The 70,492-nt window shown below is 47.5% G+C and overlaps 1 protein-coding gene and 1 non-coding gene across 5 annotated transcripts; one reads left to right on the top strand and one right to left on the bottom strand.

The window, feature by feature from the left end:
* The first annotated feature begins 18,629 nt into the window (after nt 1-18,629).
* Nucleotides 18,630-69,588, top strand: PRPSAP1 (phosphoribosyl pyrophosphate synthetase associated protein 1). Of its 4 annotated transcripts, XM_033182281.1 has the most exons (11): nt 19,158-19,293; nt 19,908-20,062; nt 26,288-26,340; nt 31,874-31,940; nt 45,701-45,873; nt 47,496-47,611; nt 48,061-48,116; nt 49,306-49,451; nt 66,292-66,362; nt 67,168-67,314; nt 68,818-69,588. In XM_033182281.1, the coding sequence occupies exons 5-11, from the start codon at nt 45,720-45,722 to the stop codon at nt 68,974-68,976; spliced, it is 849 nt and encodes a 282-aa protein (XP_033038172.1). In that variant the 5' UTR covers nt 19,158-19,293; nt 19,908-20,062; nt 26,288-26,340; nt 31,874-31,940; nt 45,701-45,719; the 3' UTR covers nt 68,977-69,588. The 4 variants fall into 4 exon arrangements, with proteins under 4 accessions (XP_033038171.1, XP_033038174.1, XP_033038172.1 ...); XM_033182280.1 differs by lacking the exon at nt 19,908-20,062 and having other exon boundaries at nt 18,630-19,293; XM_033182282.1 differs by lacking the exons at nt 19,158-19,293; nt 19,908-20,062 and adding an exon at nt 19,316-19,771.
* On the bottom strand, nt 52,909-53,012 carry LOC117068121. The gene has a single exon (XR_004430982.1). It is a non-coding gene; the product is annotated as a small nucleolar RNA U13 (small nucleolar RNA).
* Nucleotides 69,589-70,492: the final 904 nt, after the last annotated feature.

Below are 70,492 nucleotides of genomic sequence, written 5' to 3'. Positions count from 1 at the left end.
ATAGGCATGAGCCACTGTACTCAGCCTGGTCTGGAATTTTCCAGAGTTCCCCAGTGATTCTAATGCATAGACAAGTTTGGGAACTACTGACTTAGTATAAAGGAAGGCTGTTTTCCAAGTAGGTGAACAAACTAAATAAGGACTCGGAGATTTCTGTAATTGCCTCAGAAAACTTCTTGAAAGGCATCAGGCCGTGCACAGTGGCTCACACCTGTAATCCCAACACTTTGGGAGGCTGAGGTGGGCAGATCACCTGAGATCGGGAGTTCGAGACCAGCCTGGCCAACATGGCAAAACCCCGTCTCTACTAAAAATACAAAACTTAGCCCAGCGTGGTGGCGGGCGCCTGTAATCCCTGCTATTCGGGAGGCTGAGGCAGGAGAATTGCCTGAATCTGGGAGGTGGAGGCTGCAGTCAGCTGAGATGGCACCACTGTACTCCAGCCTGAGTGACAAGAGCAAAACTCTTGTCACTCTTGTCTTAAAAAAAGAAAAAAAACTCTTGTCTTAAAAAAAGAAAAAAAAAAGGCATTAGGAACTATAGTGATCCCAGTGACTATTTCACATCTGGAAATGAATCAGACATAGTGCAGAAATGACACATAGTATTATAATCTCTCCCCACATCCTTCCAGACACCGACGTGGGACTGTGGGAACAGTGACAGCGCTGGCTGCCACCCAAGCTTTACGAGAAGCGAGGCCAGGCCTGGCTTTACTGTTCCTACAGTGGCTCCCGCTAGGTGGTGTCAAAGCAGGTGCTTTGTGAATTAAAAAAAAAAAAAAAAAAACTAAATTAAATCCTATTTCCCTGTTGAACAGTAATACAATTTTGAAAATGCATTTTTCTTAAGAGCCAATTGGTATTTAATTACTGGGGGATTCTATTTTCCCTGGTGTGTAAAATGAAGATAAACTTACCTTCCTACCATGAGGACTTTGAGACCGCACCCTGGTGGCCAGCTAGGATGTGAGCCTGGAATTTTCCTGCTGCCTCCTCCGCCTCTTGCCGCACTGTTCTTTTCCAATATGGGTTAAGTTTCTAAGAACCTGACCATGTGTTTCCATGGTGGTGGTTTTGGAATAGCAGCTTGAAATGTGTGAAGGAATGAGAGAGGAAAGACAAGAGGAGAATGAAGGAGGAAGGCATGGGCCAGTGGGGAAGGGAAAGGAGGTGCTGGGAAGCTCTTAGGTCAAGGTGACCTGGCTTAGGAGTTGACTCTATGCACAGTCTGGAACTTGGGCTCATAACAGCATCCGACTTGTGTCTTTCCACCAGCCCTGATATTCCATTTGTGAACCCTTCCTGGATAATCACTAGAAAGACAATTTTTCATCCAAGAAAAGAGCATATGTTTCTGAAAGCACTTGACTCCCTGGGGAAGCGTTCACATTATCTGGTTCTGAGTAATGAACTATCCTAAAGTGCAGTGGCCTGAAGCAGTAATTTACTAACCCCTACTGTGGGCTGCTGGCTGATGGGTCTCAGCTAGGTGGCTCTCACTTGGGGTCTCTGGTGGTTGCGGCGTCAGCGGGATGAAACATCTGAGACGGGTTGCTGGCCAGAGTGTGGCCCCCTGTGTGACATGGCGTCAGGGCTCCAGGAGGGAATGTCCCAGGAGCAGTCAGTCCAGGAGACCCAGGCCGAAGCTGCGAGGCTTCTCATGCCTGAGCCTCAGTCATCCCAGAATGTCCCTTCTGCCACATTTTGATGAAGCAAGTCACTGAGACCAACCCAGATTTCAGGGACAGGAATTAGAACCCCCATCGCCTTGTGAAGAGCAGTTCATGCTCTGTCGCCCAGGCTAGAGTGCAGCAGCACAGTCTTAGCTCACTGTAACCTCCAACTCCCAGGCTCAAGCAATCCGCCCGCCTCACCTCCTGAGCAGTTGGGACTACAGGCATGCACCACCACCCCCAGCTCACTCCCCTCCCAATACAAGCCGCCAACGTTTATCCAGCTCTTGTTTTGTGCCGGCACTGGCCTAAGCAATGCACATGTGTAGCCAGTTTCATGAAGGACACACATCCTGTTAAAGTGAACATTAAGAAAAGGTTTGGTTTTCTCTGATAAACACCACCAGCTTTGTTTGTTTGTTCGAAATCCCCATTTCCACGGAGCATAAGATTCCCCGCAAGGGCACTCAGTATGATTCCACATTTTTCTAGTGTTTTGCTATTAAGACAGCCAGTCGCAGTGGCTCACGCCTGTAATCCCAGCACTTCGGGATGCCAAGGTGGGCAGATGACTTGAGGTCAGGAGTTCAAGACCAGCCTGGCCAACATGCTGAAACCCCATTGCTACTGAAAAGACAAAAATTAGCACAGGGTGTGGAGGTGCATACCTGTAATTCCAGCTACTCAGGAGGCTGAAGCATGAGAATCGCTTGAACCAGAGAGACAGAGGTTGCAGTGAGCCAAGATCGTACTACTACACTCTAGCCTGAACGACAGAGTGAGACTCTGTCTCAAAAAAAAATGGAAAAAAAAAAAAAAAGTCAATCCTGTCTCAAAAGACCCTGATCCCCTCCCAGCACAGGTGCCAACACTGGGGTGAGGCACGTCTCTCCCCTACTGCCCTGTCTCCGTGCCGATTCTGTGAGGCTGTGTCAGGAAGGAGAGAAATGGAAAGCAGACATGTTTCCCGCGGTTCCTGGTGGGTAGTGGCTCTGCTTTCCCCTTGCTGGGGGCTTTGCTGCAGAGACCAGGCTTATCTCCAGTTCAGTTTGGGGCCAGCTCATTCTCTGCAGCAGGGGCCTATGCTTGCACTGTTCCTCAGCGTCCCTGGCTTCTGCTCACCAGATGCCAGTAGCAGCCCCCAAGTTGTGACAACCAAAAATGTCTCTGGACCTTGCCAAATGCCCCTGCAGGACACACTTACCACTGATGGAGAACCAGGCCTCTCCTGATTTGGTGTGGCCAAGGGACAGCTGCTCAGGCCTGCTGATGAGAGGCTGTCTCCTAAGCGGCTCCCCTGGGTGACGTGTTCTGCTAACTTCAGGAGGTGGCCTCGCGCCATATTGCTCTGAGAGGATACCCCCACCCCCAGTCCCGTAATCTGCAGGACTGGGACTCCCATACTCTGGATTCGACCATACTCTAGACTCGACTCTGGTCCCGGAGGTACAGCGTCTATCTTCTGAAGGGGACTAGGTGTGGTGGCTCATGCCTGTAATCCCGGCACTTTGGGAGGCCGAGGTGGGCAGATCATTTGAGGTCAGGAGTTCAAGACCAGCCTGACCAACAGGATGAAAACCTGTCTCCACTAAAAATACAAAAATTAGCCAGGCATCATGGCCCACACCTGTAATCCCAGCTACTTAGGAGGCTGAGGCAGGAGAATAATTTGAACCTGGGAGGTAGAGTGCGGGGGTCTGTCCCGCAGACCCTGACCCAACAATGGATGAATAATGTACACTGACACAGATATTCTGCTTGTCAGTCCGGCTAAGGGTCCAGGCCCCTCACAGACACCAAGGAATGTGCTGTAAAGAATAGCAACCATGGGCCGGACTCACTGACTCTCCTGGCATTTATTCAGGACACATTAAATGACCAAGTAACCACCACTAGAAGGTAATTACCATTGCTGACCCCCCAAGTAGAGAGCAATCTTGCACCCATAGATGGTCAAAGGGTAGTCTTAGGACGACATGAGTAAACAAGCTATTTAGATACACTCCTCTACATTCCTATGTCAAATTACCCTTGCTATAGCTCAAAGAGGATTAGGCTGCCTTCAGCCATAACTCTATTTTGAGGCTTTTGCAAAAACCTGCAGGCCTTCCAAGAAAGTTTGTGTTTATTTTACAATTTCTCTCACCATCCTGACTGAACCCCTACAGTGCAGGTTGCAGTGAACCGAGATTGTGCCACTACACTCCAGCCTGAGCTACAGAGCAAGACTGGTCTCAAAAAACAAACAAACAAACAAACAAACAAAAATATCTTCTGAAGGGATGGGTGGTCCCAGCTCAGTGCTTTCTAAACCTCAGGAGCCCCAGGGCAGAACAGCCAGTGCACAGCCAAGAAGACAGCCAGTTGGGACAGAGGTGTGCTTCCCTGCCCTCCCACACACTCGACAGACAGTGATTCCACTGTGTCCTGTCCCCAACTCCCACAACCTCCATCTGGTTTCAAGAGAAACCTGGTTTCAAGTCCTCTCAAATGACTGAGGCTTCACCGGGCACGGTGACGCACGCCTGTAATCCTAGCACTTTGGGAGGCCAAGACAGACAGATCACTTTAGATCAGGAGTTGGAGACCAACCTGACCAACATGGTGAAACCCCGTCTCTACTAAAAATACAAAAATTAGTTGGGTGTCCTGGCGGGCAACTGTAATCCCAGCTGCTCAGGAGGCTGAGGCAGGAGAATCACTTGAACCTGGGAGGTGGAGGTTGCAGTGAGTCGAGATCACGCCATTGCACTCCAGCCTGGGTGACAGACCGAGACCCTGTCTCAAAAAAAAAAAAAAAAAAAAAAAAAAAGGCTGGGTGCGGTGGCTCACACCTGTAAATCCAGCATCCCAGCACTTTGGGAGGCCGAGGTGGGTGTATCACGAGGTGAGGAGATTGAGACCATCCTGGCTAACATGGTGAAACCCTGTCTCCACTAAAAATTCAAAAAATTAGCCGGACATGGTGGCGGACGCCTGTAGTCCCAGCTACTTGAGAGGCTGAGGCAGGAGAATGGCATGAACCCGGGAGGCGGAGCTTGCAGTGAGCTGAGATCGCACAACTGCACTCCAGCCTGGGCAACAAAGTGAGACTCTGTCTCAAAAAAAAAAAAAAAAAAAAGGCTGGGCGTGGTGGCTCACGCCTGTAATCCCAGCACTTTGGGAGGCTGAGGCAGGTGGATCACGAGGTCAGGAGATCGAGACCATCCTGGCTAGCACGGTGAAACTCCGTCTCTACTAAAAATACAAAAAATTAGCTGGGCGTGGTGGCCGGCGCCTGTAGTCCCGGCTACTCCGGAGGCTGAGCAGGAGAATGGTGTGAACCTGGGAGGTGGAGCTTGCAGTGAGCCGAGATCGTGCCACTGCGCTCCAGTCTGGGAGACACAGCGAGACTCCATCTCAAAAAAAAAAAAAAAAAAAAACAGTGAGGCTTGCTTGGGTGTGGTGGCTCACACCTGTAATCCTAGTACTTTGGGAAGCCAAGGAAGGCTGATCACCCTAGGTCAGGTGAGAGAGAGAAAGAGAAAAATGAGGGGCTTGGGTGGGGTGGCTCACATCTGTAATCCCAGCACTTTGGAAGGTCGAGGTGGGTGGATCACCTAAGGTCAGAAGTTCAAGACCAGCCTGACCAACATGGTGAAACCCCGTCTCTACTAAAATTACAAATATTAGCCCAGTGTGGTGGCAGGCGCCTACAATCCCAGTTACTCAGGAGGATGAGCAGGAGAATCATTTGAATCTGCAGGGTGGAGGTTGCAGTGAGTTGAGATCGCGCCATTCATTCCAGCCTGGGTGAAAGAGTGAAACTCCATCTCAAAAAAAAAAAAAAAAAAAATGATTGAGGCCTTTTGTCACAGACACTGGCTGTCTCCAAAAGGTGGGCCCTTCTCTCACTTCTCTCCTTCCTTCTTTCAGGGCAGGTGCAATGACATTTGACACCAACTACCCGGGGTTCCGCCGCAGGTGACAGGTGGCAGCCACCTTCCTCCACAGGACAGCCCTCACTTCAGACACCAGCTATAAGTTCAGGGTCCTCACTTTTGACCAGATGACCTCAAATTCAGAGGTTCCCGCCACCCCCTCAGATTCATAATTGATTAGAATGACTCACAGCACTCAGGTAAATGCTGAAGTTTATTTACGGTTTAATTACAGCGAAAGAACATGAATCAGAACCAGCCACAGCTAGGAAGCACTGGGCCAGGGCTGGGTGGGTCCCCGGTGCAAAGCGCTGTTATCCTCAGGGACACTTTAACCCTCCTGGTACCTCTACGTGTGACAATACACAGAGCATCGCTAACCAGGGAAGTCCACCCAAGCCTCTGTGTAGAGTCATCCTTGGGGTTTTATATGCAGGCATGATGGAGGAATCATTCACTACCCACTGAACTCAAACTCCAGCCCCTCCATCCCCGGAAGCCAGGCTGATAACAAGTGGCTCAAAGACCCAACCTTCTAATTTTTTTGTCTTTTTCTTTCTGCTATTTTTTTTTTTTTTTTTTGAGACGGAGTCTCGCTCTGTCGCCCAAGCTGGAGTGCAGTGGCCGGATCTCAGCTCACTGCAAGCTCCGCCTCCCGGGTTCACGCCATTCTCCTACCTCAGCCTCCCGAGTAGCTGGGACTACAGGTGCCCGCCACCTCGCCCGGCTAGTTTTTTGTACTTTTTAGTAGAGACAGGGTTTCACCGTGTTAGCCAGGATGGTCTCGATCTCCTGACCTTGTGATCCACCCACCTCGGCCTCCCAAAGTGCTGGGATTACAGGCTTGAGCCACCGCGCCCGGCCTCTGCTATTTTTTTGTTTGTTTGTTTGTTTGAGACAGGTTGTTGCTATGTTGCTCAGGCTGGACTGCAGTGGTGGGATCACGGCTCACTGCAGCCTCAAACTCCTGGGCTCAAGTTATCCTCCCTTATGATCCCTCTTGTGAGACCATAAACATGTACCATCACACCCAGCTAATTTAAAAAAATTTTTTGAGACAAGGGCTCTTTTGTTTTGAGACAAGGGCTCCCTCTGTTGCCCAGGCTGGAGTGCAGTGGCAGGATCATAGCTCACTGTAACCTCAATCACCTTCCATCACCCAGGCTCCAGAGCCACAGCCTTCTATTCTCGCAGTTGGTCTTCCTGGACCTTGAGTCATTTGCATAAATGACTGGGTGTCCTCCAAGGCCCGATCATGACTGACACAGACACTACTGTCACTCAGGAAATTTCGAGGATTTAGAAGTTACCTCCCAGGAACCAGGGACAAAAGCCAGTGGAATTCTCAGTTCCACACAGGATTGACAGTGTCAGGGCTGAGAGGTATCTCCCAGTCAGCCCCCTCAGTGGGTGGTTCCCTGAACGAATAATTGGGGGTGCATTTTATTCTCAGCAGTGGGCTCTCATAATTCCTGGAAAACGTGAAGGATCGCACAGGGCACCTCACTCTTCCTTGTCATCCACTCTCCATCTCATTTAGCTCTCACAGCAACCTCCAGGCAGGCTCAGGCATAAGCCACTGCACCCAGCTTTTTTTTTTTTTTTTTTGAGACAGAGTCTCCATCTGTTGCCCAGGCTGGAGTGCAGTGGTGTGATCTCTGCAACCTCCACTTCCTGGGTTCAAGTGATTCTCCTGCCTCAGCCTCCCAAGTAGCTGGGATTACAGGCTCACACCACCACACCCAGCTCATTTTTTGTATTTTTAGTAGAGATGGGGTTTCGCCATGTTGTCCCGGCTGGTCTCAAACTCCTGACCTCAAGTGATCCGCCCGCCTCAGCCTCCCAAAGTGCTGGGATTACAGGCATGAGCCATTGTGCCTGGCCTAAGGCTTGATTTTATACATTTTAGGAAGACAAGTTACAGGAAAAGACATAAATAGACAGAGGTAAGGTATACTTTGGCTGGGCCTAGAAAGGTGGGACATCTTGAAGGCGGGGGTGGTTTCCGGGTCATAGGTAGATTTAAACATTTGCTAATTGGCAATTGGTTGAAAAGGTTAAGCTCTGCCTGAAGAGCTGAAATCAGCTTGAGTTATGGTAAGTGGCAGGCAGTTGTGGATGCCAAAGTTCTTCTCTTGTAGATGAAGCCTTCAGGTAGCAGGCTTCCGAGAGAAGAGATGTGAATGTCACAGGTGCCAGTCTCTCCGGAGAGACCTGAGAAGGGAAGGGGATTCTCTACAGAATACAGATTTCCCCCATAAAAGAAAGCTTTGCAGGGCCATTTCAAAATATGTCAAAGAAATGTATTTTGGGAGACCAGGCAAGGTGGCTCACGCCTGTAATCCCAGCACTTTGGGAGGCCAAGGTGGGTGGATCACCTGAGGTCAAGAGTTCAAGACTAGCCTGGCCACCATGGTGAAATCCCGTCTCTACTAAAAATACAAAAATTAGCTGGGCGTGGTGGCAGGTACCTGTAATCCCACTACTAGGGTGGCTGAGGCAGGAGGCCAAGTTTACAGTGAGCTGAGATCGCGCCATTGCACTCCAGTCTAGACGACAAGAATGAAACTCCATCTCAAAAAAAAAAACAAGAAAGAAATATATTTTGGGGTAAAATCCTTTTGTTACTGGTGGAGGGTGTCCAGGTTCTTGGTGTCTTAAAGAATTGTACAAAACTCACAAAAAAAGGAAAGAATAAAGCAACAAAAGCAGAGACTTATTGAAAACAAAAGTACAGGCCGGGCATGGTGGCTCATGCCTGTAATCCCCGCCGCACTTTGGGAGGCCAAGGCAGGCGGATCACTTGGGGCCAGGAGTTCAAGACCAGCCTGGCCAACATGGTGAAACCCCGTCTCTACTAAAAATACAAAAATTAGGCCAGGTGCGGTGCCTCACACCTGTAATCCCAGCACTTTGGGAGACCAAGGAAGGCAGATCATGAGATCAGAAGTTCAAAACCAGCCTGGCCAGTATGGTGAAACCCCATCTCTACTAAAAATACAAAAATTAGCTGGGCATGGTGGCGGGCGCCTGTAGTTCCAGCTACTCGGGAGGCTGAGGCAGAAGAATTGCTTGAACTCAAGAGGTGGAGGTCAGCAATGAGCTGAGATCATGCCACTACACTCCACCCTGGGCAACAGACCGAGACTCTGTCTCAAAAACAAAACAAAACAAAACAAAACAAAGATGATCCGGGAGTGGTGGTGATGCCTATAATTCCAGCTACTCAGGAGGCTGAGATATGAGAATACTCTGTTCCAAAAAAAAAAGAAAAGAGGCCGGGTGCGGTAGCTCAAGCCTGTAATCCCAGCACTTTGGGAGGCCAAGATGGGCAGATCACGAGGTCAGGAGCTCGAGACCATCCTGGCTAACACGATGAAATCCCATCTCTACTAAAAAAAATACAAAAAACTAGCCGGGCGAGGTGGCGGGCGCCTGTAGTCCCAGCTACTCGGGAGGCTGAGGCAGGAGAATGGCGTGAACCCGGGAGGCGGAGCTTGCAGTGAGCTGAGATCCGGCCACTGCACTCCAGCCTGGACGACAGAGCGAGACTCCGTCTCAAAAAAAAAAAAAGAAAAGAAAAAAAAGAAAGTACACTCCACAGGGTGGTAGCCGCTGGAGCATAGGGGCTAATTTTTGGGGGTTTAAATAACCTCTAGCAGGTTCCATTGGTTACTTGGTGTACGCCCTATGTAAATGAAGGGATGAAGTAAAGTTACAAAGCCATTCACTCGGTGAGCACCCTTTGTAAATGGAGAGGATATTTCCTGTCATAGCTGAAGTGTTTCCATTTGATTCAGTTCTAGGAAGTCCTTAGATTCTCTGCTTCCAAATCCTATTCTCCTGTGTCCCTTTTATTGCCCTTTTTTTTTTTTTTAAAGAGACAGTGTCACAGCTCTGGGCATCCTCAACTTCCTGGGCTCAAGGGATCCTCCCACCTCAGCTTCCCAATTAGCTGGGAATACAGGCATGAACCACCACGCCTGGCTAACTTTTGTATTTTTTGTAGAGATGGGGTTTCACCATGTTGCCCAGGCTGGTTTTGAATTCTGGGCTCAAGCCATCCACTCGCCTTGGCCTCCCAAAGTGCTGGGATTACAGGCGTGAACCACCATGTCCAGCCTTTATTTATTTATTTTTATTATTTTATTTATTTATTTATTTATTTATTTATTTTTTTTTTTTTTGAGGCGGAGTCTCGCTCTGCCGCCCAGGCTGGAGTGCAGTGGCCGGATCTCAGCTCACTGCAAGCTCCGCCTCCCGGGTTCACGCCATTCTCCTGCCTCAGCCTCCCAAGTAGCTGGGACTACAGGCGCCCGCCATCTCGCCCGGCTAGTTTTTTGTATTTTTTAGTAGAGACGGGGTTTCACCATGTTAGCCAGGATGGTCTCGATCTGCTGACCTCGTGATCCACCCGTCTCGGCCTCCCAAAGTGCTGGGATTACAGGCTTGAGCCACCGCGCCCGGCTATTTATTTATTTTTTGAGACAGGGTTTTGCTCTTGTTGCCCAGGCTGGAGTACAGTGGCGCCATCTCAGCTCACTGCAACCTCCGCCTCCCGGCTTCAAGCAGTTCTCCTGCCTCAGCCTCACCCTCCCAAGTAGCTGGAATTGCAGGCATCCACTACCACGCCCAGCTAATTTTTTGTATTTTTAGTAGAGATGGGTTTCACCATGTTGGCCAGGCTGGTCTTAAACTTCTGACCTCAGGTGATCTACCTGCCTCGGCCTCCCAAGGGAGGCTGAGATTACAGATGTGAGCCACCATGCCCAGCCCATAGCTACCTTTGGACATTTGCATTGTTTGGGGGTTTTTAGCTCTCGTAGACCTGGACCCCCTTGAACTGACAAATTTGGCACACTTGAGCCAAGAACCTGGTGACTTCCTGAATCATTCGCCTCCTGAGTTGTTATAATGTCTCCTTAGTGTTTGCCTCCTGCCTTCTCAGCCCCTACGGCCCTGGCCTTTTTCCTTGCTCCATTTCTGCCACTTCCACCCCATCTTGCCAGTGCCGCTATGAATCTGGCCACGGGGCAAGGAAGCATGTCATTTGACAGGCACTTCTGCGATGCCCAGAGAGAAGGCACTAGAAGCCCCTCGAGGGTTTCCACTTGAACCAAAGTCTTCAATGATGTTCGGGCATTTCAGACACCCTCAAATGCCTCCAAAGACTCCCACCAAGAGCTACTGAAACCGAGGCATAGGTGAGGTTGAGGACTCAGTGCCTTGCGATTCCATTTCGGATTTTCCAGCGACCAGCCCCGCAGCTGCTGCCTACCACTGTCCTTGCTGAAGCTGGGAAGGGTCACTCCCAGCAGGCTTGGCTCTGTCTGCCTGTATTTTGCTCCTGCCCCCAGCATGGTCTCTGGTACCCTATAGAGAGAATCAGCTTAGAGATCCAAGTTGGTATTATTTTTAGAAATAAAGATCACTCAGTTCCAGCTTGCTGAGGCTTGTTTGGAGAATGAAAACAGGGAAAGGCCTCATATTTTTCCAAAGTTCAAGTTCAAGTGGTGCAACGTGGATGCAAAACTTCTGAATTATTGCCTGAAATGTTCCCTTTCCTTGCAAAGACTGACCTTGTCTTCCAATTAGTTCCTCCCTTGGGGACAGGGCTGAGCAACTCTAAACACACCCCTCTTTGTCTTGTCCTGTTTGTTCCTGGACAATATTTCATGCCAAATCTGTACTTATGCCACCCTTTGTCTTCTAGTTTCTAGTACAGAGGAGATCTTTCCATAATTCATGCTGAGACTGGCCCGGTTAACAAGCAGCTCATTTTTTAAAACTTGAAAACTGAAATCGGGTTGTAGATGCAAAATGTCACTTTGTGGAGGCACAGCTGTCTTCAATCTTGCAGGAGGTGTCCAGCGGGTCTGGAGCCTCAAAAGTCAGCCTGGTCTTATAAAGACAAACGGTTAGAAAAAACAAAACTGGTCAAGTGAAGTCTCACTTCAAATGTCAAAAAAGACATGTTAAGGCCAGGCACGGTGGCTCACGCCTGTAATCCCAGCACTTTGGGAGGCAGAGGTAGGCGGATCACAAGGTCAGGAGTTGGACCAGCCTGCCCAATATGGTGAAGCCCCATGTCTACTAAAAATACAAAAATTACCCAGGCATGGTGGCGCATGCCTGTAATCCCAGCTACTTGGGAGGCTGAGGCAGAATTGCTTGAACCCAGGAGGCAGAGGTTGTAGTGAGCTGAGATCGTGCCATTGCACTCCAGCCTGGGCGACAAGAGCGAAACTTCATTTCAAAAAAAGAAAAAATCCCTCACCCATCAGTAAAAATGAAGACTCCGTGAAAGTTGTCAGAAGCAAAATGGAATCACTTGTGTTAAAACAAAACAAAAAACTCTGACAAATAGAGCTAGGAAGGCTATAAAGAGAAGGTTCTTATGCATAAATGCCAGATAACAAAAACTATCACAGAAGACACAGCAAAAATCACAACCTTGTACAAAGGCCACTGAAATCTTACACAAAAAAATACTTCTGCGAGGACATCTGCCCAGCAACTGCCTGTACGACCTGGCACTGGATCACACTTGTTGCTGATCCTTGTAGCCAAGCAAAATTATCCCCAAACAATTGTGTAATCCCCCTCAATCTTCCTCTAAAAACGTTTGTCCTCCTTTACCTCGTTGGATACACACATAGTTTACTATGGCACATATATTCCCATTGTCATGCCCAATCCCAAATAAATGTTGCTTTATTTCGGAGAGTCTCTCTCTCTCTCTTTTTTTTTTTTTTTGAGACAGAGTCTCACTCTGTCGCCCAGGCTGGAGTGCAACGGGGCGATCTCGGCTCACCGCAACCTCAGCCTCCCAGATTCAAGCGATTCTCCTGTCCCAGTCTCACTAGCAGCTGGGATTACAGGTGGATGCCACGACACCCAGCTAATTTTTGTATTTTTAGTAGAGACAGGCTTTCACCATGTTGGTCACGCTGGTCTCGAACTCCTGACCTCAGGTGATCTGCCTGCCTCAGCCTCCCAAAGTATTGGAATTACAGGCATGAGCCACCATGCCGGGCCATAAATTCTGTTTAACAAAATCAAATCTGACTCCAAGTCCTCTGCCGGGACTGGTACGTAAAAGAGCCCCAGGGCCTTCCCCAGTTCCTGAGCTTCAAGGAGGGCCTCTGGTCTTCATTCTTTCCTCATCTTTATGAGAGTCCCCAGGGCACTTGCTAGAGTCCCCACCTCCTCGTCCAACTGTCCCTTCAACTTGTGAGGACTCCCTTTCTCCAAAGCTGGGGCACTCAGGGACACTCCAGTTCTTGCCTTTGGGAATTTAGGCTCTCAATAATAAAAGCCTCAATTCCAGCTGCTTGGGAGCATCATTTGAGCCCAGGAGTTTGAGTTCAGCCTGGGCAACATAGTGAGACCCTGTCTCTTAAAAAATAAATAAATAAAAATAATAAAAGCCTCTTAAGGGAGTTTCAGGTCCTCAACATATTCCTGTGTGCCTTCTTTCTCTTCAGACATGCAGGAAAATGTGACTCAGATAATGTCTAAGTCAGGTTATTTTGCCACTTTGTTCATGAACATTTCCCCATCATCAATGATTCTTTTAAAAGCAAACCCTTTTTTTTTTCTTTTTTTTCTTTTTTTTTTTTTTGAGACAGTCTTGTTCTGTCCCAGGCTGGAGTGCAATGGTGTGGTCTCAGCTCACTGCAACTTCCACCTCCCGGGTTCAAGTGATTCTTGTGCCTCAGCCTTCTGGGTAGCTGGGATTAGAGGTACTCGTCACCACATCTGATTAATTTTTATATTTTTAGTAGAGATGTGGTTTTGTCATGTTGGCCAGGCTGGTCTTGAACTCCTGATCTCAGGTGATCCACCTGCCTCAGCCTCCCAAAATGCTGGGATTGTAGGCGTAAGCCATTGTGCCCAGACAAAGCAAACTTTCTTTATTTAAATTTTTAAATTTATTATTTATTTATTTAGAGACCAAGCCTCGCTCTGTGGCCCAAGCTAGAGTGCAGTGGGGCAATCTCTGCTCACTGCAACCTGCACCTCCCAGGTTCAAGCGATTCTCCTACCTCAGCTTCCTGAGTAACCGGGATTACAGGCGCCTGCTACCACACTTGGCAAATTTTTATATTTTTAGTAGAGATGGGTTTTGCCATGTTGGCCAGACTGGTCTCAAACTCCTCACCTCAGGTGATCCACTAGCCTTGGCCCCGCAAAATGCTGAGATTACAGGCATGAGCCACCGTGCCCAGCCTTATTTGTTTGTTTGATTGATTGATTGATTGATGGGTGGATTTTGAGATGGAGTCTCGCTCTATCGCCCAGGCTGGAATGCAGTGGTGTGATCTTGGTTCACTGCAACCTCTGCCTCCTGGGTTCAAGCCATTCTCCTGCCTCAGCCTCCCGGGTTGCTGGGACTACAGGCACCCACCACCACGCCCAGCTAATTTTTTGTATTTTTAGTAGAGACGGGGTTTCACTATGTTGGCCAGGCTGGTCTCAAACCCCTGACCTCATGATCCGCCCACCCTGGCCTCCCAAAGTGCTGGGATTACAGGCATGAGCCACTGCGCCCGGCTCCAGCCTTGTTTTTTTTGAAGTGATGGAGTCTTATGATGCTGTTCAGGCTGGTGTGCTGTGGCTGTTCACATTTGTGATCCTAACTCACTGCAGCCTTGAACTCCTGGGCTCAAGCGATCCTCCTGCCTTAGCCTCCTGAGTAGCTAGGACCACAGGTGTGGGCTACCACACCCAGCTCCTAAAAAGCAAACTTTCTTTTTTTTTTTTTTTTTTTTTTTTGAGACGGAGTCTCGCTCTGTCGCCTGGGCTGGAGTGCAGTGGCCGGATCTCAGCTCACTACAAGTTCCGCCTCCCGAGTTTACGCCATTCTCCTGCCTCAGCCTCCCGAGTAGCTGGGGCTACAGGCACCCGCCACCTCGCCCGGCTAGTTTTTTGTATTTTTTAGTAGAGACGGGGTTTCACCGTGTTAGCCAGGATGGTCTCGATCTCCTGACCTCGTGATCCGCCCGTCTCGGCCTCCCAAAGTGCTGGGATTACAGGCTTGAGCCACTGCGCCCGGCCAAAAAGCAAACTTTCTGATGGTTGCCAAATATTCCATTGTTCGGAGGCATCATCATTTGTATAGCTATTCTATTATTTGGGGGCATTTCGGTTGTTTCTACTTTTTCAGTGGCTAAATTGTATAGGTGCTCCTGAGGCCCAAAGTGCTATCTTTGGGCATTGAGCAGTGAGCTGTTTCTGTCCCTTCACTTCCCTCCTCAGATAGACAGACCCCTGCAATGCTGCCATGGTGGGGGGACTGCAGGGGAAACATGGGTCACAAGCATTGCAGAGGGCTTTGAGCATCAACGTCTTCTGAGGAGGACATGGGAGTAAGCAAGCCAGACCATGGCAGGCCTGCGTGTCAGGCAGGATGTGTGACACCCTAGCCAGGCTCAGCATGCCTGCTTTAGTTTGTCTGGGCTGCTACCAAATAGACTGGGTGGCTTAAACAACAGACACTTATTTGTCACAGTCCTAGAGGCTGGAAATCCCAGATCCAGGAGCCACATGGTCGGGTTCTGGTGAGGGCTCTCTGGTAGGCTGCAGATGGCCACCTTCTCCCTATGTTCTCACATGGCAGAAAGAAGAGAAGCTCTGAGGTCTCTTCCTCCTTTAGGGGCACTAATCCCATCATGGGGTCCCCACGCTCATCTAACCCCAGCTCACCTCCAAACACTCCACCTTCTAGTCCTATCACACTGGGGGTTAGAACTTCAACATATTAATTTTGGGAGGACACAAACTTTCAGTCCATAACAATGACCATCGGCCTCCCTGGGCATCCCCACACTGTTGCAAAGCCCGTGCTTGTGCTGGGGAGTCGGACCCTGGAAGTGTCACTGGAGGAGGGTGATCAGGTTCTTGGCATCTTGAACAAAGAATTGGACAAAACTCACAAACAAAGCTAGGAAAGAATGAAGCAACAAAAGCAGAGATTTATTGAAAATGAAAGTACACCCCGCAGGATGGGAGTGCGCCAAGCATAGGGGCTCAAGAGCCACGTTACACAATTTTCTGGGGCTTCAATACCCTCTAGAGGTTTCCATTGGTTACCTGGTCGCGCCCTATGTAAATGAAGGGAATGAAGTAAAGTTACAAAGTCATTCACTCGGTGTATGCCCTTTGTAAATGGAGAGGATATTTCGTGTCATAGCTGAAGGGTTTCCATTTTATTTCATTCTGGTAAGTCAGCATGAATCGGCCTTATGTACCCTGCCTCCAGACCCTATTCTGTCTCAGAAGTGTTTCACTCTCCCCTTTTCAGCAAGCATTTATTTTTACTTTTATTTTTTTTTTTTGAGTCAGAGTTTTTCTCTGTTGCCCATGCTGGAGTGCAGTGGCGCCATCATAGCTCACTGCAGCCTCGGATTTCCCGGCTCAAGGGATCCTCCTACCTCATCCTCCCAAGTAGCCGGGGCTATAGGCTGGTGAACTTTTTATTGTTGTTATTGAGACAGTCTCACTTTGTTGCCCAGGCTAGAGTGCACTGGTACGATCTCGGCTCACTGCAACCTCTGCCTCCTGGGTTCAAGTGATTCTCCTGCCTCAGCCTCTGGAGTAGATGGGACTACAGGCATGTGCCACCACACCTGGCTTTTTTTTTTTTTTTTTTTTTGAGACGGAGTCTCACTCTGTCGCCCAGGCTGGAGCGCAGTGGCCGGATCTCAGCTCACTGCAAGCAGCGCCCCCCGGGTTTACGCCATTCTCCTGCCTCAGCCTCCTGGGTAGCTGGGACTACAGGCGCCTGCCACCTCACCCGGCTACATTTTGTATTTTTTAGTAGAGACGGGGTTTCACCGTGTTAGCCAGGATGGTCTCGATCTCCTGACCTTGTGATCCGCCCGTCTCGGCCTCCCAAAGTGCTGGGATTACAGGCTTGAGCCACCGCGCCCGGCCTTTTTTTCTTTTTTTTTTTTTTGAGACGGAGTCTCGCTATGTCGCCAGGCTGGAGTGTAGTGGCTTGATCTTCGCTCACTACAACCTCCGCCTCCCGGGTTCAAGTGATTCTCCTTCCTCAGCCTCCCGAGTAGCTGGGACTACAGGCGTGCAACAGCACACCAAGCTAATTTTTGTATTTTTAGTAGAGATGGGGTTTCACTATGTTGGCCAGGATGGTCTCAATCTCCTGACCTTGTGATCTGCCCACCTTGGCCTCGCAAAGTGCTGGGATTACAGGTATGAGCCACTGTGCCCAACCTGTTTTTTTTTTTTTTTTTTTGAGACGGAGTCTTGCTCTGCCACCCAGGCTGGAGTGCAGTGGCCTGATCTCAGCTCACTGCAAGCTCCGCCTCCCGGGTTTACGCCATTCTCCTGCCTCAGCCTCCTGAGTAGCTGGGACTACAGGCGCCCGCCTCGTCGCCCGGCTAGTTTTTTGTATTATAAGTAGAGACAGGGTTTCACCGTATTAGCCAGGATGGTCTCGTTCTCCTGACCTCGTGATCCGCCCGTCTCGGCCTCCCAAAGTGCTGGGATTACAGGCTTGAGCCACCGCGCCCGGCCCAACCTGTTTTTTTTTTTGAGACAGAATCTCACTCTGTCACCCAGGCTGGAGTGCAGTGGCACGATCTCGGCTCACTGCAACCCTGCCTCCTAGGTTCATGCCATTCTCCTGCCTCAGCCTCCCAAGTAGCTGGGACTACAGGCACCCACCACCACGCCTGGCTAATTTTTTTTTTGTTTTTTTGTATTTTTAGTAGAGACGGGGTTTCACTGTGTTAGCCAGGATGGTCTCGATCTCCTGACCTCGCGACCCGCCCGACTCAGCCTCCCAAAGTGCTGGGATTACAGGCGTGAGTGACTGCGCCCGGCTTGTTTTGTTTTTTTTTTTTTGAGACCAGGACTCACTCTGTTGCCCAGGCTGGAGTGCAGTGGCATGATCTCGGCTCACTGTAACCTCTACGTCCTGAGCTCAAGTGATTCTCCTGCCTCAGCCTCCTGAGTAGGTGGGATTACAGGTGTGCGCCACAACGTCTGGCTAATTTTTTGTATTATGAGTAGAGATGGGGTTTCACAGCTACCTTGCCGGCCATAGAGTCAGGTTTCACCATGTTGGTCAGGCTGGTTTTGAATTCCTGACCTCGTGATCCACCCACCACAGCCTCCCAAAGTGCTAGGATTACAGGCATGAGCCACCATGCCCAGCCTGATTTTTGTATTTTTAGTAGGGACAGTGTTTCTCCACGTTGGCCAGGCTTGTCTCAAACTCCTGACCTCAGGTGATCCACCCACCTCAGCCTCCCAAAGTGCTGGGATTAGAGGAGTGAGCCACCACGCTCAGCCAACACCCGGCTAATTTTTGTACTTTTAGTAGAGATTGGGTTTCACCATGTTGCCCAGACTGGTCATGAACTACTGACCTCAAATTATCCATCCGCCTTAGCCTCCCAAAGTGCTGGGATTACAGGCATGAGCTACTGCACCCAGCCTGTTCCCCCTCGCTTTTTATTTTGAGACAGAGTCTAGCTCTGTCGCCCAGGCTGGAGTGCAGTGGCAAGGTCTCAGCTCACTGCAAGGTCTGCCTCCCGGGTTCATGCCATTCTCCTGCCTCAGCCTCTCGAGTAGCTGGGACTACAGGCGTCCGCCACCACGCCCGGCTAATTTTTTGTGTTTTTAGTAGAGACGGGGTTTCACCGTGTTAGCCAGGATGGTCTCGATCTCCTGATCTCGTGATCCGCCCGCCTCGGCCTCCCAAAGTGCTGGGATTACAAGCGTGAGCCACCGCGCCCGGCCCGAAGGAGGGCTTTTATGATTGAAAGCGAATACCGGCAAGAGGGCCTTTGACACGTTCAGGGAACCTTGCCTTACACGCAGATACAGGGTTGGGGATCTGCTCGGAAACGCCTGAAAGATCAGGCTCAGCAGAAGACCACCTTTTGGACGCTTCAGTACTGCCGTCAACCAGCTGGAAAGAACCCCGCCCTCCACTTTTCAAATTAATCTCAGGCCGGCGCACGCGCCTCGGGGATCGGGCACTGTGCTACCATAGACATGCAGAGCTAGATCGTCTACCTCCTCGGAGGCGGACATGTTGGGTCCTGGCCAAAAAAGTTGGAAACAGCTGGAGCCACTACCGAGGTAGAATGCTCCTCCCAAGAAGATGAGACCGAAAGAGCTCCCGTGGAAGCTGTCAAAGCAGGGGTGGAGCGAACCTGTGACACGCCCCATCGGCAGAACAGGCTTTTAGAGAGTCGCCCGGCTCCGTGCCCTCATCCGAGATGGCGGCCTGAGGGGCGCTCTAGCCGACGCTCCTCGGATGCCCGGAGGGGGCGGTGGCCTCGTCTCTGGCTCTGAGGCGGCGGCGCGGGGCGCAGCAAACGCTGGGGTGCTGCAGTCCGTGGTGTGGGGTACGCAAGGGTGCGGACCTCGGAGCTCTCCCAGCCTGCCCCGTTTCTCAGCGCCTTCCCCACCCGAACCGGGGTCTCGCGGTTGGAAACGCTCCGGGTGCAGCCCCGCGCGGGCCGGCCGTAACCGTACCGCGGGCCGGACGATGCCCAAGAAGCTGCTGTTGTTGCCCCCGCTCTCCGCGTCCTCGGCTTTCCGTGTCCCGCGCGCCCGCCCCGCTCCCCCGCCCGCCATGAACGCTGCTCGCACCGGCTACCGAGTCTTCTCGGCCAACTCCACGGCCGCCTGCACGGAGCTGGCCAAGCGCATCACAGAGTAAGGGGGCGGCGGGAGGGCCGGGCCGGGGGCGGCGGCGCCTCGCTCGCCTTCGCGCCCCGAGGTACCCACTCCCCTCCACCCGCCCCACCTCCTGCACCTGGGCAGGAGGCGCGGGCCTGTCCTTTCCCAGCCGGACAAACCTTGGAGGTGACGGAAACCACAACCTGCCTCCCGGTTTTGCAGCTGGGAGGCTTGGGGCGGACTCTCGGTGACCTCAGCCCCCGCCCCGTGACTGGGTCCGCGGCCTACCTGCCTTTCGTCTCCGCACTCCCACACCCCGGGGCGGGCCGAGCTCTCTGGAGGTCCCAGAGTGCGTGCCTTGGGGAGAGGGGCTCTGGTCTTGGCTCCCTTTCCCACGGCTGGAGTTGACCTGGGAATCTGACCGCCGCCACTCTCAAGTCTCCCTGCAGTGAGACCCGCAGGCGTGGTTGTGACTTGGGGGACCCGACGCGGCGGGTGCGGCCGCAGAGCAAAGGTGTGGGGACTGGCAGTGTGAAGAAGGCAATTCCAGGGAGGCAGATGGGCCGGAGCTGGTGGTAGAAATGACAGGCCTGACCCTGCTTTGCAAATCAGCTTGGGATAAGATCAGTCATGTGTGTCTTTAACCCAAGGAAGCCCCTGGTCTCAAGTCGCCTTTGGGGTCTGACAGCTCTGAGATGCCTTCCCAGCCTTGCCACTTACTAGCTCTGTCACTGGGCAAGAGACTTGATTTCCCTGAACCTCATCTGTGAAATGGGCATGATTCTCTCTCATGGCCAAGAATATTGTGAGTATGACCGGGATAGTGTAGTAGTAGTATCTGGTTCTAGCAGAGCAGGGCTCATAGTGGCCCCCTGAATACCTGTTTACTAAATGGCCTCTTTTCTTTTTATTTATTTATTTTGAGATGGAGTCTTGCTCTGTCGCCCAGGCTGGGATGCAGTGGCGCTATCTCACTCACTGCAACCTCTGCTTCCCAGGCTCAAGGGATTTTCCTGCCTCAACCTCCCAAGTAGCTGGGACTACAGATGCGCCCGGCTAATTTTTGTGTTTTTAGTAGAGGTGGAGTTTCACCATGTTGGCCAGGCTGGTCTCGAACTCCCCCTGACCTCGTGATCCGCCCGCCTCGGCCTCCTAAAGTGCTGGGATTACAGGCGTGAGCCACTGTGCCCGGTTAAATGGCCTCTTTTCTAGTTGGCTCTTTTGGAGAATCCCAGAGCTCTGATATAAAGGAGGAGCCTTATAAGTCCTTTCCACATACACTTGTTAGAAATCAAAGACAAGCCGGCCGGGCGCGGTGGCTCAAGCCTGTAATCCCAGCACTTTGGGAGGCCGAGACGGGCGGATCACGAGATCAGGAGATCGAGACCATCCTGGCTAACATGGTGAAACCCCGTCTCTACTAAAAAATACAAAAAACTAGCCGGGCGACATGGCGGGCGCCTGTAGTCCCAGCTGCTTGGGAGGCTGAGGCAGGAGAATGGCGTAAACCCAGGAGGCGGAGCTTGCAGTGAGCTAGTGAGCTGAGACCCGGCCACTGCACTCCAGCCTGGGCGGCAGAGCGAGACTCCGTCTCAAAAAAAAAAAAAAAGAAATCAAAGACAAAATGAATGGCTCGTCTTTTAATATTTAAAGTCATTTTCACATCTGAAACAGTTTTTATAGAGTTACTTCGTTAAATTTTTAGGGTTGATAAATAATTGCAGGGATATATTTTAAACTTCTGGGGGGAAATGTAGAAGAAAGGGAAAACTTTATTTTTTTCAGCTCTGCCTGTTTTTTTTAATAGTTGGAGTTTGGAGATTGGAAGAATGTTAAAAAATCCTTTTGCAGTCTACTGCCTAGTTTCTATTTCTAACCCCTGATTATTTGTCTTTCTTTTTGAGGCCAATGAAAACACTGACTTTAAAGGAAGCTTCTGTGTGTATCTAGTGGTTCAGAGTTACCCCACCTGACCTTGAGGGAGAGCAGATGGGAGCAGGGCACATTTTAAAAGTCGGTGAGGGTTTTTTTTTTTTGTCTTAGATTATTTCCTGGCAAATTCCAGGAAGGTTTTGAATTACTATCAATGATACATATTCATAAATAGTTTCCTTATTTTGTCTGTTTTATTTATTTTGAGACAATCTTGCTGTGTCACCCAGGCTGGAGTGCAGTGGTACCATCTTGGCTCAGTGCAACCTCCACCTCCCAAGTTCAAGCGATTCTCCTGCCTCAGCCTCCCAAGTAGCTGGGATTACAGGTGCCGATACCACATGGTTTCATCCTGCTGGCCAGGCTGGTCTCAAACTCCTGACCTCAGGCGATCTGGGATTATAGGCATGAGCCACCATGTGCGGCCAGTAAGATTTTATTTTAAAAGAAGATTGTTTGCCCCTGAACAAAGTTTGATCAGTAGATTACTTAACTCCTGAAGTTATGATATTGTATTTCCATGATTTCTTTCAGACTGTCTAAACTTTCAAGCAAGGATCTTCAAACTTTTTTGATTATGCACTTTAATCAATAAAATAATTAGATACATGACCTTCCCAGGATATGTGAAAGTTACATGTATTTTGTTACCTGCCCCACCCCAACCTGGTATCCTTAATCCAGCTTCCACACTTAGCAACTTTTTGATAATCTTGTCTCTATCGTGCATTTTTTTGAGGTGGGGGAGATGCTGGAGTATTGTTTGTTTTTGAGAAGAGTCTCCCTCTGTCGCCAAGCTGGAGTACAGTGGCGTGATCTCAGCTCACTGCAACCTCCACCTCCCGGGTTCAAGCGATTCTTCTACCTCAGCCTCAGCCTCTCAAGTAGCTGGGACTACAGGCGCGTGCCATTACGCCCAGCTAATTTTTTTTTTTTTTTGTATTTTTAATGGAGATAGGGTTTCACCATGTTGGCCAGGATGGTCTCGATCTCTTGACCTCGTGATCTTCCCGCCTTGGCCTCCCAAAGTGCTGGGATTACAGGCATGAGCCATTGTGCCTGGCCTGGAGTATTTTTAAAAATTGTTATATATATAACATAAAGTTTACCTTTTTAACTGTTTGGTTTTGTTTGTTTGTTTTGTTTTGTTTTTTTTTTGAGACGGAGTTTTGCTCTTGTTGCCCAGACTGGAGTGCAGTGGCACCATCTTGGCTCACCCACAATCTCCGCCTCCCGAGTTACAAGTGATTCTCCTGCCTCAGCCTTCCAAGTAGCTGGGATTACAGGCATGTGCCACCACGCCTGGCTAATTTTGTGTTTTTAGTAGAGATGGGGTTTCTCTGTGTTGGTCAGGCTGGTCTCGAACTCCCAACCTCAGGTGATCCACCTACCTCGGCCTCCTGAAGTGCTGGGATTAGAGACATGAGCCACTGCGCCTGGCCTACCTTTTTAACTATTTTTAAGTGTACACTTCAGTGGCTTTAACTACATTCACAGTGTTGCACAACCATCCCCACTATTCATTTCCAGAACTTTTCATCATCCCAAACAGAAACTCTGTACCCATTAAATACTAACTCCTCCTTCTCCCCTCCCCGCATTCCCTGGTAGCCTCTGTTCTACTTTGTCTCTATGAATTGCCTGTTTTCTGGACTTCATACAAAAGGAATCATACAGCATTTGTCTGTTTGTGTCTGCCTTATTTTCCTCAGCATACCTTTTCCAAGGCTCACTCGTGTCATAGCACATACCAGAATTTTTTTTTTTTTTTTTTTTTTTTTTTTTTTTTATTTTATTTTTTTGAGACGGAGTCTGGCTCTGCCGCCAGGCTGGAGTGCAGTGGCCGATCTCAGCTCACTGCAAGCTCCGCCTCCCGGGTTCACGCCATTCTCCTGCCTCAGCCTCCCGAGTACTGGGACTACAGGCGCCCGCCACCTCGCCCGGCTAATTTTTGTATTTTTAGTAGAGACGGGGTTTCACCGTGTTAGCCAGATGGTCTCGATCTCCTGACCTCGTGATCCGCCCGTCTCGGCCTCCCAAAGTGCTGGGATTACAGGCTTGAGCCACCGCGCCCGGCCAGAATTTATTATTTTTTAAGGCCAAATAATATTCCATGTATGTGTATACCTGGCTGGAGTTTAGTTTTTTTTTTTTTTTTTTTGAGACAGAGTCTTGCTTTGTCATCCAGGCTGGAGTGCAGTGGCACAATCTTGGCTCATTGCAGTCCCCGCCTCCCAGGTTCAAGTGATTCTCGTGCCTCAGCTCCCAGGTAGCTGGGGTTACAGGCGCTCACCACCGCACTCAGCTAATTTTTGTATTTTTAGTAGAGACGGGATTTTTCCATGTTGCCCAGGCGGGTCTCAAACTCCTGGCCTCAAGTGATCTGCCCACCTTGGCCTCCTGAAATGCTGGGATTACAATCATTGAACCACTGACCCTGGCCTGACTGGAGATTTTTATTTTATTTTTATTATTATTATTTTTTTGAGATGGAGTTTCGCGGCCGGGCGTGGTGGCTCAAGCCTGTAATCCCAGCACTTTGGGAGGCCGAGGCGGGTGGATCACGAGGTCAGGAGATCGAGACCATCCTGGCTAACACAGTGAAACCCCGTCTCTACTAAAAAAATACAAAAAATACATCACACACTGGGGCCTATCAGGGGGAGGGGGGAGGAGGGAGGGATTGCATTGGGGAGTTATACATGATATAAACGTTATGCACATGTACCCTAGAACTTAAAGTATAATAAAAAAAAAAAAAAATTAGCCGGGCGAGATGGCGGGCGCCTGTAGTCCCAGCTACTCGGGAGGCTGAGGCAGGAGAATGGTGTAAACCCAGGAGGCGGAGCTTGCAGTGAGCCGAGATTGCGCCACTGCACTCCAGCCTGGGTGACAGAGTGAGACTCCGTCTCAAAAAAAAAAAAAAAAAAAAAAGATGGAGTTTCGCTCCTGTTGCCTGGGCTGGAGTGCGATGGTGCGATCTTGGCTCACTGCAACCTCTGCCTCCTGGATTCCGGCAATTCTCCTGTTTCAGCCTCCTGAGTAGCTGGGATTATAGGCGCCTGCCACCACACCCAGCTAATTTTTCTATTTTTAGTAGAGATGGGGTTTTATTATATTGGTCAGGCTGATCTCGAACTCCTGACTTCAGGTGATCCGTCTGCCTCCCAAAGTGCTGGGATTACAGACGTGAGCCACCGCGCCTGGCCTGGAGTATTTTCAAATAGATTTCCTTATATCATATCATTTCTCTCGTAAAAATAGTAATGCTTACTAATCAGGACTTAAAACTTCACACTACTGTTAATTCCATAATATTATGTAGTATCTAGTCTTTGTCCATATTTCTCTGATTATTTTTTAAAATGGCTTTTTTTTGAGACGGAGTTTCACTCTTGTTACCCAGGCTGGAGTGCGATGGCGTGATCTTGGCTCACTGCAGCCTCCGCCTCCCAGGTTCAAGCAATTCTCCTGTCTCAGCCTCCCTAGTAGCTGGGATTACAGGCATGTGCCACCATGCCCTGCTGATTTTGTATTTTTAGTAGAGACGGGGTTTCTCCATGTTGATCAGGCTGGTCTCAAACTCCCGACCTCAGGTGATCTGCCTGCCTCGGTCTCCCAAAGTGCTGGGATTATAGGCATGAGCCACCGTGCCCGGCCAAAAATGGGTTTTTACACTTGGTTTATTCTAAGCAGGATCCAAACAAGATCCACACCACATTTGGTCAATGGTGCTGAAGCCTCTTTCGTTCTCTATGCTTTTGATAATTGAGGCATTTGTCTCTGGCGTGTGTTATTGAAATCATTGCTAGTAACCAAGTACTTGGAAGTGATTTTCCGAGCAAATTACTATTCAAAGAACAATGGACCAGACATTAACCATGGGTTGTGAGCTCCGTCTGGTAAAGCAGTATGTATGTTAGTTACAACGTGGTGAGCTGCTTATGGAGTGACAGCAGAATTTTAGTTTAATGAATTAGATTTTTTTTTTTTTTTTTTTTTTTTTTTTTTTTTTTTTGAGGCGGAGTCTCGCTCTGTCTCCCGGACTGGAGTGCAGTGGCCGGATCTCAGCTCACTGCAAGCTCCGCCTCCCGGGTTTACGCCATTCTCCTGCCTCAGCCTCCCGAGTAGCTGGGACTACAGGCGCCCGCCACCTCGCCCAGCTAGTTTTTGTATTTTTAGTAGAGACGGGGTTTCACCGTGTTAGCCAGGATGGTCTCGATCTCCTGACCTCGTGATCCACCCGTCTCGGCCTCCCAAAGTGCTGGGATTACAGGCTTGAGCCACCGCGCCCGGCCTTAATGAATTAGATTTTCTAAATTATTTTTTGGAAAGAGTTCCAGCTTAGTTATTTGAGTCTTTTTATTAGACATATGCATATGAACTGGAATTTTTTTTTTTTTTTTTTTTTTTTTTTGAGGCGGAGTCTCGCTCTGTGGCCCAGGCTGGAGTGCAGTGGCCGGATCTCAGCTCACTGCAAGCTCCGCCTCCCGGGTTTATGCCATTCTCCTGCTTCAGCCTCCTGAGTAGCTGGGACTACAGGCGCCCGCCACCGCACCCGGCTAGTTTTTTTGTATTTTTTAGTAGAGACGGGGTTTCACCATGTAAGCCAGGATGGTCTCGATCTCCTGACCTCGTGATCCGCCCATCTCGGCCTCCCAAAGTGCTGGGATTACAGGCGTGAGCCACTGTGCCCGGCTTGGAATTTTTTTATTTTTTTATTTATTTTTATTTTTATTTTTTTTTTTTGAGGCGGAGTCTCGCTCTGTCGCCCGGACTGGAGTGCAGTGGCCAGATCTCAGCTCACTGCAACCTCCGCCTCCCGGGTTTCCGCCATTCTCCTGCCTCAGCCTCCCGAGTAGCTGGGACTACAGGCGCCCGCCACCTCGCCCGGCTAGTTTTTTTTTTGTATTTTTAGTAGAGACGGGGTTTCACCGTGTTAGCCAGGATGGTCTCGATCTCCTGACCTCGTGATCCGCCCGTCTCGGCCTCCCAAAGTGCTGGGATTACAGGCTTGAGCCACCGCGCCCGGCCAGGCTTGGAATTTTTTTAAAAAGAGAAATCTTAATTTCCCTTTTTTGTTCTTTTTGGTCTATAGGCGCCTTGGTGCTGAATTGGGGAAGTCTGTTGTATATCAAGAGACCAATGGAGGTAAGTTAAAATTATTTCTTTTTTTAAAAATTATTTTTTATTTATTTAGCTTTTTTGAGACAGAGCCTCACTCTGTCGCCCAGGCTGGGGTGCAGTGGGCTCACTGCAACTTCCGCCTCCCAGGTTCAAGCAATTCTTCTGCCTCAGCCTCCTAAGTAGCTGGGATTACAGGCTTGAGCCACCACACCCGGCTAATTTTTATATTTTTAGTAGAGATGGGGTTTCACCATGTTGGCCAGGCTGGTCTTGAACTCCTTACCTCAGGTGATCTGCCCACCTTGGCCTCTCAAAGTACTGAGATTACAGGCATGAGCCACTGTGCCCAGCCTTTATTTATTTGTTTATTTTTATTAAGATGGGGTCTCACTATGTTGGCCAGGCTGGTCTTGAACTCCTGAGCTCAAGCAGTCTTCCCGCCCCAGCTTCCCAAAGTGCTGGGATTACAGGCGTGAGCCACTGTGCTCAGCTTCCACCACGGTATTTCTAAAATGCAAATATTTTTTCTTACTACTGCTTCCTTACTCCTACCCTCTAGGCTGGAGTCCAGTCTTTTTAGCAATTACATGGGGCCCTTTGGGAATCCAGATTCTACCCCTTTACCTGCCTCGTCTTTGATCCATCCATTACCACATCTTGTGTGCTCTGACTTGGGAATACTTGTTAAATCTGACACCTTCTCACAGCCTCTGGTGCTCCCACTCCAGTCTAGCCTGCCGTTTGCTGCTTGCTAGACACCTTCCAAAACAGCTGCTGTGTCCTCCCGGTGGCCACTCCTGTCCTGCCATGGTTTTCTTCACACAGTAGCCAGTAGTCTTTTTAAAACGAGTAGATGAAACCCTTCCCAAACTCAAATCTTCCAGTGGGTTTCCTGTCACTGCTAGAATAAATTCCACCCTTTAGTGAATAAGAAATGAAATCCAGAGTCCTGCAAGTCCTGGTCCCTTGGCTCCCTGACTTCCTGTCTCTCTCTTTCCCCTCAGTCTCTCTGCTTTCTAAGTAGACTAACTGCCTGCCCCTCTGCTTGGCACGCTCGGATCCACATCTTCCTGATTCCTGAACCCCCTTCTGCACTGCTCGTTCTGGATTGCAGTGAGGCCCTTATTTCCAGCCCCATTGTTCTCTCTCCTTCGTCACAGCTATAGCATCTCCGGCATGCTGGGCCTGAGGGTTTGCTGGCCTTGATGTCATATCATCTCTCCTGGGTCAGTCTTTGTTCGTTCGTCCAAGTCCTGCATTTTGTGGTTCCCAGTACAGTTCCTGACATGGAGGAGGCCTCAGCATTTGTTTAAAAAATAATAAGGATGTTAATCTTTGGCCTCTTTGTTTACCTTTTATTTTTTATTTTTTGAGACGGAGTCTTGCTCCATTGCCCAGGCTGGAATGCAGTGGACCAGTCTAGGCTCAGTGCAAGCTCCATCCCCCAGGTTCACGCCATTCTCCTACCTCAGCCTCCCGAGTAGCTGGGACTACAGGCGCCCACCACCATGCCTTGCTAATTTTTTGTATTTTTTTTAGTAGAGACGGAGTTTCACTGTGTTAGGCAGGATGGTCTCGATCTCTTGACCTCGTGATCCGCCCGCCTCAGCCTCCCAAAGTGCTGGGATTACAGGCGTGAGCCACCGTGTGCGGCGTGTGCCTTTATTTTGATAACATGTTGTTGTTTTATTGTTGCTTTTGACCCTGAGACTTTATGCTGACCTGTTGGTTAGTTTTGTCTTCTATTTTGGGGGACTTATTTTCCTCGAGTTTGACTGTTTTTTTTTTGGGGGCGGAATCTCGCTCTGTCGCCCGGGCTGGAGTGCAGTGGCACCATCTCGGCTCACTGCAACCTTTGCCTCCCCGGTTCAAGCAATTCTCCTGCCTCAGCCTTCCAAGTAGCTGGGATTACAGACATGCGCCACCACACACGGCTAGTTTTTGTGTTTTTAGTAGAGACAGGGTTTTGCCCTGTTGGCCCGGCTGGTCTTGAACTCCTGCTCAAATGATCTCTCTGCCTTGACCTCCCGAAGTGCTGGGATTACAGGTGTGAGCCACCACATCCGGCCCTTATTTTATTTTTTTTTCAAGCTAGACTGTGTTCAGTTTTTTTTTTTTCTTTTTTTTGAGACGGAGTTTTGCTCTTGTTGCCCAGGCTGGAGTGCAATGGCGCCATCTCGGCTCACTGCAACCTCCACCGCCCGGGTTCAAGCGATTCTCCTGTCTCAGCCTCCCAAGTAGCTGGGATTACAGGCATGTGCCGCCACACCCGGCTAATTTTGTATTTTTAGTATGGACAGCGTTTCTCCATGTTGGTCAGGCTGGTCTCGAACTCCCAACCTCAGGTGATCTGCCTGCCTTGGCCTCCCAAAGTGCTGGGATTACAGGCATGAGCCACTGCGCCCAGCTGTATTCAGTTTTTTTAAAGATATTTTCTTTTTTTTTTTGAGACGGAGTCTCACTCTGTCGCCCAGGCTGGAGTGCAGTGGCGCGATCTCAGCTCACTGCAAGCTCTGCCTCCTGGGTTCATGCCATTCTTCTGCCTCAGCCTTTCCCGAGTAGCTGGGACTACAGGCACCCACCACCATGCCCGGCTAATTTTGTTTTTATTTGTATTTTTAGTAGAGACGGTGTTTCACCTTGTTAGCCAGGATGGTCTTGATCTCCTGACCTCATGATCCGCCCTCCTTGGTCTCCCAAAGTGCTGGGATTACAGGCATGAGCCACACTGCCTGGCCTTTAAAGATACTTTCAATATACAATCATGGTATTTCAGGCAGGACATGGGCAGACAATCATTAACAGCATACAATAACTTTCTTTTTTTTTTTCTTTTTGGAATAGAGTCTTGCTGTGTCCCCCGGGCTGGAGTGCAGTGGCGTGATCTCAGCTTACTGCAGTCTCCGCCTCCCAGGTTCGAGCAATTCTCCTGCCTTAGCCTCTCGAACAACTGGGATTACAGGCGTGTGCAGCCACGCCTGGCTACTTTTGTATTTTTAGTAGAGACAGGGTTTCACCATGTTGGTCAGGTTGGTCTTGAACTCCTGACCCCAGGTGATCCGCCCACCTCAGCCTCCCAAAGTGCTGGAATTACAGGCGTGAGCCACTGTGCCTGGCCCAATAACTTTCAAACTCCCCTTTTCAATGAACTACCAAAAATCAGAAAGTCACTGTAAAACCCAGTGAACATTTAGCATGTTTAACAACTTTTCACGAGCTGACCCTGACTTTCAGGGAGTGAAATGAAAATGGCAGAATTTATCTGAAGATCCACAGTGTAGAAACAGAACCACTGCTCTTTTGAAGGGCACCATGTCAGTGGCATCACTGGAAGGTGCAGATTGCCTGACACACTGGAAATCAATTATGGGGGATCAGGTCCCCACAGTGTCTAGCTTTAAGGGATTGAAGTCTATGCGGAAAGGTGGAAAGGGAGAAGAGGACGTAGACATGAATTTGACTTTTCAGACCACAAGGCTTTTGTGTGCTGAGGTGGCCATGTGTGTCAAACTCAGGGGACCCCTCTTCCTGGGAGCCGAGAGGAAGTCTCAAAACTAGAAGGGGCCGGGCGCGGTGGCTCACGCCTGTAATCCCAGCACTTTGGGAGGCTGAGGCGGGCGGATCACCTGAGGTCAGGAGTTTGAGACCAACCTGACCAACATGGAGAAACCCCCATCTCTACTAAAAATAGAAAATTAGCCGGGCGTGGTGGCACATGCCTGTAATCCCAGCTACTAGGGAGGCCGAGGCAGGAGAATCGCTTGAACCTGGGAGGCAGAGGCTGCGGTGAGCCGAGATCGCGCCATTGCACTCCAGCCTGGGCAACAAGTGCAAAACTCGGTCTCAAAAAAAACAAAACAACAAAAAAACTGGAAGGGAAAGGTGCTTTCCTCACATCAATCCAGCTTCGAAGACATTCTATTCATGACATGTGCCCCTTCCCCCAAAACAACAGTGACGTGTTCTGTGTGCTAACAACATAGCTTAGAAAAAAAAAATTCTGCATTTTTATAAAACTTGATAAAAAATAGTATTTCAAACTGTACAGTCACCAGAAGTACACAGTTGTCAAAAATGCACTCATTTTCCTCGGCATCTCCAGCAGGTGCCTGGTCTGTTCAGGCACTTTCTGTAGAGTCATTCCTCTCCTTGCCAGCGTCAGCTTTTACCTTTTTCCCTTTGGGTACCTTCTCTCCCTTCTTTGCAGCGGCCTCTTTAGGCCTGGGCTCTGTCTTTGGAGGAGCAGGTTTAGCAGACAGCCTCACAGATCTTCTCTGTGGTTTGTCCTTCACCTTGGCCTTATTTTCCTTAGCATCCCCTTCAGCCTTTCTCTTGGGCATGGTGGCAACGAAGGCGGCCAGATGTAGGCACCGGGAGTGGAATGCAGTGGCAGTGCACGGACTGCGGTCAGTCTGGGGGTTGTTCTTGCTTCCTCTTCTTCATACTGCTCCAAGATTTATTCTTTTGCACCAGATGAAATGTTGGTTTAGATTAATCTTTACTCCCTCCAAATGTTATCTAACTGTTGCATCATGAGTGCTTGGCTTTTCTGCTTTCTTTTTTTTTTTTTTTTTCCAGACAAGGTCTCTGTTGCCCAGGCTGGAGTGTGGTGGCACAATTTCAGCTCATGCTGCAGCCACGACCTTCTCTGGCTCAGGTGATCTTCCCAATGGGACTACAGGCACCTGCCACCATGCCGGCTAATTATTTTTTTTTGAGATAGAATCTTGCTCTGTCGCCCAGACTGGAGTGCAGTGGCACGATTATGGCTCACTGCAACCTCTGCCTCCCGGGTTCAAGTGATTCTCCTTCCTCAGCCTCCTGAGTAGCTGGGACTACAGTCATGCGCCACTATGCCTGCTAATATTTGTATTTTTAGTAGAGACGGTTTTTCACCATATTGGCCAGGCTGGTCTTGAAGAACTCTTGACCTCGTGATCCCCCGACCTCGGCCTCCCAAAGTGCTGGGATTACAGGCATGAACCACTGCGCCTGGCCCTGGCTAATCCTTGTATTTTTTTTATTTTTTATTTATGTATGTATGTATTTATTTATTTTTGAGACAGAGTCTTGCTCTGTTGCCCAGGTTGGAGTGCAGTGGCACAATCTTGGCTCACTGCAACCTCCACCTCCCAGATTCAAGCAGTTCTTCCACTCAGCCTCTTGAATAGCTGGGATTCCAGGCGCCTGCCACCATGCCCAGCTAATTTTTGTATTTTTAGTAGAGACGGGGTTTCACCGTGTTGGCCAGGCTGGTTTCGAACTCCTGACCTCAAGTGATCCACCCACCTTGGCCTCCCAAAGTGCTGGGATTACAGGCGTGAGCCACCGCACCCAGCTAATTCTTGTACTTTTTGTAGAGACAGGATTTTGTCATGTTGCTTAGGCTGTTCTTGAACTCTGGTGCTCAAGTGATCTCCTTTCCTTGGCCCTCCCAAAGTGCTAGGATTACAGGCATGTGCCACTGTGCCTGGCATGAAGTGCTTTTTTTTTTCTTTTTTCTCCTTTTTACACATAGGAGCTTTTCTTAAAACTTTAGAACATTTTTATTTTTCAGAAACAAGAGTTGAAATAAAAGAATCTGTTCGTGGCCAAGATATTTTCATTATACAGACAATACCCAGGTAAGAGGACTGACTACTTTATCTCTTTTCTGCAAAAACCTTAAGAATATAATTGATTATCTTTTCATATGAACAACAACTTAGTGTTTTTAAAAGTTATACATTCAGACTGGGCATGCTAATCCCAGCACTTTGGGAGGCCGAGGCGGGCAGATCATGAGGTCAGGAGATCGAGACCATCCTGGCTAACACGGTGAAACCCCGTCTCTACTAAAAAATACAAAAAAAATTAGTCGGGCGAGGTGGCAGGCACCTGTAGTCCCAGCTACTCGGGAGGCTGAGGCAGGAGAATGGCGTGAACCTGGGAGATGGAGCTTGCAGTGAGCTGAGATTGCACCACTGCACTCCAGCCTGGGCGACAGAGCGAGACTCCGTCTCAAAAAAAAAAAAGAAAAGAGTTACATACTCAAGTTGGGCACGTGGCTCACGCCTGTAATCCCATCACTTTGGGAGGCTGAAGTGGGTGGATCACGACGTCAGGAGTTCGAGACCAGCCTGACCAGTATGTTGACACCCCATCTCTGTTAAAAATATAAAAATTAGCCCGGCATGGTGGTGTGTGCCTATAGTCCCAGGTGTTTGAGAGGCTAAGGCAGGAGAAGTGCTTGAACCCGGGAGGCGGAGGTGAGCTGAGATCACACCACTGTACTCCAGCCTGGGCGACAGAGTGAGACTCATCTCATCAAAGGAAAAAGAAAAAGTTATACATTCATTTGCATGTGAAACTAAATGCTTCCCCAAATACAATTATTGTCTTCTGGAATTCCTACCATTTGTCACGCTGTACTGTTACCTGTGTACTTCTCTGCAGGCTTTTTTTTTTTGAGACAGAGTCTTAATCTGTCGCCCAGGCTGGAGTGTAGTGGCACAGTCTTGGCTCACTGTAGCCTCTACCTCCTGGGTTCAAGTGATTCTCCTGCCTCAGCCTCCCTCGTAGGTGGGATTACAGGTGCCGACCACCATGTCTGGTTAATTTTTGTATTTTTAGTAGAGACATGGTTTTACTATGTTGGCCAGGCTAGTCTTGAACTCCTGGCCTTGAGTGATCCACCCATCTCAGCCTCCCAAAGTTTTGGGATTACAGGCATGAGCCACCACTCCCCAAGCTTTAAACTCCTCAAGGACAAAGTGTTTTCCCATGGTTTGCACTGACCCCAGGCCAGTGTCTGTCAGCTCAGCTCTGCTGAAAAGCTTCTGGTTGTTAAGTGTGGTGCATAACTGCTCCTGGTTCGTGCCCATCAAGACAGATTTTTGCACTGCATTTTTTTTGCACCGTGGCCTGTTTCTAGCCTATCTCTGTTTCAGAGAGCATCGCTCTTGCTTCCCTGAGGGCAGGGGACTGACGCCTGGGGAATCCTGGCCTGGGAGCGTCCATGCTTCTATGTGGGACTATCTCCTCATCGTCTCACAGGGAGTGGGCAATTACACTGTGTCTCTGAAAAATCCAGACCTTCATGTCCTGATCAGTTTACATTCTCCAGACCATATTAGTCATAAGAATGCACTGAGTGCCACCAGTGTGCTGGATGCTTTTTATGTTTCATTTTTGTTTGTTTTTGTTTTTTTGAGACAGAGTCTCACTCTGTTGCCCAGGCTGGAGTGCAGTGGCGTGATCTTGATTCACTGCAACCTCCACCTCCAGGGTTCAAGTGATTCTACCTCAGCCTTCTGAGTATCTGGGATTACAGGCGCCTACCACCATGCCCAAGTAATTTTTTTGTATTTTTAATAGTGATGGTGTTTTACCGTGTTGGCCAGGCTGGTCTCAAACTCCTGGCCTCAAGTGATCCATCTGCCTCAGCCTCCCAAAGTGCTGAGATTACAGGCGTGAGCCACTGCGCCCAGCCCTCTTCAGTCTTCTTTAGTTTGGAGCAGTTCCTCACAGCCTTTCCTTGACTTTCTTTTTTTTTTTTTTTTGAGACAGGGTCTTGCTCTGTCACTCGTGTAGGAATGCAGTTGCAGGATCATGACTCACTGCAGCCTTAAGCTCCTGAACTCAAGCGATCCTCCCACCTCAGCTTCACTAGTAGCTGGGACCATAAGCGTGTGCCACCATCCTGGGCTAATTGACGTTTTCACCATGTTGCCCAGGCTGGTCTTGAACTCCTGGACTCAGAAGTAATCCACCTTACCTCAGCCTCCCAAAGTGCTGGCATTACAGACATGAGCCACCACACTCGGCTTTGACTGTGAAAACTGACACATTTGAAGACTGTGACATTTGACCAATTACTTTGTCGAATGTCCCTCAATTTGGGTTTCACTGTGACGGCTCTTTCCCTATAATGAGATTCACATACTTGGAAGGAAGATGTGTTTCCATTGTCTCCCTGCTGCTTCATGATAACGTGTGTGGATCGTGTGTGGATGCATCGGTTTATTCATTGTCTCGTGTGTCAGTTTCTAGTCTTTTTTTTTTTTTTTTTTTTTTTGACACGGAGTCTGGCTCTGCCGCCCAGGCTGGAGTGCAGTGGCCAGCTCTCAGCTCACTGCAAGCTCCGCCTCCCGGTTCACGCCATTCTCCTGTCTCAGCCTCCCGAGTAGCTGGGACTACAGGCGCCCGCCTCGTCGCCCGGCTAGTTTTTTGTATTTTTAGTAGAGACGGGGTTTCACCGTATTAGCCAGGATGGTCTCGATCTCCTGACCTCGTGATCCGCCCGTCTCGGCCTCCCAAAGCGCTGGGATTACAGGCTTGAGCCACCGCGCCCGGCCCAGTTTCTAGTCTTATGCTGACACAATAGAGACTCTCGTGAGCCTCATCGTATGTACATCTTGTCCGTGTTTCAGGTATATCTGTAGGAAGACCCTAACAAATTTCTGGTTGTGAGGGTCCATGCCCTGTGGTATTGAGGGAAGAGGCTGCATTGCCCTCATTGAACATGTACTAATTCACATTTTCTTCAGCAGTTTTGGTTTTATATTGTTTGCCTCCTGGTGACTGGAATCTTTTTTGCCCAGTGGTTTTGTTTGACTCTCCATCTTTTTTTTTTTTTTTGAGATGGAGTCTCGCTCTGTTGCCTGGGCTGGAGTGCAGTGGCACGATCTCGGCTCACTGCAAGCTCCGCCTCCCGGGTTCACACCATTTTCCTCCTTTGGCCTCCCGAGTAGCTGGGACTACAGGCGCCCACCACCACGCTCAGCTAATTTTTTGTATTTTTAGTAGAGACGAGGTTTCACTGTGTTAGCCAGGATGGTCTTGATCTCCTGACCTCGTGATCCACCCACCTCAGCCTCCCAAAGTGCTGGGATTACAGGCGTGAGCCACCGCACCTGGCCTGACTCTCCATCTTATGAATAAGGGGAAGACCTGAGGGGCTTGCCTAGGGGTACAGTGCCCGTCGGAAGGGAGCTTTGGCACACCTTGGCATACCACATAGCTGTTCCCTGGCCGTCTGTGCTTATCCTGGGTTTTGTTGGTAGTGAATAGTAAGGTTACTTTGTCATCGCTATTTTTTCTGCATTCTTGAGTTCCTTAGGGCATAGGAAAGGGCCACATGTGACCCTAGGTCCATGGTTTTTCCACCTTAGATGACTGAGATCTCTCTACTAGTTGGTGGAAGGGTGCGGAGTAATAGACCATGGCCTTTGTAGCCATAGGTTGGCCAGCTTTGTCACTAATCCTCCAAGAAATATTGGGGTCTAATTCTAAAAGCAGTATTGATTGGTGAAGTCTCTTTACTACCCTAATTGAATTTGTGATAACGAAAGGATTTGTCATGTGAAGAGTTATCATTAAGAAATCTCGTTGGCCGGGTACAGTGACTCACACCTGTAATTCCAGGACGTTGAGACACTAAAGGCGGGAAGGTCACTTGAGTCCGAGATGGCTTGAGAACAGCCTGGGCAACATAGTGAGATTCTATCTCTACAAATAAAATTGGAAAATTAGCCAGGTATGGTGGTGTGCACCTATAGTCCCAGCTACTCCGGAGGTTGAGTTGGGAGGATCGCTTGAGCCTGAGCAGTCAGGGCTACGGTGAGCTGTGATTGCACTACTGCACTCCAGTCTGGGCAACAGAGCCAGATCGTAGCTCAAAAAAAAAAAAAAAAAAAAAAAGTCAAATTGTTAACACTCACTAGTTCGTCGGTCTGCGTTGTAACCTGGAATTTGAGTCAGACGACTTCTCCAGGAAAAGACTGAACTGAGTCAGTGCCTGATCAGAGCAGTTCTCCTCTGGCACATGAGCAGCTGTGCTCTTGGCACTTTTGTTTTGTTACATGTATTTAGGGATTGTCTGTGAGTCAGGAGAAGCTAAGAGGTTATACCCTCCTCACGGCAGATACCCCATTTTGTTAGATAGTCCAACAGTCCCCAACCTTTTTGGCACCAGGGACCAGTGTTGTGAAAGACAGTTTTTCTTCTTTTTCTTTTGAGTCGGAGTCTCGCTCTGTCGCCTAGGCTGGAGTGCAATGGCGCGCTCTCGGTTCACTGCAAACCCCACCACAACCCCCGCCTCCCGGATTCAAGCGATTGTCCTGCCTCAGCCTCCTGAGTAGCTGGGATTACAGGCATGCGCCACCATGCCTGGCTGATTTTGTATTTTTAGTAGTGACGGGGTTTCTCCATGTTGCTCAGGCTGGTCTTGAACTCCCGACCTCAAGTGATCTGTCTGCCTCGGCCTCCCAAAGTGCTGGGATTACGGGCTTGAGCCACTGCGCTGGGCTGTTCATGGTTATCTCAAACTAGTCAGGCATAGAAACAGCATATTGTTAGTGTCCTTTGTGAAAAAAAGTTGAATTTTATAAAATTCTTGACTTTGATATTACATGGTAACCAAGAGTGCTTAATATAAGCATTCGATACATGCAATCTAGAGTGATGCTGGGGGCAGTAAAGACTGAACTTGACAAATGAAGGATCATCAGTCTGCAAGTGTCTTCCAGGGAAGGGACAAAGGAAGCATGAAAAAATGAGCTAGTTAATAGCAAATTGGGAAGCACAGTTTTTCTCACTCGTACCTTGAGTATGAGAAAATTTGACCATGGTCAGGTATGGTGGCTCATGTCTGTAATCCTAGCACTTCAGGAGGCCAAGGTGAAAGGATAGCTTGAGGCCAGGAGTTTGAGACCAGCCTAGGCAATATACTAAGACCCTGTGTCTATTTTTGTTTGTTTTTGAGACAAGACCTTGCTCTGTCACACAGGCTGGAGCACAGTGGCACGATCTCGGCTCACTGCAGCCTCCACCTCCCAGGCTCAAGTGGTTCTCCTGTCTTAGCACCCACCGTCTTACCCTCCCAAGTTGCTGGGGCTATAGGCACATGCCACCACACATGGCTAATTTTGTATTTTTGGTAGAGACAGGATTTCGCCATATTGCCCAGGCTGGTCTCGAACTCCTGAGCTCAGGTGATCTGCTTGCCCCAACCTCCCAAGGTGCTGGATTACATGCATGAGGCACTGTGCTCGGCTTTTATTTAAAAGAAAAAAGGGCCGGGCGCGGTGGCTCATGCCTGTAATTCCAGCACTTTGGGAGGCCGAGGCGGGCGGATCACGAGGTCAGGAGATCGAGACCATCCTGACTAATACAGTGAAACTCTGCCTCTACTAAAAATACAAAAAATTAGCCAGGCATGGTGGTGGGCGCCTGTAGTCCCAGCTACTGGGGAGGCTGAGGCAGGAGAATGGTGTGAACCCAGGAGGCGGAGCTTGAGGTGAGCCCAGATCGCGCCACTGCACTCCAGCCTGGGCGACAGGGCGAGACTCCGTCTTAAAAAAAAAAAAAAAGAAAAACGAAATTTTGACCAAAGGAAGAAGTAGTGAGCACTTCATGGAGTTGCAGCAAAGAGTCTTGTATAATAACAGTGACAATTTTACATGCATGTCAACATGGAAAGGCACCTTTCCTGTTGAAAGAGGCACATAGGTATAAATGAGTACTTCTGAAAACCAGAACCCTGTCCTGAGGATGGTGAAGTTCCGTTATGTGTATTTGGTGTTGAGATTATTTAAAAGCCGCAAGTCTCTTCCTAGTGGTTCAGTTTAAGAGCATCAAGGCAAAAATATCACCGGGCATCTTTTAAGCTGATAGGGATGGAAGAAGAAAGGAAAAATTTGGAAAAAAGACAGAGGATGGATGTGTCTTTTAAGATGTCTTTTAAGCTAATAGGGATGGAAGAAGAAAGGAAACATTTGGAAAAAAGAGGATGGATGTGTTGTTTTGTGTGGGTGTGCAGCCCATAAAGAAGGTTATTAGGTTTGTCACAATAAACTAGTTCTTTTTTGTTGTTGTTTTGAGACGGAGGCTTGCCGTGTTGCCCAGGCTGGAGTGCAATGGTGCGATCTCAGCTCACTGCAATCTCTGCCTCCCAGGTTCAAGCAATTCTCCTGCCTCAGCCTCCCGAGTAGCTGGGACTATTAGGCGTGTGCCACCACAGTCAGCTGATTTTTGTATTTTTAATAGAGACGGGGTTTCGCCATGTTACCCAGGCTGGTCTCAAACTCCTGACCTCAGGTGATCCATCCGCCTTGGCCTCCCAAAGTACTCACAGATGTAAGCCACCATGCCCAGCCAATAAACTAGTTCTTGTAGTGCTTGAGTACTGGATACTTTAGTACCAACTAAAGAACACAGATAATTTAATTTAATTTAATTTAATTTTTTTTTTTGAGACGAGTTTCTCTCTTGTTGCCCAGGCTGGAGTGCAGTGGTATGACCTCGGCTTACTGCAAACTCCGCCTCCCAGGTTCAAGTGATTCTCCTGGCTGAGCCTTGCAAGTAGCTGGGATTACAGGCATGCACCACCATGCCCAGCTAATTTTGTATTTTTAGTAGAGATGGGGTTTCACCATATTGGCCAGGCTGGTTTTGAACCCCTGACCTCAGGTGATCCACCCACCTTGGCCTCCCAAAGTGCTGGGATTATAGGCATGAGCCACTGTGCCCGGCCTAATTTTTTATTTTATTTTATTTTATATTTTATATTTTATTTTATTAATTTATTTTGTTTTTTGAGACGGAGTCTTGCTGTGTTGCCCAGGTTGGAGTGCAATGGCACAATCTTAGCTTACTGCAACTTCTGCCTCCTGGGTTCAAACAATTCTCCTGTCTCAGCTTTCCAAGTAGCTGGGATTACAGATACGTACCACCACACCCAGCTAATTTTTGTATTTTTAGTAGAGATGGGGTTTCTCCATGTTGCCTAGGCTGGTCTTGAACTCCTGACCTCAGGTGATTCCCCTGCCTCGGCCTCCCAAAATGTTAGGATTGCAGGCGTGAGCCACTGTGCCCAATCTGGGTTTTTTTTTTTTTTTTTTTTTTGAGACGGAGTCTTGCTCTGTCCCCCAGGCTGGAGTGCAGTGGTGCGATCTTGGCTCACTGCAAGCTTTGCCTCCTGGGTTCACGCCATTCTCCTGCCTCAGCCTCCCGAGTAGCTGGGACTACAGGCACCCGCCACCACACCTGGCTAATTGTTTTGTATTTTTAGTAGAGACGGGGTTTCACCATGTTAGCCAGGATGGTCTCGATCTCCTAACCTCGTGATCCGCCCGCCTTGGCCTCCCAAAGTGCTGGGATTACAGGCTTGAGCCACCATGCCCGGCCTTGATCTGGTTTTTTAATATTATCTGCAGTTACATAGATGAAGGAATATATATATATATATATATTTTTTTTTTTTTGAGACGGAGTCTTGCTCTGTCGCCCAGGCTGGAGTGCAGTGGCCGGATCTCAGCTCACTGCAAGCTCCGCCTCCCGGGTTCACGCTATTCTCCTGCCTCAGCCTCCCGAGTAGCTGGGACTACAGGCGCCCGCCACCGCGCCCGGCTAATTTTTTTGTATTTTTTAGTAGAGACGGGGTTTCACCCTGTTAGCCAGGATGGTCTTGATCTCCTGACCTCATGATTCGCCTGTCTCGGCCTCCCAAAGTGCTGGGATTACAGGCTTGAGCCACCGCGCCCGGCCTGATGAAGGAATATATTTTACAGGTTTTTCTGTTGTTAGGAGGAAGGGGGCATTGCCTAAAGTAATAAGGCTAATTTTAGGCAAACAGACCAAAGCTTAGACATTAAGCTTAGTTGCCTTTGGAGCTGTTGTTCTAAAATCACATAGATCCGTTTTTTTGGTTCTGTTTTTGCTTGGAATAGCTTTGGAACTACCGCTTCCAAACTTGCAGCATATTTCTTTTGACTGTTCTAATAATAGCAAATTTTTGGTCTTTGAGGATGGGTTTAATTTTTGGAAATGGCAAAAAGCCATTCAGAACAAAATGATTATTTTGGGCAATTGAACTGTGTGATACTCAAAGATTTTCCAGATATACCAAGCAATGGAACTAAGTAAAATATGAAGCTTATAAAGTATATTTTAAAGGATAATTTTTATGTTTACGTACAAGTTCTAGTGTGTTGATTATGAAGCTTATAAAGTATATTTTAAAGGATAATTTTTGTGTTTACGTACAAGTTCTAGTGTGTGGATGTAAAGTAAGAAGACTCATTAACATAACATTTACAGCTGGGCACGGTGGCTCACGCCTGTAATCTCAGCACTTTGGGAGGCTGAGGCAGGCGGATCAGTTGAGGTCAGGAGTTTGAGACCAGCCCAGCCAACATGGTGAAACCCCGTCTCTACTGAAAATACAAAAAAATTAGCCAGGCATGGTGGCGGGTGCCTGTAATCCCAGATATTCAGAAGTCTGAGGTGGAAGAATCGATTGAACCTGGAAGGCAGAGGTCGCGGTGAGCCAAGATGGTGCTACTGCACTCTAGCCTTCCAGCCTGGGTGACAGTGACTCAGTTTCAAAACAGCAACAACAAAAAATTTACAACTGCTGCAGATGATTAATTGTTACAGTTGGGAGGAGGGTAAATTCTCCCCCATTACTTCCAGCTATGGTGTTGGTCTCTCTTTTGCAAGCCTGGCTAGTTTAATGAATGCGTATACATACCATGCCTGTTTCCTCACCTCAGGTTAGTTTTTGCCTGTACAAAATGCTAGAGCAGTAAGGTCTGGGCTTAATATAGGATGGGGTTTTCTTAGAGGAAAGAAAAGTAGTTGGTTGGCTGGGCATGGTGGCTCAAGCTGTACTGCCAGCACTTTGGGAAGCCAAGGCGGGAGGATTGCCCAAGCCCAGGAGTACAAGACTAGCCTGGGCAACATGGTGAGACCTTTCTCTATTTAAAAAAAAAGAAAGAAAAGGAGTTGGTAAAACAATTAGGAATGTGCTACTTAGAGATAAAGACTACAAGAGCGAGCCAGGGTGTACTTGGAACATTCTTGGGGAACAGATAAACAAAGCAGAGACTGCCAGCTGATTTATCTTCACCCTGCTAGTTCACAAAGTAACTGCCTGGTGTCCGATTTGTCCAGTGTCTCTCAGTGAAGCCAGTGTGACAAAGCCCCTTTTGTCACCTTTCTGACCAATAAGGGGTGAGGTGTGGGGCTTTCTTTAGCCTTGGGCTGGAGGATGTTGAATTTTCCCTTGGAAAAATGGAAAATGAAAACCTCATGGGAAATTGCTCTTTTTTTTTATTTTTGAGACGGAGTTTCGCTCTTGTTGCACAGGCCGGAGTGCAATGGCATGATGTTGGCTCACCAGAACCTCCATCTCCCAGGTTCAAGCTATTCTCTTGCCTCAGCCTCCTGAGTAGCTGGGATTACAGGCATGTGACACCAGGCCTGGCTAATTTTGTCTTTTTTTTTTTTTTTTTTTTTGAGACCGAGTCTCGCTCTGTCACCCAGGCTGGAGTGCTGTGGCCGGATCTCAGCTCACTGCAAGCTCCGCCTCCCGGGTTCATGCCATTCTCCTGCCTCAGCCTCCCGAGTATCTGGGACTACAGGCGCCGCCACCTCGCCCGGCTAGTTTTTTGTAGTTTTTTTAAGTAGAGACAGGGTTTCACCGTGTTAGCCAGGATGGTCTCGATCTCCTGACCTCGTGATCCGCCCATCTCGGCCTCCCAAAGTGCTGGGATTACAGGCTTGAGCCACCGTGCCCGGCTAATTTTGTCTTTTTAGTAGGGATGGACGATGGACGTTTCTCCATGTTGGTCAGGCTGGTCTCGAACTCCCGACCCAGGTGATCTGCCTGCCTTAAGCCTTCCAAAGTGCTGGGATTACAGGTGTGAGCCACTGCGCCTGGCCTTTTTTTGTTTTTTGAGAAGGAGTCTTGCTCTGTAGCACAGGCTGGAGTGCAGTGGTATGATGTCAGCTCACTGCAACCTCCAACTCCCAGGTTCAAGCAATTCTCCTGCCTCAGCCTCTCAAGTAGCTGGGATTACAGGCACCTGCAACCATGCCCAGCTAATTTTTTAAATTTTAGTAGAGACAGGCTTTCACCATGTTGGTCAGGCTGGTCTCCAACTCCTGACCTCAGGTGATCCACCTGCCTTGGCCTCTCAAAGTATTGGGATTACAGGTGTAAGCCACTGTGTCCAGCCCAGAAATTGCTTATTAATGAAAGAAACGTTACCCTGAAATCAAGGCTTCTCAAAAATTGTTTATCTTGTTCATTAATGTTTTACTATCTGGGCCTCCCTTGTGCTTTGTTCTCCAAAACTCATGGTATCATACACTTGGGTATTTTACTTGATTTTGTTTTTATTTTTGTGTGTGTGTTTTTTGAGAGATGGTGTCTCACTCTGTTGCCCAGGTTGCAATGCAGTGGCACAGTCACGGCTCATTATAGCCTTTAACTCCTGGGCTTGAGGGATCCTCCCACCTCAGCCTCCCTAATAGCTAGGACTACAGGTGAGCACCACCGTGCCTGGCTGATTTTTAAATTTTATTTTATTTGTAGAGACAGGGTCTTGCTATGTTGCCCAGGCTGGTATCAAACTCCTGGCTTCAAGCAGTACTCCTGCCTTGGCCTCCCAAAGTGCTGGGATTACAAGCATAAGCTACTGCCGTTGGTCCACTTGTGTATTGTCTATGACAAAGCCAGCTAAAAACCCACTACTTGAGGTTGGGTGCGGTGGCTCATGCCTATAATCCCAGCACTTTGGGAGGCTGAGGTGGGTGGGTCACCTGAGGTCAGGAGTTCGAGACCAGCCTGGCCAACATGGTGAAACCCCATCTCTACTAAAAATACAAAAATTAGCTGGACGTGGTGGCCGGTGCCTGTAATCTCTGCTTCTTGAGAGGCTGAGGCAGGAGAATTGCTTGAACCCAGGAGGCAGTGGTTTCAGTCAGCCGAGATTGTACCATTGTACTCCATCCTGAGTGACAAAAATGAATTTCCATCTCCAAAACAAAACAAACAAACAAACAAAAAACCATACTACTTGAACAGATAACGCTTACAGAAGCTACTAAATTAACTGACTCCAAACATATTGTGGGTATTGGGATCTGGTTTATGAAGCCACAGCAAGCCTGGGTATATGGTGGCTCATACCTATAATCCCAATACTTTGGGAGGCTGAGATAGGAAGATTACATGAACCCAGGAGTTCAGCACCAGCCGGGGCAATATAGTGAGACCCTGTATCTTACAAAAAAGAAAAGAAAAAAAATCTTTTAAACAGAAAAGTCTCTGGGAAGGGGACCACACATTCTTGCATGAGTCAGATGTGCTCCTTCTTGGGAAGAATGATTACCTCGAGAGTGGTCCCAGATGGCCTCTGGCGTTCCCTAGAGGTGGTTTGCCTTGTTTACCACAGTGCTTGACTCAAGTTGCCCATTAAATTTATGTGTTGCATGGATGATGAACTAAAATTGACAATTATGAATTCCCAAGTGCCTTGAAAGTGTTTGATAATTGCTTTGATTCTACCAAAGATTATCTGACCTTTTGATACCAGACTTGGCATTATTAATTTGGAAGGCTGAAGGAGAAAAATGCTCCAATTTATTGAGAGAGGAAAAAAAAAAAGGTAACTGGAAAATAATGGAATGGATTAGCAGTCTCAAAGGAATATCTTAGTTGTCTTGAAGTTGAGCCCTGCATCAGTCTCCTCAGGGAGAAATGTTTTTGTTTTTTTGTTTTTGTTTTTTTTTAATCACAGAATGCTTGCAATCGTTAAGAAAAATCCAAATTACAAGGGTGAAATTGGAAGTTCCAGGAGTTGAACCTGGAAGTGGAAAACATTTTCAGAATAAAAGGATGTCCTTGAAATCACTCACTCCCAAATGCACTCTGCCTTAGAGAGAAGTGTCAACATAAATTGTAAGAGACTGGGAGGAAATGGCTCGATTACCCTTCAAGCTAGAAGGCATCTCTTGCCGAGTATTTCATTCAGCCACCTATTCAGCAAACGTTAACTCTGTGTATGACAGGCTTTCCACTTTGCTGTAATGAGGGCAGCATCACCTACATGTCAGTGTAGAGCTGATAATTGTTCAAGAACGGGTGCCTGAAGAACCTGCTGCCATGGGTAGGAACTGATGACATGGGGAAGGGAAAGGAGATACAGTCTTGACCCCCACCCCCACGACAAGATGGGGATGTTTGAGGATGCGTGGATAGTCCAGGGAAGAGCAGGAGGAAGCTAACGTGAGAAGTGAATACTGAGAGAGCATCCTGGAAGGATTTCAAGGCTCTCACCCGTTTTTAAAGGCAGAGCCTGACTGAGAATGGTGGTGCATGCCTATAATCCCAGTGCTTTGATAGGCAGAGGTGGGAACATCACTTGAGCCCAGGAGTTCGAGGCTGCTGTGAGCTATGATTGTACCACTGCACTCCAGCCTGGGTGACAGGGGTGAGACCATTTCTTAATTGAGTAAGTGAATCAATGAATGAATACAGAGTCTACATTAGGTTTGATTATCCTTGGCAAAAGCTAGCAATCCAAATTTATAATCACTGGAAATAGCCTTTCCTTCTACTGTCTTTCAGATTCATATTTCATTTTTTGTCTCAGGGTAATCTTTGTCAGGAATTTATATGTCAGGGGAAGAAGGGTCCAGGGAATTTTGTTTTGTTTTTTGAGACAGAGTCTCACTCTGTCGTCCAGGCTGGAGTGCAGTGGCGCAATCTCGTCTCACTGCAACCTCCACCTCCCAGGTTCAAGTGATTCTCCTGCCTCAGCCTCCCCAGTAGCTGGGACTACAGGTGTGTGCCACTATGCCCAGCTAATTTTTGTATTTTTAGTAGAGACAGGGTTTCATAATGTTGGCCAGGCTGGTCTCAAACTCCGGACCTCAGGTGATCCGCCTGCCTCGGCCTCCCGGTGAAACCCTGTCTCTACTAAAAATACAAAAGTAGCTGCGTGTGGTGGTGCACGCCTGTAATCCTAGTTACTCGGGAGGCTGAGACGGGAGAATTGCTTGAACCTGGCAGGCGGAGGTTGCAGTGAGCTGAGATCATGCCACTGCACTCTAGCCTGGGCGACAGAGTGAGACTCCGTCTCAAAAAAAGAAAAAAAATTATGTTCCAAGACCTCACCACACCCAATGAGAAGAAAAACCAAATCTTTCTGTTAATGGCAGCTAAATGGAAGGGCAGGTGGGTTCTTGGTGTTCATGCTGGCCTAAGCCCAAATCCCTGGGAGGCTGCCAGCAGGTGTTGGGTAACTCTGGTCACCAGCATTGCTTCAGATGCCGCTGCAGTAACCGGGTATGACACACGAGAGACCCAGGCAAATGTGAGAGTGGGTTAACTGTGCTGTGAATAGGAGTAACCTCAGATGAAAGCTGGGGCTTACTCAGCTACAAAAAGTTGGAAAGCTTCCCCTGCCTTCATGAGGTGCCATTGTAAGCTAGTGTGATGGTAAAATTCCCACAACACCCATCTGGCTGCCCATGTTAAGTTGATAAAGTCAAGATCTTTTCTAAGGGTTAATAAATGGAGTTAATCCCCAAATACAAATTTGGACTGTTTCAGAGATGTGAATACAGCTGTGATGGAGTTGCTCATCATGGCTTACGCACTGAAGACTGCCTGTGCCAGGAATATTATTGGTGTCATCCCCTACTTCCCCTACAGCAAGCAGAGCAAGATGAGGAAGAGAGGTTCCATTGTGTGCAAGCTGCTAGCGTCCATGCTGGCAAAAGCAGGTGAGTGTGCGCCGGGGCCCTGGGGTTCCAGCATGATGCTTTAGGGCTCTTTCCTAGTCGGGCTTAGTTCATACCTCAGATACCCAATTCGGGATCTGAGTGCTTGTTTCCTTTTGAACAGTTTTGGCTAAGGATATGTGAGCTTGGTTAGAAATTCTGTTTTTTCCCTTATTCACTTCGTCTTACTTTAGAATACCATTGCTTTAGTGTCTTCTCTTCTCTGTCATCTGTCACGTATCTTCTATTTCATCTTGTCATCGTTAAATTCTTAGCTGGCAGTCTTGGCATTCTTATGTGATCTTTTGATCTTCAGGTCTGGATTTCTGTACCTGCTTTGTTAGCTAAATTCCATTTTTGTTCATAGTATTCAAGCTGGATTTTCTTTTACTGCCTCTCCCCCACCTTTGCCTTTCTACATAGCAGCTCATTTTCATTGCTTTATTCTCCTTATGTAGCGGGGGCACACTTTCTGGCCTGTAAATCAATGTAGTATTTTACATTTGGGTTTCTATTCATCTGATGTCTATTCTAAAACTTTAACATGTATTTGTGTCCTCAGAATGAAATGTATGGTCCTCCCTCGATATCCTTGTAGGATTGGTTCCAGGAACCCATCTCCCCCTTCCCCGGCTCCTCAGCAGATACCAAAACCCAAAGATACTCAAGTCTTTCATATAAAATGCCATAGTATTTGCATATAACCAACACAATCATCTGGAGATTATTTATAAATACCGAATACCATATAAATACTATGTAAATTGTTGTTATGCTGTTTTGTTTAGGGAATAATGACGAGAAAAAAAATTTCATACCTGCTCAGTACAGACACAACCATTGCAGGCCTAACTACATTTTCAGTCTGTGATTGGTTGAATCCACACGTGGAACCCGTAGATCCAGATGGTCGACTGTATGTGAATTTCATTCTGTCCAAAAAAGTATAATATTTCTGGAAAGAACAAGTAATACTGGTTCTGTGCTCTGGAAGTTTTGCTGTGACCTTTGACCATTTGCAATGTGTTTATATATATACCTTTTCCTCTTCAGTACTCTTGATTATAAGAGTATCTCTTCACTGTTTTTCTGTAAGAGTACTTGAAACATTCTTTATTACATACAGAAATTATTGTAAACTTCAATATCTTTGTGTTACATGAGTTTCTTTTCTTCTAATATGTATATTACTTTGCTTTTGTGTTCTTACTACTTTTTGCCTTTGCTGCAGTTCTTCATCCTTTCTTTCAAGATTCTTTAATAAAGGCCTTACTGTTTTTTACATCTCTTTGGTATTAATTCCATATTCATAGTTTTGCTTCTGCCACATTATTCTTTTCTCAATTTTCTGGACCAAGCCAATAGTCAATAATTCCCACTTTCTCAGCTTTAGTTCTTTGTCTATGTGGAAGGTTGTAGCCTTCTGTACATTGGAAGGTTGTAGTCTTCTCCACATTAAGGCTTTATTAAGATTAACAATCAAGCCTGTGATTGCAGTGCTTAATCACAGCACCCCCTGTCTTCAGTCTGCTGGTAGGAAGCAGGAGTTGAGCATCTAGTTTAGGTCCACTGTAACCATTAACCTGTAGGGGTGAACTTTGTAATTTTTTGTTTTAAAATTTCAGGTTTAACTCACATTATCACTATGGATCTTCATCAAAAGGAAATACAAGGCTTTTTCAGCTTTCCTGTGGACAACCTTAGAGCCTCACCTTTCCTGCTTCAGTATATCCAGGAAGAAGTGAGGAACCCCCAGCAAACACCCCATTGTCCTCAAAAGAGATCTTACTTAGTTTTTCTCTGGTATCAGATTTTGATATTGAAAGGCGCATCAAATGAGCTCTCCCTTACGTCGCAATGCCTGAGGCAGCAGACAGGGTCAGCTTTAGTCATGGAGGATCATAGCTTTAAAAGACACTAAAAATGGATTTTTTTCCTACGTATCTTTAGCAATTTGCTTATGTTTTCTAAAATGAAGGTTTTAATACGAATTACTTTTTAAACATTCTTGATGGAGTGCTTTTTGCAATGATGTTAATTGATAAATATTGAAAAATCTAAAACTTGTTGCTAAAATTCTAGCATATTTGATGACTAGTTTGGATCATTGTTATAAGAACTTGAATACCAGCATCCAGGTGTTATTTTCTGATAACTTTTCAGTATTTTCTATTTTTCCTTCAAATCTAGATTCCAAATTACAGAAATGCAGTCATTGTAGCTAAATCTCCTGATGCTGCAAAGAGGTAAGTAAGCTAGATATGGGTCTTGATCCCTCCTGAGTGCTCCCAAAGTCAGAATGAGCTGCTTTGGAATCCAGAGGCTGTCACTCGTGGCCTGTGAAAACCCACTGGCTCTCATGTTAACCCCTCCCTCGTTGCCATGTCCCATGCCACACACAGCTTTATCTCCAGCCCCCAGACAACACACATGATTGCTGAGTTGCTCAGCTTTCCTCTGGGAAAACAAAGTTCCTTCAAGTTCCCAGAGAAAGGAAATCAATGAGGCTATGAGCATTTTTCAGCAAATAGTTTTTTTGTTTTGTTTTGTTTTGAGATGGAGTCTTATTCTGTCGCCCAGGCTGGAGTGCAATGGCCTGATCTCGGCTCACTGCAACCTCCGCCTCCTGGGTTCAAGCACATCTCCTGCCTCAGCCTCCCCAGTAGCTGGGATTACAGGCACCTGCCACCACTCCTGACTCATTTTTTGTATTTTTAGTAGAGACAGGGTTTCACCATGTTCACCAGACTAGTCTTGAACTCCTCACCTCAAGTGATCTGTCCACCTCAGTCTCTCAAAGTGCTGGGATTACAGGCGTGAGCCACTGTGCCCGGCCCAGGCAATGGTTTTTAACATTGTTCTTTCTTCTGAAGATGACTATTAAGAATATTGGACAAAGGATAGAATCAAAATTATCTAGAATCAGGGCCGGGCGGGGTGGCTTACGCCTGTAATTCCAGCACTTTGGGAGGCCAAAGCGGGAGATCGCTTGAGCCCAGGGGTTCAAGACCGGCCTGGGTAACATAGTGAGACCCTGTCTCTACAAAAATACAAAAATTAGCCAGTTGTGGTAACATATGCCTGTGGTACCAGCTACTTGGGAGGTTGAGCTGGGAGGATCACCTGAGCCCCAGGAGGTTGAGGCTGTAGTGAGCCATGTTGACGCCACTGCACTCCAGCCTAGGTGACAGTGAGACCTTATCTCAAAAAAAAAAAAAAAAAAAGTCTAGAATCAGATACAATCCCAGACACTAACTCATGTGCTCTTTGAGGCATTTACATTCTGACCTGGGCCTCACATTCTCATTTATATAAACAATGCCTTTGTATGTCCCTGAAATGTTAAATATTTTCATTTTATGGTTAAAAAGTGATGCAGTAGTGATGTGTGGGATTTCTTCCTGTCAGTTTCACGATTTCCCTTTGTCCTTCTAGGGCCCAGTCCTATGCGGAGAGACTGCGTCTGGGTTTGGCTGTCATCCACGGGGAAGCTCAGTGCACGGAACTGGACATGGATGATGGTCGTCACTCCCCGCCTATGGTCAAAAATGCGACTCTGCACCCGGGCCTGGAGTTGCCGTGTAAGATGAGCTCTGTGTTTTTATTTTAGTTGTAAATTGAAGAAAGTTTTTTTTGTTTTTGTTGTTGTTTTGTTTTGTTTTTGAGACAGAGTCTCACTCTGTCACCCAGGCTGGAGTGCGGTGGCGTGATCTCGGCTCACTGCAACCTCTGCCTCCTGGGTTCAAACAATTCTCCTGCCTCAGCCTCTTGAGTGGCTGGGATTACAGGTGTGTGCCACCACACCCAGCTAGAAATGTATTTTTAATAGAGACAGGGTTTCACCATGTTGGCCAGGCTGTTCTCAAACTCCAGACCTCATGATCTGCTTGCCTCGGCCTCAAGAGTGGTGAGATTACAGGCATGATCCACTGCGCCTGGCCCTGAAGAAAGTTTTAAGTAGTATGAATGACTAGGAGTTATCAACTATGTAGATATATGCTGTCTTGTTGTTTTTAAATAATGGAATGGTATTTGCTATCCTCCACCTTTTTTATTTTTTGAGAAAGGATCTCACTGTGTTGCTCATCCTGGAGTACAGTGGCACAGTCATGGCTCACTGCAGCCTCGACCTCCTAGGCGCAAGTGATTCTCCCACCTCCACCTCCTGGGTAGCTGGGACTCTAGGGGTACACTACCATGCCTGGATAGTTTTCTTTTCTTTTTTTTTTTTAATAGAGACAGGGTCTCCCTACATTACCCAGGCTGGTTTGGAACTTCTGTGCTCAAACAGTCCTGCTGTCGTGACCTCCCAAAATGCCAAGATTACATAAGATTATGGATGTGAGCCACCATGCCAGGCCCGATTTCCTCTTTTGTAAAAGGGAGTTGTGTTGTATGCATTTGTAGGCTGTGTATGGACAGTTCTGCATAGCACTCAGCATTCAGACAGTATTTGATAATTTTTGCTTTAGTAAAAAAGTTGTATGTGATGGTGTGAAATCTTAAGCTTTTATATTATGGTAAGCTGGGTGACATCTGTTGATCAAATACCAGGCTTTGGGGATCAGGTAACTTTTATTTGTATTTATTTATTTATTTATTTATTTATTTTGAGATGGAGTCTCGCTCTGTCGCCAGGCTGGAGTGCAGTGGTGCAATCTTGGCTCACTACAACCTCCTCCTCTCGGGTTCAAGTGCTTCTCCTGCCTCAGTCTCCCTAGTAGCTGGACCTATAGGTGTGTGCCAACACGCCCAGCTAATTTTTTATTTTTATTATTTATTTATTTATTTTTATTTATTTATTTATTTATTGAGACAGAGTCTCGCTCTGTCGCCCAGGCTAGAGTGCAGTGGCGCAATCTCGGCTCACTGCAGGCTCCACCTCCTGGGTTCACGCCATTCTCCTGCCTCAGCCTCCCAAGTAGCTGGGACTACAGGTGTGCGCCACCACGCCCAGCTAATTTTTGTGTATTTTTAATAGAGACAGGGCTTCACCGTGTTAGCCAGGATGGTCTTGATCTTCTGACCTCATGATCCACCCGCCTCGGCCTCCCAAAGTGCTGGGATTACAGGCTTGAGCCACCGCGCCTGGCCTATTTATTTATTTTTTGAGAAGGAGTCTCTCTCTGGTTTTTTTTTTTTTTTTTTTTTTTTTGAGACGAGTCTCGCTCTGTCACCCAAGCTGGAGTGCACTGGCCAGATCTCAGCTCACTGCAAGCTCCGCCTCCTGGGTTCACGCCATTCTCCTGCCTCAGCCTCCCGAGTAGCTGGGACTACAGGCGCCCGCCACCTCGCCCGGCTAGTTTTTTGTATTTTTAGTAGAGACGGGGTTTCACCGTGTTAGCCAGGATGGTCTCGATCTCCTGACCTTGTGATCCGCCCGCCTCGGCCTCCCAAAGTGCTGGGATTACAGGCTTGAGCCACCGCGCCCGGCCAGGAGTCTCTCTCTGTTTCCCAGGTGGAGTGCAGTGGCACAATCTCGGCTCAGTGCAGGCTCCACCTCCCGGGTTCACGCCATTCTCCTGCCTCAGCCTCCCGAGTAGCTGGGACTACAGGCGCCTGCCACCACACCCAGCTAATTTTTTGTATTTTTAGTAGAGATGGGGCTTCACCGTGTTAGCCAGGATGGTCTTGATCTCCTGACCTCGTGATCCACCCGCCTCGGCCTCCCAAAGTGCTGAGATTACAGGCATGAGCCACTGCGCCTAGCCGATTTTTGTATTTTTAGTAGAGACGAAGTTTTACCTTATTGGCCAGGATGTTCTCTATCTCTTGACATTGTGATCTGCCTGCCTTGGCCTCCCAAAGTGCTGGGATTACAGGCATGAGCCACTGCACCTGGCCTATTTTTATTTTTTTTTATTTTGTTTAAGACTGAACTTGTTCTGTCACCCAGGCTGTAGTACAGTGGCGTGATCTTGGCTCACTGCAGCCTCTGCCTCTTGGGTTCAAGCAGTTCTCCTGTCTCAGCCTCCTGAGTAGCTGCGACTTCAGGCACACACCACCATACCCGGCTCATTTTTGTATTTTTAGTAGAGACAGGGTTTTACCGTGTTGGTCAGGCAGGTCTTGAACTGCTAACCTCAGGTCATCCACCTGCCTTGGCCTCCCAGTGTGCTGGGATTACAGGTGTGAGCCACTATGCCAAGCCATAGTCTGCTTTTTTAGCTTTTTATTTTAAACTGACCTTAGACTTAAAGTTGAAAGAATAGTACAGATTTCCAGCATCTTCTCTTCACTCAGAGTCCCCAAATTTGACGTTTATATACTTGGTTTTTTTTTCACCATTTGAGGGTGAGTAGCAGACGTAATGTCCCTTCATTCCTCAATACCTACATGTATATATGTAAAGACAAAAGGCTCTCTTATATAACCAGAGTATCATTGTCAGACTCAGGAAGCTAACATTGCTATAACACTGTAATTTACAGACCTTACTTAGGTTTCACCAGTGGTCCCAGCAGTGTCCTTTAGAGCAAAAGAATAAACTTGTTTTCTTGTCCAAGACCTAACCCAGGATCACACATTGCATTTAGTTGTCATTTCTTTTTAGTCTCATTTAATCTGGAATGGCTGCTCTATTCTTTGTTTTTCTTTAGACCTTGATACTTTTGAACAGTGCGATCAAGTAATTTTGTAGACTATCCCTTAATTGGGGCTTGTTTATGTCCTCAGGATTAGATTCAGGTTATGCATTTTTGGCAGAAAAATCACAGGAAACATGTGATGTGTCCCATTACTGGTGATGTGCATTCTGATAAGTTGGTTAAGGTTTCTCTGTCAGATTTCTCCACTGTAAAGTTATTCTTTTTTTTTTCCCCCTTTGTAATTAAGACTACATTTTAACTGTGAATATTCTATTCAAAAAAAAAAATTAGCTGGGCGTGGTGGTGGGCACTGTAGTCCCAGCTACATGGGAGGCTGAGGCAGGAGAATGGCATGAACCCAGGGGGCAGAGCTTGCAGTGAACCGAGATCGCGCCACTGCACTCCAGCCTGGGTGACAGAACGAGACTCCGTCTCAAGAAAAAAAAAAAAATGTCAACCAGATAATGTGCTAATGTTCTAACAAGGTTCAAGGATAGCACATCTCACATGTGAGCGTGAACACCCAATGATGACAGTTAGGAACTATAAAAGGATCTGTCTGATAGCATTTTACCCAGAAGAAAGAACTACTTTCTCTCTCTCTCGTTTGTTTTTTTAGACAAGAATCTCACTCTGTCGCCCAGGTGACTGGAGTGCAGTCACCATCTCGGCTCACTGTAACCTCTGCCTCCTGGGTTCAAGCAATTCTCCTGCCTCAGCCTCCTGAGTAGATGGGATTGCAGATGTGTGTCACCATGCCTAGCTAATTTTTGTATTATTAGTAGAGACAGGGTTTCACCATGTCAGCCAGGCTGGTCTCGATCTCCTGACCTCAGATGATCCACCTGTCTCGGCCTCCAAAAGTGCTGGGATTACAGGTGTGAGCCACCATGCCCGGCTGAAAGAACTACTTTCAAAATTGTAGTTGCTTTTCTCAAACCCTGCCACTGTGTTACCAGATAATTTTTGTAATACTTACAAATCCTTGTTTTCATTTCCGCAGTGTTCACAGTATCTTCGCCAGCAGTAGATTCATCTCAAAAAAAAAAAAAAAAACACTTTCTTTGCTTATCCATAAAAGCAACTCCTTATCCATTACAGTTTTATCATAAGATTGAAGCAGCCCAGTCACAGCTTCAAGTTCCACTTCTTTTTTTTTTTTTTTTTTTTTGAGACGGAGTCTTGCTCTGCCACCCAGACTGGAGTGCAGTGGCCGGATCTCAGCTCACTGCAAGCTCCGCCTCCCAGGTTTACGCCATTCTCCTGCCTCAGCCTCCCGAGTAGCTGGGACTACAGGCGCCCGCCTCGTCGCCCGGCTAGTTTTTTGTATTTTTTTTTTTTTTTTTTTTTTTGAGACGGAGTCTCGCTCTGTCGCCGGGGCTGGAGTGCAGTGGCCGGATCTCAGCTCACTGCAAGCTCCGCCTCCCGGGTTCACGCCATTCTCCTGCCTCAGCCTCCCGAGTAGCTGGGACTACAGGCGCCCGCCACCTCGCCCGGCTAGTTTTTTGTATTTTTTAGTAGAGACGGGGTTTCACCGTGTTAGCCAGGATGGTCTCGATCTCCTGACCTCGTGATCCACCCGTCTCGGCCTCCCAAAGTGCTGGGATTACAGGCTTGAGCCACCACGCCCGGCCGTTTTTTGTATTTTTAAGTAGAGACAGGGTTTCACTGTATTAGCCAGGATGGTCTCGATCTCCTGACCTCGTGATCCGCCTGTCTCGGCCTCCCAAAGTGCTGGGATTACAGGCTTGAGTCACCGCGCCCGGCTCCACTTCTAATTCTAGTTCTTTTGCTGTTTCCACCACATCTGCAGTTACTTCTACCATGGAGGCCCTAAGCTCCTCAGAGTCATCCATGAGGGTTAGAATCAACTTCTTCCAAACTCCTGTTAATGTTGATATTTTGACCTCCTCCCCTGAATCACGAATGTTCTTCATGGCGTCTAAAACGGTGCATCCTTTCCAGAGATTTTCAATTTACTTTGTCTGGATCCTTCAGAGGAATCACTATCTATGACATCTATTGTCTTATAAAATGCATTTCTTTTTTTTTCTTTCTTTTTTTTTTTTGATACAGAGTCTTGCTCTGTCACCCAGGCTGGAGTACAGTGGTGCGATCTCGGCTCACTGCAACCTCCGCTTTCCCAGTTCCAGTGATTCTTGAATTTCTCTCGAATTTCTGGGATTGCATGTGTGCCCCACCACGCCCAGCTGATTTTTGTATTTTTTTTTTTTTTTTTTTTGAGGCGGAGTCTCGCTCTGTCGCCCGGACTGGAGTGCAGTGGCCAGATCTCAGCTCACTGCAAGCTCCGCCTCCCGGGTTTACGCCATTCTCCTGCCTCAGCCTCCTGAGTAGCTGGGACTACAGGCGCCCGCCACCTCGCCCGGCTCGTTTTTTTGTATTTTTAGTAGAGATGGGGTTTCACCGTGTCAGCCAGGATGGTCTCGATCTCCTGACCTTGTGATCCGCCCATCTCGGCCTCCCAAAGTGCTGGGATTACAGGCTTGAGCCACCGCGCCCAGCCTGATTTTTGTATTTTTAATAGAGACAGGGTGTCACCATGTTGGCCAGGCTGGTCTCAAACTCCTGACATCAGGTGATCTGCCTGCCTCGGCCTCCCAAAGTGCTGTGATTATAGGAGTGAGCCACCATGCCCAGCCAAATGTATTTCTTTTTATTTTATTTTAGAGGCAGGGTCTCTGTCTGCTGTCCGGGCCTGGAGTACAGTGACAGGGTCTCCCTCTCGCCCAGACATGGAGTGCAGTGGTGTGACCACTGCTCACTGCAGCTTCTATCTCCTAGGCTTAGGTGATCCTCCCACCTCAGCCTCCCGAGTAGCTTGGAAGCTGGGACCACAGGTGTGTGCCGCCACACCTGACTAATTTTTGTAGAAATGGGGTTTTGCCATGTTGTCCAGGCTGGTCTTGAACTCCTGGGCTCAAGCAGTCAACCCACCTTGGCCTCCCAAAGTGCTAGGATTAGAGGTATGAGCCACTGTGCCTAGCACATGGCTAATTTTTAGAAATTTTTAGTAGAGACGGGGTCTTGTCTTGTTGTCCAGGCTGGTATCGAATTCATTGGCTCAAGTAATCCTCCCGCCTCAGCCTGTATTCTTGACAGTGTGGGAGGGGGAGGTGGGAGGATCACCTTACTATTATTATTATTTTTTTTTTGAGATGGAATCTCACTCTGTCGCCCAGGCTGGAGTGCAGTGGCACGGTCTTGGCTCACTGCAGCCTCCTCCTCCTGGGTTCACGCCATTCTCCTGCCTAAGCCTCCTGAGTAGCTGGGACTACAGGCGCCTGTCACCATGCCCGGCTAGTTTTTTGTATTTTTAGTAGAGACGGGATTTCACCGTGTTAGCTAGGATAGTCTCAATCTCCTGACCTTGTGATCCACACACCTCGGCCTCCCAAAGTGCTAGAATTACAGGCTTGAGCCACCGTGCCTGGCCTATTATTACTGTTATAATAAGACTTGGAAGTTGAAATTACTTCTTGATCAATGGGCTGCAGAATGGATGTTGTATTAGTGGGCATGAAAACAAGGCAAATCTCCTTGTATATCTCCGTCAGAGCTGTTGAAAGACTATTGTTTGATATATATATTTTTTGAGATGGAGTCTTGCTGTGTTGCCCAGGCTGGAGTGCAGTGGCACAATCTTGGCTCACCACAACATTCACCTCCCAGTTTCAAGTGATTCTCCTGCCTCAGCCTCCTGAGTAGCTGGGATTACAGGCATGCACCACCGTGGCTGGCTAATTTTGTATTTTTAGTAGAGATGAGGTTTCACCATGTTGGTCAGGCTGGTCATTAACTCCTGACCTCGAGTCATCTAACTGCCTTAGCCTCCCAAAGTGCTAGGATTACATGTGTGAGCCACTACGCCTGGCCTGTTGTTTGATATTGTTTGAACTTTTATCAATTATCTTGGTTAGATCTTGTGAGTAACTTATTGCAGCTTCTACATGAGCACTTACTGCTTCACCTTGCACTCTTAGGTCACGGAAATGGCTTCTTTCCTTAAACTTCATGAACCAACCTTGCTCTGGATTAGGCTTTGACTTAAGGGAATTTTGTGGCTGGTTTGATCTTCTATCCAGATCACTCAGACTTCTCTGGTTCAGTAATAAGGCTGTTTTATTTTCTCATCATTCGTGTGTTCCCTGGAGTCAAATTTTTAATGTCCTTCTTGAACTTTTCCTTTGCATTCACAACCTGGCTATTTGACTAAAGAGGTTTAGCTTTTGGCTCTCGACACACTAAGCTTGATTATTTGTAGCTTTTGATTTAAAGTGAGAGATACGGGGCTCTTCGTTTCACTTGAACACTTACAGGCCATTGGAGGGTTATTGGCCTAATTTCAATATATTGTATCTCAGGGAATAGGGAGGTCCAACAAGAGGAAGAGAGACGGGAACAGCAGGTCAGTGGAGCCGTCGGAATACACATTTACTAAGTTTGCTGTCTTTTTTTTTTTTTTTTAGTGACGGAATTTTGCTCTGGATCTCGGCTCACTGCAACCTCCACCTCCCGGGTCCAAGTAACAGCCTCCTGAGTAACTGGGATTACAGGCGCGCTCTACCACACCTGGCTAATTTTTGTGTTTTTAGTAAAGACAGGGTTTCACCATGTTGGTCAGGCTGGTCTTGAACTCCTGACCTCATGATCCACCTGCCTCGGCCTCCCAAAGTGCTGGGATTACAGGTGTGAGCCACCACTGCACCCAGCCAGTTTGCTGTCTTATGTGATCTTGGTTCATGCTGCCCCAAAACAATTGCAGTAGTAATATCAAAGATCACTGGTTACAGATACCAGAAAAATATAACAATAATGAAAAAAGTGGAAATATTGCAAGAATTACCAGAATGTGACACAGAAACATGAAATGAGCACACGCTGTTAGAAAAATGGCTCCCAGGCTGGGCACGGTGGCTCATGCCTGTAGTCCCAACACTTTGGGAGGCCAGAGTGGCAGGATCACTTGAGCCCAGGAGTTCGAGACCAGCCTGGGCAACATGGCGAAACCTCGTCTCTACAAAAATACAAAAAATCAGCCAGGTGTGGCATGTACCTGTGGTCCCAGCTATTCGGGAGGCTGAGGTGGGAGGTTCCCTTGAGCCCAGGAGGCAGAGGTTGCAGTGAGCCGAGATCGCACCACTGCACTCCAGCCTGGGTTATAGAGCGAGACCCTGTCTTTTAAAAAAGGAAAAAAAAGAGAGAGAGAAAAGTGGCGCCCATAGACTTGCTTGACACAGGGTTGCCACAAACTTCAATTTGTAAAAATTGTATTATCTGGTAATCTAGCACTTTGGGAGGCTGAGGTGGGCGCATCAACTGAGGTCAGGAGCTCGAGACCAACCTGGCTAACATGGTGAAACCCTGTCTCTACTAGAAATACAAAAAAAAAAATTAGCCGGGCATGGAGGTGTGTGCCTGTAGTCCCAGCTACTTGGGAGGCTGAATCAGAAGAATCACTTGAACCTGGTAGGCAGAGGTTGGAGTGAACCGAGATTGTGCCACTGCACTCCAACCTGGGCAACAAAGAGCCCTGCCCTGCCCTGCGTGCAGTGGCACGATCTTGGCTTGCTGCAACCTTTGCTTTCCAGGTTCAAGTGATTCTTGTGACTCATTCTCTCAAGTTTCTGGGATTATAGGCATGCGCCACCATGCCCAGCTAATTTTTGTGTTTTTAGTAGAGACAGGGTTTCGCCATATTGGCCAGACTGGTCTCCAACTCCTGACCTCAGGTGATCGGCCTGCCTTGGCCTCCCAAAGTGCTGCGATTACAGATGGGAGCCTCCACACCCAGCCTACTTTTATTTTAATGCTCAGTTTGTCTCATATTTGGCCAGAGAGAGCTCCTTCCAGCTGCCTCCTGTGTTCTTTGGCATGTCCCCATCACTTTCAGAGACTCCCTTACTTTTCTGCTGTAACTACGCCCCATGTTCATCTTGTAATTTCTTAGCACTGCACTTGGCCATTTCTCCAAGGAGCCCTTGTACCTTTAGTTGGAGAATGGTATTTATTTATTTTTAAAAATCAGTCAGGCCAGGCACAGTGGCTCACGCCTGTAATCCTAGCACTTTGGGAGGCCGAGGAGGGCGGATCATGAGGTCAGCCTGGCCAACATGGTGAAACCCCATCTCTACTAAAAATACAAAAATTAGCCGAGCATGGTGGTGGTCACCTGTAATCCCAGCTACTCAGGAGGCTGAGGCAGGAGAATCACTTGAACCCAGGAGGCGGAGGTTGTAGTGAGCCAAGATGGTGCCACTGTATTCCAACCTGGGTGACAGAGCAAGACTCTGTCTAGGAAAAAAAATAAATCGGTCAGGTTTAGCAGTGCTGGAATGTATGCCAACTTTTTAGTGACACTAATATTAATAAGTATTGATAACCCATTAGCATCAGACCAGCTGAGAATGGTATTTAGAAACCAAGATTTGGAGGCCGGGCGCGGTGGCTCAAGCCTGTAATCCCAGCACTTTGGGAGGCCGAGACGGGCGGATCACGAGGTCAGGAGATCGAGACCATCCTGGCAGACAAGGTGAAACCCCGTCTCTACTAAAAAATACAAAAAAACTAGCCGGGCGAGGTGGCGGGCGCCTGTAGTCCCAGCTACTCTGGAGGCTGAGGCAGGAGAATGGCGTGAACCCTGGAGGTGGAGCTTGCAGTGAGCTGAGATCCGGGCCACTACACTCCAGCCTGGGCGACAGAGGGAGACTCTGTCTCCAAAAAAAAAAAAAAGAAACCAAGATTTGGGGCCAGGCGTGGTGGGTCACGCTTATAATCCCAACACTTTGGGAGGCCGAGGCGGGCGGATCATGAGGTCAGGAGATCAAGACCATCCTGGCTGACACGGTGAAACCCCATTTCTACTAAAAATACAAAAAACTAGCCGGGCATGGTGGCGGGCGCCTGTAGTCCCAGCTACTCGGGAGACAGGCAGGAGAGTGGCATGAACCCGGAGGCAGAGCGTGCAGTGAGCGGAGATCGCGCCATTGCACTCCAGCCTGGGCAACAGAGCGAGACTCCGTCTCAAAAAAAAAAAAAAAAAAGAAACCAAGATTTGGGCTCAGGGTGGACATGCTCAGTTACCAGACGTTACTGTGAGTGACCTTCACTTAATGTCCTTTTGTAAGCGGCTGAGTATGTTGTAGGATAATGACCAAGAAATAGGCTGGTTGTGGTGGCTCACACCTGTAATCCCAGCACTTTGGGAGGCCTAGGCAGACAGATCATGAGGTCAGGAGTTCGAGACCAGCCTGACCAACATGGTGAAACCCTATCTCTACTAAAAATTCAAAAATTAGCCAGGCATGGTGGCACACATCTGTAATCCCAGCTGCTTGGAAGGCTGAAGCAGGAGAATTGCTTGAACCTGGGAGGCAGAGGTTGCAGTTCCAGTGAGCTGAGATCACGCCACTGTACTCCAGCCTGGGTGACAGAGTGATACTCTTACCTCAAAAGAAAAAAAAAAAAAGACCGAGAAATAAAATTACTGGATCAGAGGTTACTTTGATAGATGTTGTATTATCAGAGTATTTTATATGGTGAGATTATTTATTCTGAGGATGTTGCTTTGTTGCTTAACGGTCATAACCATGGTTTCCCTGGCAGTCATCTTTATGAGTCATAGGAAAAGAATGCATTACTTCTAGACATACTGGTGTGTTTACATTGCAACTTCCACAGTTATCATCACATTGCTTTGTGTGACTCTAACAGGCTTAGCCAAGAAAATTCTGAAAAAATTATTTCTTGTATGTGTAATAAATTGCGCCTCCTAAATTAAATATGCTTTACATCTGTATGTCAGTTATCTAGTGTGTTCCAATGGTTCATTTGTTGGTAATTTAGTTTAAGATCTTAGAATGGTTATGACAGAATAAATATTCAACCTGAGAACCTTTGCATTTTTTAGGGAGATGAACTATTTTATTTTCCTCAAATCCATTCTTTTTTTTTTTTTTTTTTGAGATGGAGTCTTGCTCTGTCACCCAGACTAGAGTGCAATGGTGCGATTCCAGCTCACTGCCACCTCCACCTCTCAGGTTCAAGCGATTCTCCTGCCTCATCCTCCCAAGTAGCTGGGATTACAGGTGCTTGACACTGCCCCCAGCTAATTTTTTTGTATTTTTAGTAGAGACGGCGTTTCACCATCTTGGCCAGGCAGGTCTCGAACTGCTGACCTCGTGATCCCCATGCCTTGGCCTCTCAAAGTGCTGGGATTACAGGCGTGAGCCACCGCACCTGGCCAAACCCATTATTTAGAGCAGTACTTCTTGCCCACGGGTGAGTTTTGCCTCACGGTGGATATTTGGCAATGTCTGGAGATGTTTCTGGTTGTCACAACCATGGGAGCTGGGGTGCTGCTGGCATCTCGTAGGTAAAGGCTATGATGCTCAGCATCCTGCAGTGTGATAATCACCTAGTCCAAAATGTCAGTAGTGCTAAGGCTGAGAAGCTCATTTGAGAGTGATTTGTTAAAAGAGAAGTTGTATGAATGAAGGAGTGAAACCTTAAATCTTTTCCATCTTATAGGTAGGCTTGATACAGATGATGGGCAAAACTTGAAAAGATTATATGTCGGGGGTTCTGCTAAAGAAGACTACATTTGCCACAGGGGTGAAAAGTAAGAGTTTGGATCACAAAAGTGAGAGGAGGTGACTTTTTCTGGCTCGCTTTTCCTGGCTTGTTAATTTCACAAGTGAAGATGTGGTTTTCACCACTGAAGTGAAAACAGACATTGGCACCTCTTGAGCATCTGTTAAATGTAAATTTTGATTTGTTTGCATGTAGATAGGGGTTGTGAGCTTGAAATCAGTTCATTTCTGTTCTACAGAAGACCTCATTTTATTTCCTCATCTAATTTATTTGTTTATTTTTCTGAGACGGAGTCTCATTCTGTCACCCAGACTGGAGTGCAGTAGGCGATCTCAGCCCACTGCAACCTCTGCTTCCCGGGTTCAAGCAATTCTCCTGCCTCAGCCTCCCAAGTAGCTGGGATTATGAGCATGAGCCACCACACTCAGCTAATTTTTGTATTTGTTTTGTTTTGTTCTTGTTTTGAGACAGAGTTTTGCTCTTGTTGCCCAGGCTGGAGTGCAGTGGTGCGAACTTGGCTCACTGCAACCTCTGCCTTTGGGGTTCAAGCGATTCTCCTACGTTAGCCTCCCGAGTAGCTGGGATTATAGGCATTCACCACCATGCCTGGCTAATTTTGTATTTTTAGTAGAGGTGGAGTTTCTCTGTGTTGGTCAGGCTAGTCTCAAACACCTGACCTCAGGGTGATCCACCTGGCTTGGCCTCCCAAAGTGCTGGGATTACAGGCATGAGCCACCACGCCTGTTTTTTTTTTTTTTCTTTTTTCTTTCAGACAGAGTCTTGCTCTGTCGGCCAGGCTGGAGTGCAGTGGCACGATGTCAGCTCACTCCAACCTCCACCTCCCAGGCTCAAGCAGTTCTTCTGCCTCAGCCTCCCAAGTAGCTGGGATTACAGGTGTGTGCCACCACATCCAGCTAATTTTTGTATTTTTAGTAGAGACAGGGTTTCACCATGTTGGCCAAGCTGGTCTCAAACTCCTGATCTCAGGTAATCTGCCTGTCTCGGCCTCCAAAAGTGCTGGGATTACAGGCATGAGCCACCATGCCCGGCCTCTTGTTTTTTTGAGATGGAGTCTCGCCCTGTCACCTAGGCTGGAGTGTAGTGGTACAATCTCGGCTCACTGCAACCTCCGGCTCCTGGGCTCAAGGGAACCTCCCACCTCAGCCTTCCCAGTAGCAGGGATTACAGGTGTGCACCACCACGCCTGGCTAATTTTTGTATTTTTAGTAGAGAAGTGGTTTTTCCATGTTGCCAGGCTGGTCTTCAACTCCTGACCTCAGGTGATCTGCCTGCCTCAGCCTCCCAAAGTGTTGCGATCACAGGCATGAGCCACCACGCCCAGCCACTCACTCTTTCTAATGTCAGTTTGTGGATATGGTTTGCCATTTCATTGAACTAGAAATCAACAAAGGTCAGAATGGGTAAGGAATGAATTTGCTCATGGTTCTTTTTTGCTGTTTCCTTTAGCAGAGGAAGGTTTGGGTAATTGGCTCCCAGGAAAGAGTAAACGTGTGCATATGTGTGCAGGTGCTTGTACTTGTGAGGGAGGCGTTCGTAAGGTAAGGAGGGTTGTCAATGCAGCTTTATTTTACTTGGAAAATGCTACCTTTAAAAGAGGAAGACAACTTCCTGCTTCCGTCATAGAAACATTGGGAATCATTTGATGAATTGGAGCCATTTTCACTGCAGTTTATGTAGTTTTCACAGTGATTTCTGGCCACAAGTAAGGTTGCACAATTCATTTTATTCACGGATTAGATTTTGTTTGATAAAATGGAAAGAGAGCAGAATCTAAACTTAGGGTAGTTTTAGCACTCTATTCTTGACCTTGTATGAAAACTGAAATTTTTCGTGTTTTATTTTTTGCGTAAGCTATTCAGAAACTGTTGGCCTGTGAGGTACTAGTCATTTTTTTCTACCCTGTAATAATAAAGTCTGTCTCTGTTTTGTGGCAGCCACCAAATTATGTGTTCACTTTTATCCAGAACCTAAAGGCAGTATCAGCAGGGAATGAGTGTGCTGGGCAGAAAGCCTTTCTTTTTAGCCTTTTTTAGCCTCCCTCCTAGCTGTGCTTAGGTTTTTCTTTTTTTTCTTTTTTTTTGAGACGGAGTCTCGCTCTGTCGCCCGGGCTGGAGTGCAGTGGCCGGATCTCAGCTCACTGCAAGCTCCGCCTCCCAGGTCTATGCCATTCTCCTGCCTTAGCCTCCTGAGTAGCTGGGACTACAGGTGCCCGCCACCTCGCCCGGCTAGTTTTTTGTATTTTTTTTTTTTTTGAGACAGAGTCTTGCTCTGCCACCCAGGCTGGAGTGCTATGGCCGGATCTCAGCTCACTGCAAGCTCCGCCTCCTGGGTTTACGCCATTCTCCTGCCTCAGCCTCCCGAGTTGCTGGGACTACAGGCGCCTGCCACCTCGCCCGGCTAATTTTTTTTTTGTATTTTTTTTTAGTAGAGACGGGGTTTCACTGTCTTAGCCAGGATGGTCTTGATCTCCTGACCTCGTGATCCGCCCGTCTCGGCCTCCCAAAGTGCTGGGATTGTATTTTTTAGTAGAGACGGGGTTTCACCGCGTTAGCCAGGATGGTCTCGATCTCCTGACCTCGTGATCCGCCCGTCTCGGCCTCCCAAAGTGCTGGGATTACAGGCTTGAGCCACCGCGCCCGACCAAGGTTTTTCATACGAAACTAACAATAGTTCTTTGCAGGAGGTAGGGCTGCAAAAAAGTAAACATGAATACTGTGATGTTTTCTGTATCAAACTAGAGCTGAATTTCCATTGATATTTGATGGAGGGGTATTGGCTTGCAATATTTTTTTTTTTTTTTTTTTTTTTTGAGACGGGAGTCTTGCTCTCTTTCCTAGGCTGTGCAGTGGTGTGATCTCAGTTCACTGCAACCTTTGCCTCCTGGGTTCAAGCAGGTCTTGTCTCAGTCTCCCGAGTAGCTAGGATTACAGGCATGTGCCACCATGCCTGGCTAATTTTTATATTTTTAGTAGAGACAGAGTTTCACCATGTTGGCCAGACTGGTCTAGAACTCCTGACCTCAGGTGATATGCCTGCCTTGGCCTCTCCAAAGTGGTGAGATTACAGGCATGAGCCACCACGCCCAGCTGAAAAGGAACCACATCTCTTTAAGAAGCGGGTAGATTGGTCAGGCACGGTGGTTCATGCCTGTAATCCCAGCACTTTGGGAGGCCGAGACAGGTGAATCACTTGAGGTCAGGAGTTTGAGACCAGCCTGGCCAACATGGTGAAACCCCGTCTCTGCTAAAAATATAAAAAATTACCCAGCTGATAGCGTGCCCTGTAATCCCAGCTACTCAGGAGGCTAAAGCAGGAGACTCACTTGAGCCCGGGAGGCGGAGGTTGCAGTGAGCTGAGATCATGCCACTGCACTCCAGCCTGGGAGACAGAGTGAGAATCTGTCTCAAAAAAAAAAAAAACGGATAGGTCAACATAATTGCCTATTTACATGGTTTAAAAACAGAATCTCAGGAAGCTGCTCCTAATGGTGGTGGTTTGAAACCCCCCTCCCGCCCCATTTTAAGTGATTTTATATACAAAGCCTTCTTGTCTTGCCCAAATTCAAGAAGTTGTCTTTGTTTGTATGATATGAAATCAGGAAATACATGCCTGTCGAGATGTATAAAGTAGTGCTGAATTTCAGCTCAGCTGATTTGCCAATATACAGAGAAAAACACCTGTTCTTTGAGATACACAGTGCCTACTGGTGGAAATCAGCCAAAATTGTTTTTTGGTGGTCACTAAACTCTGTTACCCTGGAATTTATTCTCTTTCGCTTCCCCCACTACTAGCCTAATAAATATTCCAGAATAATAACAAAGTTTAAAGAAGGAATACTTAGCCTATTCTTCTGAAATAGTCTTTGTTTTTCTTCTCTGTTTACTAACCTCCTTTTGAGGATAAAATCTTATTTCCTTTCTTTATCCTGTAGTTTCCTTTGTACACTCACAGCCTTTCTTCAGATGCAGATTTTGTAGTCAGATAAAAGTCTCTACTTTAAGCACTAATTAAATCAGGAAAAGATGATGGGCCTGGAGTTATTGTCTTCAAGTTCCTGATTTTGAGGAAACTCTGATTATGTCAGTAGTGCAGTTATCTGATAGTAAGGTTATACTGTCCAAATAAGGTGACTTTGGAAGAAAATAACATAAAGCCATCTCATGATCTGGCAGCCTTTCACAGTTTCGCTTTCTGCAGAGCAGCATTCCTTCTGACTGTCTCTGCCAGTCTCCATGAGAGTGGGGTTTCTATCTGCACAGCATTGCAGTGCAGCCTCTCTGTGTTGGCAGAATCTTCCAAGCTCTGCTGGTTCGTTGTCTTTCCAGCTGTGCTGTGCACTGTGCTGGTTGCTGAGCTCCTGAGACACGGCTCGTCTCAACTGGGAAGTACTGGGTGTATAAAACACACACCAAGTAGAGAAGACTTGATAGGAAAAAAGTATAAGGCTGGGTGTGGTGGCTCATGCCTGTAATCCTAGCACTTTTGGGAGGCTGAGGTAGGAGGATTATTTGCGTCCAGTTTGAGACAAGCCTGGGCAATATAGCAAGATTCCCTCTGAAAAAAAAAAGTGTAAAACATCTCATTAATAAATTTTTATATCAGGCTGGGTGTGGTGGTTCACGCCTGTAATCCCAGCACTTCGGGAGGCTGAGGCAGGTGGATCACCTGAGGTCAGGAGTTTGAGACCAACCTGACTAACATGGAGAAACCCTGTCTCTACTAAAAATACAAAACTCAGCTAGGTGTGGTGGCAGATGCCTGTAAATCCCAGCTACTTGGGAGGCTGAGGCAGAATTGCTTGAACCCAGGACGCAGAGGTTGCAGTGAGCCAAGATCGTGCCATTGCACTCCAGCCTGGGCAACAAGAGCGAAACTCCATCTCAATAAATACATACATACATACATACATACATTTTTATATCAGTTACATGTTGAAATTATAATATTTTGGGAATTACATAATCTGTTTTTAATGTGGCTACTAGAAAATTCAAAGTAACATATATGGCGTGCCTTCTATTTCTTTTGGCCAATGCTGCTGTTTCTGAGAGATCGCAGGTTCATGGAGGGGGAATCTGCGTGGTTGGTTTGTTTTTTGTCTGTATCGTGGTTGTGCCACCATTTCCAGGGAACGAGGTTGTGATTACATTTCTCTAGTGATACATGAATGACTGAGATCTTGTAATTTGTTTTGTTTTGCTAGTGATGATGGCCAAAGAGAAGCCACCGATAACTGTAGTTGGAGATGTTGGAGGCCGCATTGCAATCATCGTGGTATGGTTATGTGTCATCCATTTGCAGAGGTGACACTCCTGGCTCTTGGTCAGTAGGTTGTCCACTGTGGGACTGTATTTCTAGGAACGATGATCTAAATGGATCCACATATCCTTTCTCACCCAAACTCCCTTGTGCCAAGTGGCAGAACCCTCTATACAGGTGAACACACATCAAAGTATAACCTGCAGATAGGAAATGAGCACAGTACTCCCATGAGAAAATTCAGCACCTTCACCTTCATCATGTGGATTCTAGGTTCTTTAAACCAGCTCACCTAATCATGCTTGAGCGTTAGAGCCGAAAGATGAACTGAAGATGAGCTGTTCCATTTTCACGACTAAGAATGGATGTCCCCGTGCAGACTCGTTCTGCATGTTGACATCGTTTTTTTCCCAGCCCTAAATATCTGCTGACTAGTGGGTCACGAGTCCTTTGCTGTAGCACACTTTATTTCAGTTTTCTTCTCATGTCACGTTCTATTTGAAAAAAAAAATAAATGGAACGCTGGCTATGTGGGATTCACAGAAATGTGAAACAGGAAAATGAGTGTTGGCAGTCCTCAGCTCCAGCCGTAACGTCACAGGTGCTTGGCTGTGCCCTCCTCTGATAGACACACGAGGTACTGTCACGTACTTCTGTTACCATTTCTGGATGCTCAGTCTTTGACCCAGGCACACAGCTCTGATTTTCCATCAGAAATCCTCTGAAACTGAGTGCAGGGAAGAGGAGAGCGGCGTGTGCATTGATAGTGTGGGCTGGAGGGTGTTTTCTTTCCTACCAGCTCACTCTGTTCTCCTCCCAGGATGACATTATTGACGACGTGGAGAGTTTTGTTGCTGCCGCGGAGATCCTGAAAGAGAGAGGCGCCTACAAGATCTATGTCATGGCCACCCACGGCATCCTGTCTGCAGAGGCCCCCCGCCTGATTGAGGAATCCTCCATAGACGAGGTTGGGCTGCTTCTAAATCTTGAGCCAAGATTTGCTGCTGTGTTTTCTGGGAATAATAAAATGATTCAGTCAATACTAAATTGCTTAATCTGTCTATAGCTTTTCTAACTTTTGCCGGCTAGCAGTTTGCTGGGACAGATACATGTTTAGGAACACAGATAGTCCGTGACTTACCATGGTTCAACTTAGAATTTTTTGACTTTATGATGATGCAAAACCATCGCAATTACGATGCAATGTATGGTATTCGTTAAATTACTTGAGGGATTCAACACTTTATTTTAAAATAGTAGCTTTTATTATAAAATGAAAGCCTTTGCCCTAGATGATTTTGCCAACTACAGTCTAATGTAACTGTTCTGGGCATATTTGAGGAAGGCTAGGCCAAGTTAATGATGTTCAGTAGGTTAGGTGTATAAAATGCATTTTTTTTTTTTTTTTGAGATGGAGTCTTTGTCACCCAGGCTGGAGTGCAGTGTTCCAATCTCGGCTCACTGCAACCTCTGCCTCCTGGGTTCAAGCGATTCTCCTGCCTCAGTCTCCCAAGTAACTGGGATTACATGTGCCTGCCACCAGGCCTGATTAATTTTTGTATTTTTAGTAGAAACAGGGTTTCACTATGTTGGCCAGGCTGGTGTCAAACTCCTGACCTCAGGTGATCCGCTCGCCTTGGCCTCCCAAAGTGCTAGGATTATAAGCATGAGCCACTGTGCCCGGCCTAAATGCATTTTCTACTTAAAAAAAATATATATATATATATATATATATATTTTTTTTTTTTTTTTGAGGCGGAGTCTCGCTCTGCCTCCCAGGCTGGAGTGCTGTGGCCGGATCTCAGCTCACTGCAAGCTCCGCCTCCCGGGTTCACGCCATTCTCCTGCCTCAGCCTCCCAAGTAGCTGGGACTACAGGCGCCCGCCATCTCGCCCGGCTAGTTTTTTGTATTTTTTAGTAGAGACGGGGTTTCACCAGGTTAGCCAGGATGGTCTCGATCTGCTGACCTCGTGATCCACCTGTCTCGGCCTCCCAAAGTGCTGGGATTACAGGCTTGAGCCACCGCGCCCGGCCTCAATATTTTCAACTTATAATGATGTGTTTATCCAGACGTAACCCTATCATAAGTTGAGGGTTATGTTGAGAGTCTGTGTATGTCTATTTGCATAACAATTTGCCTGGGTACTTTAATTTGACACCCTAGGAGCTTTTCTCTTGAGGCTGGAATTCTCCCCTTATGATCTGAGAGTTCTGCATAGCACTGGGCCTCACTGTTTCTGTGTGGAGACCGTGCCATTCCTGAGATTTTCGTCTTTTGTTCTGAGGACATGTAACTTTTCCTTTGCATAAAATTAGTTAAGTTTGGTTTATAAAAACTATACTCAGTGGAACAAGGTTTTGTAGTTTGGAACTTAGGCTGTGGGGACTCAGTGTTGGATAAACCTTTCTGTGTAACCAGTTTGAAACACATGTCAGTAACAGTGTTTGTTTTCCATCACTGTGTGACTAGGTGGTGGTGACGAATACTGTCCCTCATGAGGTTCAGAAGCTGCAGTGTCCCAAGATAAAGACTGTGGATATCAGTTTGATTCTTTCTGAAGCCATTCGGAGAATCCACAACGGAGAGTCCATGGCCTACCTTTTCCGAAACATCACTGTGGATGACTAACTTTCACGAGGGTCTCGACCCTGGACCTCCTGAGGGAAACATGGAAAAAGCAGTGCCATGAGTGATACAGTGTTTCCTTGCAAAGGAGGACTGGAAACAGCCTGGAGTTAGATACTCTCTCTTGCCCGGATTGATGGGTAGGAGGGATTAAAAGAGTCAGGAAGAAGACAGAGCTAATGGATAAATGTCTTAACATGGCCTTAAATCTCTGCTGTCATCAGCCCTGTTCCTTAAAAGTTCTAGCTGCTTTCCTGAAAATAATCTGAAAATCTTATTGATACTAAAGAAGAGTTAAAGGCACATAAAGTCTCAACTCTATAATGTTCATTTAGTTATTTCAGCTCCAGGGAAATGGAGGTATTGATGTTGAACCTGGTTAGGGAAGCTGAGCGCCTGTGGCTCTATTACTATCCAGTTGGCCTCTCCCAAATCAACTTCAAGTCTTTATATAGAGAATCGTATTTTTCTTTCAGAAATTGTTATGCCTACAGCCATTGAAAAAGGAAGCATTCATGTTGTTACATCTTCCAAGGATGTCAGATTAGAAAATAGCATCCCACCTCTGGATATCTGAATGGCTCTGAAGTTGCAAATAAAAGAATTTGTTGTCTTGCTAGTCTTTTCATTAGATGGCAGAAGACCATAGTTACAGAACAGCAGTCAGGTCTGTGGCTGGACACAAACACTTTCCCAGGTTCTGCCGTCTTCTTAAGTATTGAAGCTGAATCCTTGTTGAATACTATATTTTAAATCTAAATTAAAAAAAAAAAATAGGCTCGGTGTGGTGGCTCACACCCATAATCTGAACACTTTGGGAGGCTGAGGCAAGGAGGATTGCTTGAGCCCAGGAGTTTGAGACCAGCCTGGGAAATATGGCGAAACCCCCCCATCTCTACAAAAAGTACAGAAATTAGCCAGGCATAGGTAGCGTGTACCTGTAGTTGCAGCTACCTTGGGAGGCTGAGGTGGGAGGATTGCCTGAGTCAAGGAGGCTGAAGCTGCAGTGAACTATGATTGTACCACTGCCGTCCATCGTGGGTGACAGCAACACCCTGTCTCAAAAAAAAAAAAAAGGCCAGGGATAGTGTCTTAATGCCTGTAATCCCTGCACTTTGGGAGGCTGAGGCAAGTAGATCACCTGAGGTCAGGAGTTTGAGACCAGCCTGGCCAACATGGCAAAACCCCATCTCTACTAAAAATACAAAAATCAGCCCAGCTAAGTTAAAAGCATAAGTGCATAAAAGACTGCAAAGAGGCCGGGCGTGGTGGCTCACGCCTGTAATCCCAGCACTTTGGGAGGCTGAGGCGGGTGGATCACATGAGGTCAGGAGTTTGAGACCAGTCTGGCCAATATGGTGAAACCCCGTCTCTACTAAAAATACAAAAATTAGCCGGGTGTTGGCAGGGAGGTGCACGCCTGTAATCCCAGCTACTCGGGAGGCTGAGGCAGGAGAATTAATTGATTGAACCTGAGAGGCGGAGATTGCAGTGAGCTGAGATTGTGCCACTGCATTCC

The sequence above is a fragment of the Trachypithecus francoisi genome, unplaced genomic scaffold, assembly GCF_009764315.1.
Source record: "Trachypithecus francoisi isolate TF-2019V2 unplaced genomic scaffold, Tfra_2.0 Lachesis_group20, whole genome shotgun sequence".
Taxonomy (NCBI): Eukaryota; Metazoa; Chordata; class Mammalia; order Primates; family Cercopithecidae; genus Trachypithecus; species Trachypithecus francoisi.
The sequence above is the reverse complement of the archived record's forward strand: the minus strand, read 5'-3'. Positions and strand labels throughout refer to the sequence as shown.

Coding starts and splice junctions, on each gene's coding strand:
- PRPSAP1 (XM_033182280.1), top strand. CDS start 18,890: ATGCCCGGAGGGGGCGGTGGCCTCGTCTCTGGCTCTGAGGCGGCGGCG. Junction 31,941..45,700: donor ATTATACAGACAATACCCAG/GTAAGAGGACTG, acceptor GGACTGTTTCAG/AGATGTGAATACAGCTGTGA. Junction 48,117..49,305: donor TCTCCTGATGCTGCAAAGAG/GTAAGTAAGCTA, acceptor TTGTCCTTCTAG/GGCCCAGTCCTATGCGGAGA.